At 42.5% G+C, this 62,118-nt stretch overlaps 3 protein-coding genes across 16 annotated transcripts in view; 2 read left to right on the forward strand and 1 right to left on the reverse strand.

Moving 5' to 3' along the window:
- kdm7aa (lysine (K)-specific demethylase 7Aa) overlaps positions 1–20,813 on the forward strand; it is a 24,721-nt gene extending 3,908 nt beyond the window's left edge. The window contains exons 2-18 of one of the 2 annotated variants that reach the window (XM_078281397.1): positions 4,400–4,485; positions 4,792–4,981; positions 5,454–5,614; positions 8,944–9,085; positions 9,777–9,963; positions 10,389–10,551; positions 12,233–12,320; positions 12,428–12,534; positions 12,823–12,914; positions 13,118–13,204; positions 14,129–14,380; positions 14,565–14,686; positions 15,034–15,182; positions 15,281–15,375; positions 16,342–16,526; positions 16,651–17,030; positions 17,832–20,813. In XM_078281397.1, the coding sequence (XP_078137523.1) occupies positions 4,400–4,485; positions 4,792–4,981; positions 5,454–5,614; positions 8,944–9,085; positions 9,777–9,963; positions 10,389–10,551; positions 12,233–12,320; positions 12,428–12,534; positions 12,823–12,914; positions 13,118–13,204; positions 14,129–14,380; positions 14,565–14,686; positions 15,034–15,182; positions 15,281–15,375; positions 16,342–16,526; positions 16,651–17,030; positions 17,832–17,920 (2,575 nt within the window). In that variant the 3' untranslated portion in view covers positions 17,921–20,813. The remainder of the gene's footprint in view (positions 1–4,399; positions 4,486–4,791; positions 4,982–5,453; positions 5,615–8,943; positions 9,086–9,776; positions 9,964–10,388; positions 10,552–12,232; positions 12,321–12,427; positions 12,535–12,822; positions 12,915–13,117; positions 13,205–14,128; positions 14,381–14,564; positions 14,687–15,033; positions 15,183–15,280; positions 15,376–16,341; positions 16,527–16,650; positions 17,031–17,831) is intronic. The other variant, XM_078281399.1, reaches the window with a different exon arrangement.
- Positions 20,814–20,898: 85 nt separating this feature from the next.
- ndufb2 (NADH:ubiquinone oxidoreductase subunit B2) lies at positions 20,899–24,263 on the reverse strand. The gene is made up of 4 exons (XM_078281400.1): positions 24,057–24,263; positions 23,754–23,898; positions 22,622–22,697; positions 20,899–21,001 (listed from the first exon to the last, which is right to left on the reverse strand). The coding sequence occupies exons 1-3, from the start codon at positions 24,140–24,142 to the stop codon at positions 22,623–22,625; spliced, it is 306 nt and encodes a 101-aa protein (XP_078137526.1). The 5' UTR covers positions 24,143–24,263; the 3' UTR covers positions 20,899–21,001; position 22,622.
- A 5,513-nt stretch (positions 24,264–29,776) lies between these two features.
- On the forward strand, positions 29,777–59,939 carry kmt2e (lysine (K)-specific methyltransferase 2E). 13 transcript variants are annotated; one of them, XM_078242764.1, is made up of 25 exons: positions 29,777–30,103; positions 39,355–39,539; positions 43,774–43,888; positions 45,063–45,292; positions 45,448–45,587; positions 46,086–46,267; positions 46,372–46,410; positions 46,517–46,717; positions 46,847–46,977; positions 47,193–47,310; positions 47,435–47,544; positions 47,681–47,933; positions 49,008–49,106; positions 51,367–51,504; positions 52,076–52,261; positions 52,420–52,746; positions 52,984–53,307; positions 53,598–53,748; positions 53,980–54,206; positions 54,300–54,356; positions 55,237–55,779; positions 56,120–56,382; positions 57,548–57,627; positions 57,859–57,938; positions 58,032–59,939. In XM_078242764.1, exons 2-25 carry the CDS (start codon positions 39,469–39,471, stop codon positions 59,073–59,075), a joined length of 5,109 nt encoding a protein of 1,702 aa, XP_078098890.1. In that variant the 5' UTR covers positions 29,777–30,103; positions 39,355–39,468; the 3' UTR covers positions 59,076–59,939. The 13 variants fall into 13 exon arrangements, with proteins under 13 accessions (XP_078098890.1, XP_078098892.1, XP_078098893.1 ...); XM_078242766.1 differs by having other exon boundaries at positions 53,008–53,307; XM_078242767.1 differs by having other exon boundaries at positions 51,367–51,438.
- Positions 59,940–62,118: the final 2,179 nt, after the last annotated feature.

Genomic DNA, 62,118 nt, shown 5'->3' on the forward strand with positions numbered 1-62,118 from the left:
TGATGTTTTTCTGCAGCAGACAGTCACAAGACTGATGACTTTGTAGGTTTTACAGGGGCACCGGGGGCCTGAAGACAACCATGTTGAAGACATGTGTGAAAGTAGAGCCCCAGTGCTTGGAGCCTCAAGGCAGCTCAACCTGCACAAAAACAATTAAGTTGTTAAAACTCCCCAGGGCTCACTGATGCCCCATAAACAACAAAGTGATCCTCTTTTGTTGTTTACCAGCTGACTACAGAGAGTTCTCTTTCAAGCTGTAACCACTGCAGAGACGTTGGGTCTCTTTTATGCACAGATAGCTAAAATGATTTAACCAGTAAGGCCAAAATGACAGATGCCTATCCCTATCTGTCAGGGCCCAGTGGCTCTTACTGCTGTCCAAGTCCAGCACTGTTTATGTAAGCTTCGGTTGAGTGCATTAGGGAAAAGGACCGGAGGAGTCAGGTGCTCCTCTGGGGTAGATAAAGATAGCCAGGTGTGTTTAACTGCCCTCATCTCCTCTCCATCTCTACCACCCATCCATTAGGGATCTGCCGATTCTCTAATGTAGGCGTGTCGCCGCCCCATGTAGAGCGGTTATTTAGAGCTGAAAATAATGGTGATGCCCGCCTCCAGCCTTTGTGTTTCTGCACTGATCATGGAGGACAATGAACCCCTCACAGTGCATGCACTAATGAATAAGCCCTCTCAGTCACACAGGATGAGGCCCTTAATGAGAGGAAGTGAAGGGAGAGGGGCTGTTGATGGCAGGGGTTTAGCCAAGTACACACATCTCCTCTTATTCACAAAGGGATGTTTTGCTTTGTAATCGGCTGCAATGCCGTCACAGAATAACCCTCCAGTCTCCAGTCTGGCGAGGTTTTGTTTTTATCTTTGCAAGACATACTGACTGTACTCTATGTCACCTTCTATCACAATATGCTCTGTTGTTGTCCTACATCATATGATAACACTATCTCGTTAAGTGTTAAGATGACGGCAGTTCAGTTGTCTCCAATCTCATCCTCGCTCTGATTGCTTTCCGAGCAAATGAGGTTCACGTTGGTGCAAGAACTGTTTGCACGCTTTGCAGTTATGCAATACATCATTAAGTCTGAGCAGGGCAGGAAATACTTGGCCCTCATTCCCTCTCAGCTGAGTTTCCTCCCCCCCCTTTTACATTCTCTAACTCAAGTCCACACAGTTTCACCAGCTTCAGTGCCTTATTATGTATTAATCATTTCAGGTGACAGATAAGCTGAGTCAGACTGGCGTATGTGGCACAGTGCCCTGATTTCCCACTGTGGCATTACATAAAGGAAAGTACCAAGTGAGATAAGGACAACAAGGTCACCTCGGTCGAGCTCACGCTGCTCTCGCACATCTCAACCGACCCGGGCCGGCGGCAGAGAGTTGTGACTCATGCTTTCCCCCAGCGAACAGTCACATGTGAACCAAGATTCCTGATACATGAGCTAGGCTAATACTACAGCCAAGCACTGCACATTGTGAAGGGCAGGAGCACTTCTTTAAGCTTTTTTTGTGTGCCATTTCCTATTTTCATAGTTTTTTTTGGATGTTGGAGTAACTTGTAAAAAAAGACAACTCCATAATAAACAGGCCTACTTAATGGCAAATCAAATATTCCATCAGTAAATATATTTTGTAAATCAGTCAGGATGATTGAGGCAACTAAATGCACGTTATGACAAAAATCTTGGCAGTTGTCTGCATTACAAACACTGTTTTCAACAAGTTTGCAGTGCAGCAAATGCTAGCACCAGGTTACATGTGGTAAACTGGGGAGAGGCATCTACTGTTGATATCCTGTTAGTGCACCAGGATGATTGGGGCCAGCATTCACACAAGCTCACCACTTCCTGATGAGTTAATGGCTCTCTGCTTTATTTCCTTTTACAGCTTCCTGCAATTTCTTGTAGATCAAAGCTGATAGCAGGAGTGGTCAGCTCCATCTCTCCTTGCAGGCGTTCACCTTTCCAAAACAGACAATATATCCGCCACAAATCCAATGTTCATACCCTATGCCACTATGCTAGCTGTCAAACCAAAGCTTCGCTGGCTTGTCGATGGTTTGAAGAAGGCAAATTTTAAGTTTCAAGTCAGTGTGCATATGTTTGTCCTAACGCGACACAGAACGTGGAAGGTGTGTTGTTGTTGCCACAGCCAGAAGACACATTTAGTTTCAAATGAAGCTGGAGGCAGCAAAAAAAAAAAAAACAGCTGGTTAAACTGTTTAAAAATAGTGGGTTTGTTCAGGACACCCTTCTGTCGCTTTCACGTCACCTTTTGGTATCGGCTCAGCTCGCTTGGAACCTCGACTGAGGCGATACTAAAAAAAGTACCTGTTAGCAGGTACTTTTTTTCGTAATGGAAAACCAAAAAAGGCGAGCAGGTACCATGTAATGGAAAAGCACCATTAGTCTGAATGGCAACTTGGTTGCTGTTCATGGGGCTCTGGTATGCAACCGAGGAATGCATGTGTGTTGGTGCCTGTGGTTTGGCTGCTGCAGGACAGTCTGGGGTAGCGGTATGAGTGACACTGTTGCAGATCCATCCATGGGGGAACAACAAACCTCACTATCTGTACAAGAAGTTGATGCTCAGCCAAGATTTTTACCTTATTCTGCATTCACTTAATGATGACAGATTGGGAAGAATGTAACTAGCCTATTAGTTACATAATTTTAATAGCCTAAATAAGCTACTTTTGCAGAGTTACGTATGTGAAGCAGTTTATTTAGCTGAATCGATTGTTTTAGTGTTCATATCAGATTTTACTTAGATGTAACTGCCAGCTATGGTGCCTTTGCAGCCATTTCACCACTCTTGTAGCCAGATATCTTCAACTCTGGGTGATATGAACACTTTCTGACTTGATTGCTCGAAAATATGGTCTAAACGATATGAATGTGGCATTAAAAAGGGGCTAGCACCATGCAAGTGCCCTTATGTTATTATTGGGCAAAAGCTTTGAAATGTGCTTCAAGTTTCTTGCTCCTGTCTCCAGTGAGGCAGCAGTTTTAGAACATTTGTTGGAAAAATTGATCAGAGCAAAGGTAGTTTTCCAGACCCAAACTGTACTTTCTCAGTGTTTGTTTATCCCAACCCTGTAACCCCTGGTAACCCACACAGCGATTGACATTATTGACATTTGACATTAGCTTGTATTTCAACTTGTCCAGGTCAGACCAAGAACTCACCGTGCCCACAAATGTAGTCACACTCCAAATCATGTTTTATGGGCAGGATCATGGGCATCAAGATTTGATGATGACGATTTAAAGTAAGCTAAGCTGCGGTTCATAACTACCTACTTTTAAAATGACCCAAACTCTTTTTGTTTATTTAGAACCATATCTTCAAATGACAGCCTAACATTAATTCTGTTAAATTAACTGGCAACTATTTTGATAATTGTTATTTGAAATTGATTATTTGTGCAATTTTTAGGTTAGGTCTCTCTTTTTCTTAAAAGGGACAAAACAAGACATTAAGGCATTACCATTGGCTCTGAGAATTGTGATGGGCCCTTTTTTTTTATAGACCAAATGATCAATCCACCAATCAATGATCAATTAATCGAGAAAATAATCTGTAGATCAATGATTAGAGGTGTGACGAGATCTCGTCCTACGCAAGATTAAAATGCGACGAGACTTCTCGTCGAGGTAAAACCGCTTGGTTACGTTGTAACCTTGGTTCTCTGAGGAAAGACTATTTTTACAGTCATATGTCTTAAAGTGCCCATATTATGAAAAAAACACTTTTTCTGGGATTTGGGGTGTTCTTTTGTGTCTCTGGTGCTTCCACACGCATACAAACTTTGAAAAAAATCCATCCATGCTGTTTTGAGTGAGATACGGTTTCTGTATGTGTCCTGCCTTCAGTCTGTTCAAAATCGGCACGGCTTGTGATGTCACAAGCCGAAACGAGCTGGCTAACCGCAACCGTTGGCTCGTAGCATTAGCGTTAGCATACTAACGCTAGCATGCTACCTCATTCTCAGTAGCAAAGCACTGCTACAACACACTCTCACTCTGTAGCTAAAACAGAGACCAGGTGAAAAGAGGATCTGCAGCAGTGAGAGAGAGCTGTGCAGTACAACAAAAATATGTTTTTTGAAAATTAAACCATGTAAACCTATTCTGGTACAACCTTAAAATACAATTATGAAGCTGAAAATGAGCATAATATGGGCACTTTAATTGAAGTTTTCTTTTAAAATAGTGTTCAAATCTTGTGTCTCGTCTCTTGAGCAGAGTGTCTCGTCACACCCCTATTAATGATGACCAACTGTAAAACAAAAACACTGTCACAAACGTGTCCCATGAGATGTTGTTGAAACATGTTGGACGAAGTGTGAACTTGTTCTAACTGCATCTTCTGACTCCACCTCCAGCTGTGTGCAGGTAGAAGAGCATCATGCTGTGGATATCGATGTTTACCACTGTCCCAACTGTGATGTTGTACACGGACCCTCCCAGAGTGAGTACTGCTTTTTCTCATTTTCTTTGCTTTCTGTTTCTCTCCCTCCCTCCTAACATGTATCTCATTCATCAAAACTGTCCCCTGATTCTCTACACCCCCACCCCCACACATCTCTGTATGTTTGACTAGTCAAAGGGGTAGCCCATAGGGCAGACATTAATAGGCTAATTGAATGGCCCTCCACTTGGATTGGACAAGCCCTCCATTCCCATCTCTTAGCTCAGGGGTTGAGTAGTGAATTAATGTCGTTTTATAAAAAGTGGTGGTGATGTGCATAATTTACCACTTTGTTGGGTGAACAAGCTACAAAGGGCAACGGCACGAGGAAATTGGAACGAAACGACCCTGTGAACCTCAGATGTCTGTTTGTTGTAGTGAAAAAGCGCAACAATGGCCACAGGCACGACTACACAGAGCCAGACGATGGATCGAAGCCGGTGCAGGCTGGCACTCGAGTGTTTGTCAAGGAGCTCCAGAACAGGACCTTCGCCAGGTAGATATCAATTTTGGCACATGTATAGTTATAAATGGCTTCTTCTGACAGCCCAAGGCTCAAGCTCTGTTCATGTCTGTTTAACCAGATAAAGATTTCCTCATAAAGCTGGTTTTACACTTGACGTTAATGGCAGTCCTGCCATAGATATATCACATTTTGTGCAGTCTCCACATGGTATCTCTGTAATCGCTGTAACCCTGACGTGTAGTTACATTATTGAGAAGGCGCTGTAGCCTACAGCCTAAATACGGCAGCTACGTGCGTAGGCTCTGAAGCTACGCCGTAACCCCTTATCGTAAAACTATAAATCCTCCTTAGGTCAGGAGCTGCTATTACTTTGAATACTGTCATAAAAATCATCTTTGTGATGCACCCAAATGTTGCCTTTTGTAAAACATTTAAGGGGTCATGACTGTTAATAAAATGGCAATAGATCAAGTTTACTGAACTTCTTATGGTCTTGTTTCAGTGGTGAGGAGATCATGATACACATGAAGGGCGAGCAGGTGACAACCAGGTACCTGGAGAGACACGGCTTCAACTATCCCATAGCGGTCACAGAGATGGAGGGCCTGGGACTCAAACTACCAGTCTCTACTTTCTCTGTCAAAGATGTGGAGCAGTATGTCGGTAAGGACACCTCATAATGAACAGGCTTTATCCTGCAGCATAAAACAGTTGCCGTCAGCTGTATCAAATTTACAATAACGCACAATTGTTTATCCTTTGGGGGGGATGTGGGTATACACTGTAGCCTCAGTATGCTTAAAGCTAATGAAACCACCCAACACCAGCCAGCTAAGTGGCCATCACTGAGCAGGCGCCATCTGTATGTCAATAAGAACAGGTTTCTAGGTTCATGGGGTTTTAACCCACTTATCAGGCATCAGGCCATGGTTGAAGGAGTTCTAAATGAGTGATGGCTAAGCTTTCACTACCCTCTCTATGACCACTACGCTTCCTTATTGAAACGGCCTGCCACTTCCCAGCTCCTATTACAAGCCCATTACCAAGCCCACTGACGTTTTTATCATTAAGTTCAGATTACACACTCCCCCTCTCACTTTATCTCCCCCTCCCATGCCATATTGAGCATTAAGCCAAGGCACAGGTGTTGTGACCAGGGACTAAGTGTTGGGTTGCATTTCTTACAGTTAGAAGACAATGAGTCAACAGGATTGAACGCTGATGTCTTCTCTGTGTTACTAGGGCCTAAACAGTTGTGTAGCCAACAAAGTGGGTGGCCAATGATTGGGCCCGGTGATAGAGCATCGATGAATGGTCAGTGGAAGTCTTATAATGGACTCAGAATGATTGATCAGTGGTAAAAAGATTTGGGGCATGCTGGTTTAGGCACATAGCATTTAACTGCCACATCACCGCTTTAATTGCGGCCAGGGACCTGTGTTGTCTTACTTCACTCTCTCTCCCCATATTCTCCCTATATTGTCACGACTAAAATGCTTAACAAGATATAAAAAGCTGTATATAGTGCAATACTCTTGACCAGTTTACACACAAAGTGCAGTTCCCTTAGCTGCCTAAGCAAAATGTTTAACTGACCTGTAATGACTTCATAATCCAAGAAGCATGTATAGAAATGTAAATGTATTATAATATAACACAAAACATACAGGTACATGATACAATATAGGATGGGAAAGCAGATATAATGAGTCTGTGCCAGCCTCTGTCACAGTCAGGTAAAGAAGATCAGAGTGACTCTCTCTATAGAAATACTAGATTTAATCATTCGTTTGATCCTGGGCAGACACTTTATCGTGCCAGGCCGACACTACGCATCTGTGGGATCGCAAAACTACCTTTTCAAGAAGCTGCTGGATAACGCTTAAGAAATAACGTTTAGACTTTTCCCATAAGGTTTGCATAGGAAACGCTATTTGGATGAATTACGGAGTAACAGACGCAGTGCTTAGGTCACAGATGGGGCTATTATATATTATATATATATATATATATATATATATATATATATATATATATATATATATATATATATATATACATATACATATACATACATACATACACTCAGCAAAAAAAGAAACGTCCTGTCACTTTCAACTGCTTTTATATTTTAAGCAAACTTAACATATGCAAATATTTGCATGAACATTAAAATATTTAACAATCACAACTAAGACATGAATTGAACAATGTTCACAGACATGTGACTAACAGAAATGGAATAATGTGTCCCTAAATCAAAAGTAGCCCTCAGTATCTGGTGTGGCCACCAGCTGCATTTAAGTACTGCAGTACATCCTCCTCATGTACTGCACCAGACTGGCCAGTTCTTGCGGTTGTTGTTGCCATCCTGTACCTGTCCCGCAGGTGTGATATTCGGATGTACCGATCCTATGCAGGTGTTGTTACACGTGGTCTGCCACTGCGAAGACGATAAGCTGTGCTTCCTGTCTCCCTGTAGCGCTGTCTTACAGTAGGGTCATTGCAATGTATTGCCCTGGCCACATCTGCTGTCCTCATGCCACCTTGCACCATGCCTAAGGCACGTTCACGCACATTAGCAGGGACCCTGGGCGTCTTTCTTTTGGTGTTTTTCAGAGTCAGTAGAAAGGTCTCTTTACTTTCCTAATTTTCTTTTAACTGTGACCTTAATTGCCTACCGCCCTTAAACTGTTTATTGTCTTTTCAACAGGTGCATGTTCATTAATTGTTTATGGTTCAACAAGTATGGAAAACATTGTTTAAACCCTCAACAATGAAGATCTCTAAGGTTATTTTGACTTTTACCAAAGTATCTTTAAAATACAGTGTCCTGAAAAAGGGGTGTGAGTTTATATATTATTGTATATCATACAGAAGATTTTGGAGAAAAAAATGCAATGCACCATCCTAATTTTTAGTAAAAAGAATAACTTGTGGTGGTGCAATGCCATAGTGATAGTAAAGAGCTTTAAACTGCAGAGTAGAGTTCATGATTTTTGAACACATTACGGTATAAATTGATTAATGAGAAAAACATTTCAACTTAAAATTATTTTAAATGAATGCAGTAAGAAAAGCGTTTCTGGTTGAAGAATGTTGACTAAGACAAATTTGCAACACCTTAATGACTTCTTTAACATTACTGGGTGTCGTAATATATTATTGAGCTGGTTCAGTAAGGGTGTTGATTTAGTGTTTTCTCTTGCTGTTGGGTTTGTAAAGCTGGTGTTTGAGCTTTGCGTTGTGTGGTTTCGAGGCAGCTTAGTCTCTCACTGTGTGACTGACTGACCTTACTCCAGCTGTTCTCTGTCATCAGACGCTGGCCAGCTGGGCCTGTGTGTGTGTGTGTGTGTGTGTGTGTGTGTGTGTGTGTGTGTGTGTGTGTGTGTGTGTGTGTGTGTGTGTGTGTACATGCAAAGGGGGTAATAAAAGGTGAGTGGGAGGGGTGTGGGGAAAATACAACAACCAGCTGTCTTGCTACACACGCTGCACCCCGTCCCTGCTTCCGGCCCAATGTGTCACCTGAGTGTGATTTGTAGCGTCCCAACTGTTAGCTGTGTTCTACGAGTTTCCGCTTCTTGTCCCTTTTTTAAGCATCTGTTTTCTGTCTCCTACGCATAAACACACCACATGAAGCCTATGCACACTCTTTCTCACATCTATACGCATATTTCTGTCAACGCTTGAGGCCTCCAAAGCATACATAGACATTGAACGCAGCACCTCCACCCACACCTCCTCAGGGACTGGTGGTCTGGACAGATTGACAGATTGTCTCGCTTGCCTCCCTGTACAACCCCTCCCCACGCTGCCATATTGGTGCCAGTTTTTCTCAGGACTTGATCTCTAAAAGCACATGGAGATGCCAGAGGGCAGCAGACCCTAGTGAACCCCACGCCCACTCAGCAGCCAATTAAAGAAAAGATATTTTTCAGAGTTACTGACTTCAGAACTTCTCCATATATAATGTGGACTTATCTCCCATGTAGGTGGCGACAAAATCATCGATGTGATAGATGTGGCACGGCAGGCGGACAGCAAGATGAAGCTCAGCGAGTTTATCAAGTATTACACCAACCCACATCGACCCAAAGTCCTCAACCTCATCAGCCTGGAGTTCTCTGACACTAAGTAAGCTATGCTCAAGTCTGTTCACTCTGTTGGCTAAAATAACAGCTTTAGTTAGATCAGATCCCTAATAAACACTGGCAGTACATTACAGTCAGTCATGTCACACTTCAGAAAATGCTTGTATAAACCAGCATTAGCTGTGTTGCAAATATGTGTGTATCTATAGCCTCTTTAACACTCACGCTTTCAGTTGTATTAGGTGGAAGTATTTTTTGTTTTGTCAAAGGTGAAAAATGACCTTACATACTATTCACAATTTCCTTTATCAGTTATCAGGAGTTGTATTAATTGTTGACAATTAAATTCCTGTGCACTTGCATTTTAAAATGGAAGTTGCAGTCATTTATAACTTGGTTGCATCTTTATGCAACAATATATTTATATATTATATTTATATTTTCTAGTCAAAACAATTAAAACAATGTCCCAACTCTGCATTTTAGATTAATTGTATTCCCATTATAGCCTGATCGATACTGGATTTCTTTTTGGCTGATATTGGTATTTGGGAATTTAAAAAAAATCCAATAAATAGAGTGATGGTACATTTTACATAAACGCATAACATGCATGTTAACCTTTCTCATGCTTGGATCATCTTTTTTTAAGAATGTTAAGTCTGTATTAATAACTTTATCAAAATCTAACCTTCCTTTTTTCCCTTTTTGCCTCGCTCCAATCACCCACTAAGGATGTCAGAGTTGGTGGAGGTTCCTGACGTGGCTCGTAAGATGTCCTGGGTAGAGAACTACTGGCCGGACGACTCCTTCTTCCCCAAGCCCTTTGTCCAGAAGTACTGCCTTATGGGGGTTAAGGACAGCTACACAGATTTCCACATAGACTTCGGAGGCACCTCTGTCTGGTACCATGTTCTCTGGGTGAGTGTTTGCATGAATAAGAGCTGAATGTATTCGGAAATCGGGCAAGAATTGAGGACACATTCTAGGCCAAATAAACAGTTTTGTTGTTAAATCCAACACCATGCTTCCCTATCATTTGTCAAGCTCAATGGATTGTTAGTGTGTTTGTATATACCGAGATATTTAGGACAGGCAGTCACTGCTGATTTGGCTACCACTTGCTAAAAGGTCACCCCGCTTCTCACAAGCAGCTCCAGGGGCAGCACTGCTGTGCTCATATCGATGATCTCACCCTCCTCCTTTTATAAACTAAAGCGGACATTCATTTCAATGTGTTTGTGGGTTAGCAGCATCACCGCCACAGCTGCCATGTTCAAACACCAAAGTGTCATTACAGTGTGGTGATTTTTTTTTTTATAAACTCCTCTTCATCTGCTTTGCAGGGTGAGAAGATCTTCTACTTGATCAAGCCCACTCCCACCAACCTTGCACTATATGAGGCATGGAGCTCCTCGCCCAATCAGAGTGAATTGTTCTTTGGGGACAAAGTGGAGAAGTGCTACAAGTGTGTTGTGCCCCAAGGAACCACCCTGCTCATCCCTACAGGTCTGTGGTTTTGTTTATGCTTGCCTGGAATTCCTTTTGAATGTTTTAGTCTAGTGCGGACATTTAGGGTGCTTTCACACCTGTAGTTTGGTTCATCTGGTGACTGACAGTAGGTCGACCTTATGTTTATGAATAATGACAAACAGGTAGAGACGGGACGAAAAAGAGGCAACTTGTACAGCAATATCAGGCAAGGCAGTAACTGTTGGCTCGCTATGTTATGCATTTTTTTTAATGGACTTAATGAGCTGCCAAAGTACACAGAGTAGGCTACAAGCACAACACACTGCAGTTTTTACTGCTTTTGACTGTCCGATCGATAAGGAAAAATCATTCAAGTGCTGATGCACGTTACCAAATGATTTGCATAGAAACAAATACATGGTTTATTATAAGATCGCTTCCTGAACAGTTCTCAATCAGCACGTGGATTTAATAGTAGTTTAGCCTTTGTTTGGTCTGTGTCAGGGTTTGATTGAAAGCTTTCAAACCAGAAAAAAAAAAAGTGTGAAAGCACCTCTAGAGTCTTGGATAATCACCTACTTTGTGGTTTCCAAGCACAATAACTTTCAGACACTCGGACAAACGGCTATCTGTGTCACTAATGTTATATCATTGTAGTTGGTGCCTGACTAACTCTTCTGCACCAACCCAGCTGACTGGTTGTTTGGGTTTGATTGTTTGTCTCTTCACATGCTTTCAAAAATTAGAATAATCCCGCTTCCCATGGCTTCTGCCAGGAAAATACAGGCTTCTTGAAGGTCCTCTGTCATTGCCAAAGGAAAATAACCGAGAGGGAATGTCTTCCTGAGCAACAACCCAAACAGTTCTTAATGATCATAGTTGCAATGGAAAAATAAAGAAAAACAGTGCTGTTGTGTAATATGATGAAAGTAGTGATGATGCTGTAGATCACAGCTTTCCTCTTCTTAAATTCCTTTAACTAGCAGTACTGCTGTTGTTAATTAGAAGTTGTGCTAAGAGGCTAAAATATGTTTGTTTCTCATGGCACTAACTGAGTATGACATGCTTTCATTCACCTAAGTGACGCTAATGTCTCCAGTCACACAATCGTCCATCCGTCAGTCTCTCAATGGACTTTTTAAGCCGATAGAGTTCCTTTGCACCCAGACAGACAAAGCTCAGTTCAGCCCGTCAACCGCTGCATGTCCTCACTCAGTCTTCCAGCCATGCTTTCTCAGCAAGCCGAAGCAGCATGGTAAAAGAGAGCTTTGGCAGAGAGGGTGTGGAGAGGTGGGAATTAAGTGTGGGTCAGAGAGCACAGTAGGTCAGTCATTCAGTCAGTCACTCATGCATTATCCGGCCTATCTATCAGCCACCCCCCACCCCTCAGACTCTGCTTTCTGTCACTTTGTTGTATAAAGACCACTGTTTAGCTGAGGGGGAACACATCATTGTATATAGACAAACTTATCTTTTTCAAGTGGGAGGACAAGAACTTTGTTTTTGTATGTACACATGTGGGTCTTTTGTGCATGGTCAGGCATATAAGTGCTGTAAATATCTACATATTTTCATGCAGATCACTCAAACCTACATATATGATCAAGTGCCCAGCGTTAAGGTGTCAATTTACCTGTCCCCTCTTTAAGTGTAATATTGTTGCAAGTCAGCCTGTGGGTAAGTTGTGGAAACATGTGTACTCTGGCTCCCCCTACAGGCTGGATCCATGCTGTTCTCACCTCTCAGGATTGCATGGCATTTGGAGGGAACTTCCTTCACAACCTCAATATTGGCATGCAGCTCAGGTACACAGCTCGGATAATATACAAAAATAATGATGTTTATTTTAATTTGATGTTTGTAGCTGTATCGCTACTTGAAACTAATTTGTGTTTCTTCTGTTGATTTGCAGGTGTTATGAAATGGAGCGCCGCCTGAAAACCCCAGACCTCTTTAAGTTTCCGTACTTCGAAGCCATCTGTTGGTATGTGGCCAAGAACCTCTTGGAAATGCTAAAAGGTGAGCGTGAAACGTTAATATGTCCAACACACAATATTAGATGTAAGATCAAATGTAGGTGTTTTACATATCAGACCTGTCAGGAAAATAATAATAAATTAGAAATAAAACAAATAGTTGATAGGAGAAAAAGAAGGTTAATAATTCCCACCAATATCTAAATATGATGTATCAACTTGGGAAGTTACAGTGCAAAATGATTCATTTTTAATATTTTATTTAGTTTTAGGTTTTCTGTCTGTGATTTTTAGGGGTTTAATGCTTGTATGTGTCCCCCCCCCCCCCCAGAGCTACGAGAGGACAACTGTCCACCACCGACCTACCTAGTGGAGGGAGTCAAGGCTTTAATCAGTGCACTGAGGACCTGGTTGAAAAGAGAGGTGAGCGTCGGCCAGAGTGTTCTCACGGTCCTCTCCGTCTACCTTCACCTGACTCTTCCTTCAATATCTCCAGTCCAGATGGTTATTGTTACACAGTCATCACCACTGTTTGTTCTTATCTACTGGATGTGTGTCAGTGGCCAACAACAGACTTCTTTCTGTTCACGTCCCCTGTCTGAATGTGGTCTGCTGTGGCTTTGCAGGTGACTGAGCCCACCAGTGAAGTACCAGACCATATCAGGCCTAACCATCTCATTAAAGAGCTGACCAAGGAAATCCGCTACCTGGAGGTAAGATGGGACAAGGAGGAAAGGATATGGGAGAGGGTTAGACCTTTTTTACACTTAATGCAGGTGTTCATGTCAGCTCCGAGGAGAGCTAAGTTCATGAACTGATGCATTGGTGCTGGTTTTAAATATAAACTGCGCTGTTTTAAAAATGATTTTGTAGAGCTGATCTTTCTTTTATTTAACAGTGGCAATCACACGCACATCCATACATGTTTTGCAGGTGTTGAGTAACAAAAGGCTGCACAAACAAAACAAAGTACCCACACATTGCTATCTGTAAACTAATTAGACTACTGAAGCTCAAAAGGACAAAGAAAATCAGATACAGATAGAGAAAGAAGGATATAAATTCAAAAGGCAATTGGATTAATCAAATATATGAACTTGTGAACCTGTAAATCACTGACTTTGGTAGTAGTCTCGCTTTGCCAGACCTTCCTCCACAGTGCTGCAGAGGAGGGTCTGACTAGTCCACACAGCATTCCGGGATGGGAGAAAAACCTGCTCTGGTTAATTGGCATTTCTTTAAACCAATCACAATCGTCATGGGCGGCACTAAGCGCAGCACGGAGCCCCGGTGCCACTGTAATATAGCCTTGGAAAGGAACTTGTTTTGGTGGAACGTGTACGTTAAAAAGTTTTTAGTTGTGCAACAGAAAACTCAGATTGGACAGATAGTCTAGCTAGCTGTCTGGATTTACCCTGCAGAGATCTGAGGAGCAGTTAACCATAGTCCTCAGAAATCAACCGGAGTTTAAAATTCCAAAACAAAGAATGCCTAAGGTAACGGACATCCGGGCTGAAAAGAATGACATACGGCGGAATTTCCGGCGGCAACAGAGCAATCCCGGAAGTGGAAGGTCGTGGATATAGGCTACTTTTGGTAGTAACGTGACTCCCATTACGTTTAATTTATATCAATAGGAGGAACCAGTCAGCGGTAGCAAGCCAGTGAAGTCTCAGGGAAGTGGGTGTGGAGTTCCATCTGGATCAAATGCCTGCCCAGCTACTCGTGCTACGCTGGAGAAGCTGTGCCAGGCCCGCCAGGCGAGAAGGGCCGCCAGGCGGCTGAGGGAGCAGCAGCGGCAGACCGCCAAAGTGCCCTCCAACTTGGACATCTTAGAGCAGCACACCCGGGAGGTGCTAAGGAGGCTGGAGGTGGGACCGCTCGAGGAGGTGAGCAGTCATTGTTAACTGGCACTTTGAAAGCATATCACAAAATCTGATTTTAATTATTATTATTTTTTTCTTCCTATAGAACAAAAGACGTAGCTCAGTGTCGATACTTCCTAAGTGTATACATGTGGACTTAAATATGTAATAGTCTGTTTATTGACTGATGGTGGTCTGTTCAACTTAGGACGCAGCGTTCTGTGCCAAGGTTCGTGGGAAGCTCAACAAAGTGTCAACTGCATCCGCAGCTGCAGAGACTTTAGAGGAGAACCACCTACGGCTAATGCTGGTCAACGGCAGAATTATCAGGTGAGAGCTCACTTCTCTTTGGCTAACAAAGCAGCCGTTTATTCCTCTTATTAATTAAGGCTCAATCGTCATTCACACAGAATCAGTCAACCTAAATTTGGGAAAATTCTGTCAGATGTAAAATCCTATTACGTTTTTTAAAAACATCCCAAACAAAATACGTATATCTCAAACTAAAAGATTTGCATCAAATACCATTATATAAATGATAACCGCAACTAGCACTAGTCAGAAAGGAACAACAATAATAACCTTAAATAGCATCAAATTGGCCTTTTTATGCAGGACATGAAACAACAGCAACAAATATCATTTCATCATTCAAACATGGATCTTTGTGTGTGCAGAGATATGAGGCGGCCAGGCAGCAGCCCGGTAAAGACGGAGGGTGAGCGGCCATCTGTTGGCCCACCAAAGAGTTGTGTGGACATGAAGTCGGAGAGGACACGGCACAGTCAAGAGCAGCACAGCACAGTTGAGAAACCCACACTCTTCAGTAAGTCACCAGTGGCTGCTATTGTTAACAATATTATTCTTAGACCCATATTTTAGTGCGTTCATTTTAAGCTCATGGTGTGTTCCTGTGTTTCTCAGGTGGTCTGGAGAGGGTGAAGACTGAACTCAGGGAAGAAGTCTCAGGACACACCAGTGTGTCAGACGTGGATTTAGACAGTGACTTTCCCACCGAGGTAAATACTGAGCAGTCTAACGGGCATCAAATGTCTTAAAACTTTTGATTCCTACACTGAAGCATGTGTAGCTCAGACATATTGAGAAGGACTTGGATGTTAGGAGTCTTATAACTCCATAATCATTGTTTGTAGCTTTTCTTTGGATTATTATTATTATTATTATTATTATTAGTGTCACTTAAATCCTTGTTGTAGGCTAAATGTTTTATCCATGGAAAAGTTATACGTTGATTTGTTTCATTTATGTATTGGTTTATTTGAACAGAGACAGTTGCACATTATTGCTGGGGGAAAAAAAATATAATATAGACTATAGAGAATATAAAAAAAAAAAAAAAGTATACAAATTTTTCAACGTTTGAACTGAAGAAGCCAAGTAGCAAAAAGACCATGAACACACAACTTTGTTTTTCATGTAGTTAGGCAGTGTATTAACATGACAATGCTGGTATCCATAAACAATAGTAAGACTTCACATAACATTCAGTCCCGAAAACAAACAAAATACTGTCTTCTTTGGGAAAACTAACAAACAAAATATATAATACCCCAAAATATGTTTAATTGTTCATCTTTGGCCGAATAAGGTCTTGAATAAAGTGAAATTCATTCAAAGAAAAAACAGCTAGCCGTCAGGCAATGCACACACACTGTAGCAGTTAGTCAGCTGATCAGTCCAATAGTTTTTTCCATCACTGACCACGTTTTATGTTGATCTGTGTCCGTTGGCTTGCTTGTCTTGAGTTGAACCGGCTAAACTACCTTGACATTACTAGTTATAGTGATGTAGTAGTATTAGTGATGCATTAAATGCTTTGTGTAGTCCCATAATTACAAATACAACAGGCAATATTAAAGTGTGCTGTAATGGCACACCAATAACTACGTCTATTGAAATGTACCCAGATGTTTTATGCTGTGATTACTGATGCATCCTTTCTAATTTAAAATGTTTCAATGTAGCATAAAGCATCATTGTCGTCGTCCTCGTCGTCCTCTTCCTCTTCTGACGAGGATTCAGGGAGTTCCCAGGAGGAAGAGGAGGAAGAGGAGAAGAAGGGCTTATATCAGCAGAGGGGCTCAGGGCACACCATAGAGCTGGACCAGTCTGGCCAGAAACTCAGGCACAAACACAAACCACTCAAACGGTAAGCAACGCATGCAAAGATGTTGTAAATTGTCCCGTCGTGGCACCCCTCAAAGCTCAAACGTGTATTATTTTTGTGTGCACTGAGAGGTAGTAAATAATCAAGTCCTGTCTGATTCTTGCAGAGAACATCCTACCTCACCCAGCACAGAAGAGGCCATTCAGGGGATGCTATCGATGGCTGGTCTGCTGTGCTCCTCCAAGCCGGAGAAGGTAGCCTCGTCCCAGGAGCCCTGGTGGTCCAGCTCCAGCCAGTGCTCGCCGCTGGAGCAGAGGGAGGAGGCGCAGCACCAGCACCGACTGCAGGGGGACACGAGCCCGATGGACAGCCAGGGCAACAGCAGCGAGGCCTGGGACAATCAGGGGCTCCCTAGCCCTCTTAGCCGAAGCCACGGCAGCAGCCCAGAGACAGACTACCAGTACTGTGACCCCTCAATGTCTCCACCCCACCCCTCCAAGAGGCACGCCCCCAACCCCCCACCTATCAGCAATCAGGCCACGAAAGGTTTGGAAATCACATTTCTACTTCCTTTGAGCAAAAAGGTGTTGTGACTGTGCAGAATGATGTATGTGCTGAAGGGGGTGACCTCGCCAGTTTAACGTGTATGGATGAGCATGATTTGTGACATCTAGACTACTTTGGAAGCCACTCGTATAATATGGAACAAAGTAAAGTGTGATGTGGAAACTTGAAAGTCTTCAATGACGTATGAGACCTCACGCATGTATTTGCATATTGCTATTCTAGATTTTTCAATTAAAAATGAAGCTAGGGTAAAGTTAAACTTGGGAATTGAAAATGTAAAGAAAAACGTATTAAAAGATAGGATGTGCGAAAAAGGATTGAGAGCAGCGTTAATGCACAATTATTATGATGTAAAAATGCTTGAGATATGCAGAACATGGATAAAATAAATGAATTGATTATACATGCATCCCTGACCTTTTTAAAAATGTGGAAATAAAGTAAGTAACCATGTCAAGTATATGGAAATGTGAAGAAAAAAACAAGTTACAGGAAATAGTTTTACAAATGTGAAATAACAGCAGAATGATGAATTAATTCAATTCATTTTGACAGAAAATGTATATCTGCAATTCATGAATAGAATTCATTGGTTTCACTTTTAGCTTCTAAAATGTGAATATTTGCTGGTTTTCTTTCTTTGTCTTGTAAGATAGTAAATAGTAATTAATATATTATTTACAGCACTAGTAGACATGCATTGTAAACCTTCTCTCCTTGTTATGCTTACTTCTAATGCTGTTCTCCTTTTTGTTTCTTTCCTCTTCTTTTTTGTTCTAGGCAAGCGGCCCAAAAAAGGAATGGCCACAGCCAAGCAGAGACTGGGGAAGATCCTAAAACTCAACAGACATAATCGCGTCTTTGTGTAACACTCCAAATCTTCAAAAGCAAAATGATGCATGGGGACATTTTCTTGAAGACAAAAAAAAGGAAACATTGGCGTATTTGTTACCAGACACTTTTGTGCTGTGGAAATGGGGGGAGAGAGAGAGAGAGAGAAAAAAACACGAACACACTGCCTGGAGACTAACGTAACTGATCGAATCTTCACACGTAAAACACCCTCACTGTGCATGCTTAGGAGACAGGGTATTGGCTATGAAATAAGCAAGTGCACGACTTCACCACACAAGCACACTAACAACAAAAACAGAAAGGAGCTACAGGAAGCAGAGAGGGACAAGCATGTCATAAAATGTTCTGCTGCAGGGAAAGGTGGATTGAAGCTCCTGCGGGCATTCAAATGGACAAAGGAGATGTAGGAGGTATACCAAACAACAAAATGACTCGCTTTGCTGGGAAGCAGCTTCTGATGCCAAGATCATCTGCATCATATCTTGATATTTACTCTCTCTGCTGAACAAACACCCCACCCCACCCCCGCACAACATTCACTTGCTTCATGTCTATCTGAGACAAACTGAACAGGATGGAGGAGCAGATGCAACTGAGCTGTACATCTCGAGCAGGGTCGCGCCCCCCCCCCTCTGGCTCTGAGGATGGAGACGAGGTGCTAAGGAGGACGCGGTGAACTGAAATTTCAAAATGGTGCTTATTGTTTGTACTTTTCTCCACTCATGTTTGTCCCTTCCAGCCCTCATCCCCCCCCTTATCTTAATCACACCAGCAATAATGACTTTGAGGAGAGAAGAAACAGTGAGAGGCAGCACTTTGGTGCATTATTCCCCAATTCTTCTATTTGTAGAAAAAAAACTAAATGGGTGCATTTCAGACTTGCACAATTTAGTGCAAAAAAACTCTCCAATCTGCACTATGTTTGATAATTAGAGGGGAGTCTGTGTTTCTGAGTGATAATGGCTAAAGGCAAGCTGCTCAAAGTGCTGCCTCTCTGAATTTGTTCAAAATAGGAATTACGAGTCTTTACGCTCGGTCTAAAAAAACCGAAGACAACAAATGACTCGTCTGATATCCTGCTTAATTTATTTCTTGTTTTATGTTTTTTTTTTGTGTTATTTGTATGGATTCTGAATGATGTATTTATTAATTGAAAGAGATAATGATTTTATTATATTTTGACCCTAAAGCCTTTTTCCCCCTTTTGATAGGTAAAATAATTGTTCTCTTCTTCTTTTTTTTATCTTTAACACATACTTTTTGTAAATGTGGATGTTTTTAGAGTTCATGTGATCATCATTCGTTGAGAAGCAATTTTCCTCCAACTCTTTTATTACCTTCTATTCTGTCACAACTCTTACACCCCCGCTACCCCAGTGAATAGATGCTGTGTTGATTCTTGTCTTCTCCCTGTAGCCAGAGGGGTGTTGGGGCTATGAGTGAATGGAAACTAGGTTAGGTTGAGAAACGTCCGCTTCCATATCTACACTAGTGCCAGTTATCTCCAATTATTTCAAGTATTCTGAGCCACTGTGGTCGATCCATTCAGAAGAAGTGAACGTTTGTAGAACTTCAATGGGATGAGTGAGCTTTTATTTTATTTTTTTAAGAATACCAGATGTGTGTTTTGCTCGGGGTGCGCAGTTCTTCACTCTCAGGGAATGATGCCATGGACATAACCTTCGATTAACCACCAGCCACAACATGGATGCAGACAGGATGTTCTCAGCACTCACTCAAGACTTTACAGATTTGACCTCCTGCTTTGGAGATGCTGAGGTTTGTTTGTATTTTTTATTGCTCAAAAAATGATTTCATGGTCGTGGTTTTCAAGTTGAAATGATAAGCTGTGCTTTAACCAGTCAGTCATTGTACCTTTAGGCTAACTTTTACAACTTCTGTTAACATGAACTTGGTATTGTCCCCCCCATTGCTTTCTTATTTTCTTAAAGTGCTCATATTATGCTCATTTTCAGGTTCATAATTGTATTTAGGTTATATCAGAATAGGTTTACATGGTTTAATAAAAAAAAACGTACTGCAAAAATGTACTGCACATTGCTGCAGCTCCTCTTTTCACCCTGTGTGTTGAGCTCTCAGTTTTAGCTACAGAGTGAGGCATCGCATTTCTGTTCCATCTTTGTTGGGAGTCGCACATACGCAGTAGCTAGGTCAGCACTGCTAGCCAGTCAGAAGCAGAGTATGAGGGAGTGCTAGGCAAGGCTGGACTACAACAGAGCTGTTGGGAGCAGTTTGTGAACAGTGTTTTCTGTTGGCGATGTAAGTCCCTTTGGGGTGGACTTTGGGCTTTTTCACTTTGTAAACCTATTACATGCACAAAAAAGATGACACGATAAAGGAAAGGGGGAAAAAGCCAAAAAGCATAATATGAGCACTTTAAGTCAACAGTTGACTTAAGACATTACAACCAGGCTAACTGTGGCCAAGTAGCTTTAAGACCACTCTGAACAGCGTGAGACTTTGAAAGCTTTGCTCAGGTTGACTTGTAGTGCCCATGACCTGCGAGTGACTGATCAATCATTTAGCCCTGACGAACTGATAATTAGTGTTCTATTCTCATTGCCAGACTGAGTTCCTCTTTTTCTTACACTACACTTTAACCTTTTGAACTCTTTGCATGTCAAGTCATTGAAAACACGAGCTGGCCCGCAGGCAGGGTTTGTTATAAGCTGTAGTATTCATTGTACAGAATCGGTCCCTTTTTGCTTTTATATGCAGCTCTCTTGGCATTTGTTATGCGTGTTGGTTTTTGCAATGTTTTTTTCCCCTGATTTAAATGGCTTATGATTTAAAATTTACAAACACTGGCTAACTGTGACACTGTTAATGCATTGGATTTTGTTTCTGCATTTAAAAATGTGCGTGTAAATAAAACTGATGAAATAGCATGCTTGTCTTTTTGTCAAGCCCAAACACACGCTGTAAAATTGTGACGTTTAGACCGTAGTTTTACATAAGAATACAACATTAACATATTTAAAGAATTTTATTAGTCTATGTACAACACTGACTTTCAGAATCTCCTTTAGATTTTCCACAAAGACTTGTCCAGCAGCTTGAACCCTCATGGTGATCTACAAAAAAAAGAAACAAGATAATGTTTACAACAGTGGACAAAAACAAATGTACTCAGTTGCCAGGATGTTAGGTACCCCGATGCAGTCTAATACAACAGTCCTGCAACAACTTCTACCGTCAAAGGTAATAATAGGTTTTTGTTGATTTATGATTTTGGATGATGCAGAGTGTTGTGGTAAACTATATTGCATTTTATAGAGTTGATATAAATGGGATGGACAAAATAAGCAGTCTCAACATTATGACCTTTACGAAGGTAGGATTTGTTGCAGGACTGTTGTTTTAGCTAGCTGTACCTAAAACTGGAAACTAAGTGTATATCTCCTGCGATCAGACTGCAATTATCAGATTAAAGGCAAGAGGCCACTCTGACAACATACATGGCATAAACTAGTGTTAGCTGTCAATTTTACTGATTAATAAAGTCTGAGATAATCCTGTAAAGAAAAACTAGCATTCCTACCAAAAAGTATATTTAAAGACTAATATCAGGTGTATGTGCTGTAGCGTTTGACACAATTAAGAGAAGAGATGCATAAAAATGTAAGGTGTAAAGAAAACAGGGATGCACGATATGAGGAAAATATGCGATAACATTGAATATCACGATATTACTTGCCATAAATATTAGTACTAAGTTCTGCACTTCTGCTGCTTTCAGTATTATGCTATAATACAAAATTGTTAAATATAAAACAAATGAAAGGAAATCATTTCCAACATTTGAATATAAAGAATAGCAGTTACATTTTAAAAGTGCAGTTTTCTAATCATATTTTCTTTCAACTAACCAATCTCTGTCTTTTGCAATATGTCGCTGCCTTTCGCGGTATACATTTCCTCTGCATACACATCACTGTAAGGAGACCTCTTGCCAATATTTAAGTGCCAATTCTCAATTTTTGACATGAGTCATTCATGATGCTCATCTAATCAGAGCTAAACCAACACAGGCTTGTATATAAATGTTTTTTTTAGATTAACAATTTTCTGTTTATTTTTAACACAAACGATTTGCAACAATTAGGAAAAGACGACACAGTAACTACAATATTTAAGACCATACAACTAGAGCTGAGCAATATGGGAAAAATCAAATATCACAATATTTTTTACCAAATACATCGATGTCTATATTGTAGGGTTGACAAGTGGTGCGTTCACAAAATATTTTTACTATTAGATTTCAGATAAATAATCATCAGTAATGTGGACATAATGTCTAAGTGGGTAAAGGCAAATAATAGAACAGCTAGTAAATTCAGAAAAGTACATCACTTTACTGTTAACGCAACCTTTAAAACCAGAAAAAGACAACACTTATGTTATATCACGGTATCCAAAATTTAAGACCATATCTAGCCTCATATCGATTATATATATAAACGAAGAGATGTGAACAAACCTTGACAACATCAGAAAATATGAATTACTTAGATTTAGTTGTACGGTTGGTTTAAGACTCAGAGCAGGATTTAATCCTGTGTTTCAACTTTTTGATAGTTAACCAAACTTTTATCTGAACATTTGGATTACATATTATACAAGTGAAAATATTTTTTTCTGACTGGTTAGCATACCAATGTTCATTTAAGCAAAGGAAAGAAAGAAATGACCTTATTCCTCGTCATCTGCTGGGATTCCAAGCTCCTCATCTGTCCATGCAGAAGCATCCGGCCAGGGGAAGTGACCCTACAGAAGAGGGAAGAACCTTGATTAAACATTCCCATTTTTAGTTAATAGATTATGTCCCTGTCAGGTTTGTACAGCATACTGTAGATAAACGCAACTAGTAAAAGTACACACATTACAAATATAGACAGCCTAATTTTTGTTGCTACCCCTTGACTGATTGTCGGTCAGTTGGGTGGGATTACAGAGTATTAGATCAACGTGTCAACAGCCTGAAAACTGACCAATCGGCTCACTCAAATCTGATTCCTACAGGTTCCTGACAAAAGCACTGACTTTACGAAAAGTGGCAGGTAAGTAGAATAATGTTGCTGTTCAAGGCTTTCCATTTCCACTCCATTGCTTCTTACAAATGGGGGATAGCGTGCCACACTAAATACATATTATAGCTGCACTTTAATTGAGCAGAGATTGTCATTCCTGACAGGATTCCTGACTGTGTCAAGGCCTTCACATGATTCTATCACTGCAGCTCAGAATAACATGAAAGTGGCCTCACGTTATTCTGAGCTGCAGTTATATAATAGGATGTGATGATAACTGATAATACAAAAGTATAACCTGTTTTCTCTTCCTTTAGCTCCCATTATTATGAATGCAACATGTCAGACATCAACTACTTGTCTTCTCCTCTCTGCTTCGGTAGCAGAATCAACATTGATCCTTATCACTTTTTGCTGTCGCTATGACCAAGTTTTCCTGCAGGTTTGTCACCTTCATCTAATTTCATATTAAGCAATTCATTAATTAATGGTTCAGAAGACGTCATTTGAAATGAACAACTCCGCTTCTCTCACATGGACGACCTACTCGTCGCCAGATTGGAACAGTTAACAGAGACAGTTTATAACAAGCCTCGTAATACTGGTATTTATTTTATTGTTTTAGGCTAGCAAATTTCTGCATTCAAAATATACTTAAAAGTTAAAGTACTCAGAAAATTAAGTAAATTACCTCAAAATTGTACTTGAGTATATGTGTACATAGTTACTATCCACCTGCAGAGTCTCATTGCAAATGGCGCTGGATAGTTTATACTACAACAGGTTTACTCACCAGGACTGCGTCAGGGTCGTGCCAGCAGTGCCAAAGGATCCAGAACCACATGACACCGCTGATGAGCTCGGATTCGAATTTCTGTTTCTTCGTTATCTGGGGATATTGCCTGTACTGTGGCTCAATGTGCGGCCCTCCGCTGGCCCTGGAACATTGAAAAGCACACACTTATAATCAATATTACATAATGTGGAATACAGACTAACATTTAAGATAGTGTTCTGAGTTACCTTAAATACATTTTCCCGTGTTAACAAGTCGTTAGCTAACGTTAGATGCTAGCTTAACAGTAACGTTACTTACTTTCTGGTCGTTATCCTTTGTGTACCGCGTCTGAGGAGCCGAGTTCCTGTCCGAAAGACTCCCAACGCCCTTCCAAAAGAAGACATATTTGCTCTGTCTTATTTTTGGTTATTTGTTAAGACTTGTACAAGGTATTGCCCTGCTCGTAGAGGAGTCACCTTCTCCCCTTGTCAATAAACGGCCTTCCAACAACTACAGCTGTGATTGGACAGAAGGTGACGACATCCGTTGTTCCTTTGTGATAATTGGCCGATTGGCTAACATGGTTAACCCACAGCGCCCCCTATTGTTCTCCTGGAGACAGGACATTCCCATTGAATTCGACTTCCAATTATTTGATTATCCTTGCTTGCTTACATGTCTACTCCACTACATCTCAGAGGTAAATATACTTTTTACTCCACTGCATTCATCTGACACCTTTAGTTACTTTTCAGATTGCAATTTTCATACCCTTTCTGTCCAGTGAAAACCATGAATTTTCTTTCGTAGGTTGTGAAAATCTTCCTACTTCTTACGCTAAATAAACTATTAAAACCCCGATAGGATCCGCTGGAAATGCATCGTCACAAAGCACAAAACAGGGCTGTTGTTCTGAACTCATGAAAGTGGTGGTTCTCACAGGACAGCGACGCTAACATACAGTATGATGATCTAATAGAATATGATGCATTGCTATATATTCAAATACCCAACAATAGCCTATATAAAGCAGTTGAAATGAGTAGTACAGCCTTAAACTATCTACAGCAGTAAAATGCAAAATACACATTAATGCAGCCATATGAATCCAAAAACATCCTATATAATATTAAAACACTGACAGGGACCATTTGTCTGCATACTGACTAGTTTTATTTTTGATACTTCAAGTAGATTTAGCTAGGCCTACTTTTACTTGAGTAAGGTTTTGCATGCAGGACTTCTAGTGGACTATTTAAAACAGTGTGTATTGTACTTAATACTTCTTCCACCACTGAAACATGACTGATTTGTTATTCCTAGCCTATTTACTAATATACCATTGGGTTATGATGTTTGTTACTCTATTTTCATAACTTACAGTGGTGTGAAAAGTGTTTGCCCCCTTCCTCATTTCCTGTTCCTTTGCATGTTTGTCACACTTAAGTGTTTCGGAACATCAAACCAATTTAAACAAAAGTCAAGGACAACACAAGTAAACACAAAATGCAATTTGTAAATGAAGGTGTTTATTATTAAAGGAGAAAAAAAATCCAAACCATCATGGCCCTGTGTGAAAAAAGTGATTGCCCCCCCTTGTTAAAACATACTATAACTGTGGTTGTCCACACCTGAGTTCAATTTCTCTAGCCACACCCAGGCCTGATTATTGCCACACCTGTTCACAATCAAGGCATCACTTAAATAGGAGCTGCTTGACACAGTAAGGTCCACCAGAAGATCCTTAAAAGCTACACATCATGCCGAGACCCAAAGAAATTCAGGAACAATTGAGAAAGAAAGTAATTGAGATCTATCAGTCTGGAAAGGGTTATAAAGCCATTTCCAAAGCTTTGGGAATCCAGCGAACCACAGTGAGAGCCATTATCCACAAATGGCAAAGACATGGAACAGTGGTGAACCTTCCCAGGAGTGGCCGGCCGCCCAAAATTACCCCAAGAGCGCAGCGCCGACTCATCCAAGAGGTCACAAAAGACCCCACAACAACGTCCAAAGAACTGCAGGCCTCACTTGCCTCAGTTAAGGTCAGCGTTCATGCCTCCACCATCAGGAAAAGACTGGGCAAAAAATGGCCTGCATGGCAGAGTTCCAAGGAGAAAACCACTGCTGAGCAAAAAGAACATCAAAGCTTGTCTCAATTTCTCCAGAACACATCTTGATGATCCCCAAGACTTTTGGGACAACATTCTGTGGACCGATGAGACAAAAGTGGAACTCTTTGGAAGGTGTGTGTCCAAGTATATCTGGCGTAGAAGGAACACTGCATTTCATAAAAGAACATTATACCAACAGTAAAATATGGTGGTGGTAGTGTGATGGTCTGGGGGCTGTTTTGCTGCTTCAGGACCTGGAAGACTTGCCGTGATAAAAGGAACTATGAATTCTGCTGTCTACCAAGAGATCCTGAAGGAGAATGTCCGACCATCTGTTCGTGTACTCAAGCTGAAACGAACTTGGGTTCTGCAGCAGGACAATGATCCTAAACACACCAGCAAGTCCACCACCGAATGGCTGAAGAAAAAACTAAATGAAGACTTTGGAGTGGCCTAGCCAAAGTCCTGACCTGAATCCTATTGAGATGTTGTGGTATGACCTTAAAAAGGCCGTTCATGCTCGAAAACCCTCTAATGTAACTGAATTAGGACAATTCTGCAAAGATGAGTGGGCCAAAAATTCCTCCAGGACGCTGTAAAAGCCTCATTGCACGTTATCGCAAACGCTTGGTTGCAGTTGTTGCTGCTAAGGGTGGCCCAACCAGTTATTAGGTTTAGGGGGGCAATCACTTTTTTCACACAGGGCCATGATGGTTTGGATTTTTTTTCACCTTTTAATAATTAACACCTTCATTTACAAATTGCATTTTGTGTTTACTTGTGTTGTCCTTGACTATTGTTTAAATTGGTTTGATGTTCGAAACACTTAAGTGTGACAAACATGCAAAGGAACAGGAAATGAGGAAGGGGGGCAAACACTTTTTTCACACCACTGTAGGTCATAGTTGTCAGAACAAAGGGAGTTTTCTCGCTTAGTATTTAACTTTATACATTCAGTTATGAAGTGCGGAGACACAAACAAATCTAGGCTAAATAAAAATGAAAACAAATTATAGATAGAAATAAAGTAGGCTAAATAAAAATCTTCATATAAAAAAACTCAATGTTGTAATTTCCACTTTACAAACAGAAAAACTAAATGGAAGTGGGGGGAAATATTAGACTATAAATTCGTCCGAGCGACCTGCATGGCCCACTAGATGGGGTCAAAAGCTAAAACAAAGAAGGTAAAGGGGAACTCATCCGGATGATGTAACGTTACTGTAAATGTGTTGTACATGACAGTTTATCCCCTTTACGAATGAGGCCGTTTATTGACAGTGTAAAAAGTGACAGGAGGGAAATGAAGTGCTTATGTAACTGGGATATACACAGACCAATCAAATTGTAGAAATAGTTCAGGGTTTTTCTTTCGTCACATTTCCATGGCAAAATGTGGTTTTGACGGACAGTACAGCCGTGACTACCACAAACAAATGTAAAATCATATGTAAACGGGTAATCTCTCGGTCTGCTGTTGTGGTTATGAATCAAATGAGAACGTCAACTTCTCAGGATATGGAAACAGGAAATAACATTGTGGCGACTGGCGAGAACGCGCACGCCGCCGCCGCCCAACTAGAACTCGTGCACCAGAAGAAAGAAATCATCGACGCCATCTTGTTCCTAGTCGATAACGAATTTTGTTTAACGACAGGAAGTCACTTTTTGTCGCCCGACGCAAATACTCAGTTTTTCACTTCTTGAACAAAATATACACCGTCATGTCGACCCATCTGCATTTCCCTACCGGAAAGCCTTTTAACAAAATAAATACACACACGGTACATTGTTACCTAATGGCGCCTGGTCGTAGTTGCTCTCCGGTTGCGCCCCTCTCCCCTCACAGCTCAGAGCCCGCCCACAAATACTAGCTGCATGATGTAATCAGAAACCAACCGTTTCTTAAAAATTACCAGTTTTCATAAATTTCTTTTTGAACAATGATTAACCTCCCACCAACTATGCGTCATAATCTTAACATAAGAGGTCAGAACATCTGCAGACCGAAAACGCGATGGGCACAACGTTCATGGATAAATGTTATCCTCTCCGAAAAATCGAAAGTAACCGTTTCATCCTGCACAGCCGTTTACGAACATCTCCGTTTAGAAGCGGGTGACGGTGGTTCGATCGGCCCAACTTTTACCTTCGTCCTCCCTCAAGTTTATTTCAAACAACTGCCCGTGCACGGTGCACCAGCAGTTGCAGCGGTCCTGCATGAATGCGCATGCGCGGGGGGATGCGGTTTCGGATGGGGGAGGGTCAATAAATGGAAAGGATGAGAACATCTTCTCTCAACATATGATGTCAAAGGGATTTCTACAGACATATTTCTGGAGAGTTGACAGTAACCAATTTACCACAACAATAAAGCTGTCAGAAAGATTGCTATAATTATTTTTTCAGTGTCAAACATGTCTCAGCTTATGTCCAGTGATATGGTTAAATAAAAGAAAAGGGTTGTAAATTCCAACTACTACTATTTAGGCATAAAACTGACACAATAAAGCTTTTTTTATTTATTTTTTTACATAGGCTTTAATTTTGGATTTTATGTGTGATTATACCAAGTAAAAGCAGGCCTAAATGTATGTACGCCTAAACATGTGAATGAAGTGAGTTTGTTTATCCCCCACCTTTATCATAATATATTTGCACTTGAGATTTTGAATATGTAGGCTTTAGTGTGTGTGGTTTATGTCCTCGATTGAATCGTATTGGTCAGTGTTTTGTGGTACCCCTTCCTAACATCAGTTCAATATACAAAACACTGCTCTTGTGTAAGGGGTTACATAACAGCTTAGTTGCCTCCTCCTGCGTTGGGTAGTGGATTTAGGTGCTCCTTTTCAGCAGTGCCAGTAGTAAAATCAAGGATTTTGGTCCAACCACATTTCGGTTTTGTAAACTTAGATAAGTGTCACAAGCATTTGTATGGCATATTTAATCAACAATCTGGTCTGGCCTACTCAGCCAACCTTTTTGGATGTCCAATTGTCACTTTAGCCTGTTTCTTTATGGAACTAAAACTGTAGATATTAAATGTAATATAAAACTGGCTGTGTAGGTTTGTGTTGAGGCAAAATACGCCTTTTCACCTCAAGAGGAAGAAGAGGAAACAGGAGGGGAAACGAGTTAGTTTAAACAAAATCTCCTGATAAAAACATTCCCATCGTGTTCATTTTCATGTGATCATGAAGATTGCACGGACCAGCGCACCACATTGTGTAGGCTGAGAATTGCAATGTGCTGCATTACATGCTGCAATATTTATTTGATGGGCTATTTTACAACCCTAACAAAAACAACGATTAAACCACCTGTATCATGACATCTATCACTTTTAAAATTATTTAACATGCCAAGGTCCAATTTGTCTAGTTATTGACCATCTGACAAGCATTGTCTTAAGCAGTGGTTCCCAAAGTGGGGTCCAGGGACCCCCAGGGGCCCTTGAGGGGGTTCCTCAGCCAGAAGGGAAATCATTTATTTTCACTATAATTATATCTATAACTAACACAATAACAGAATGTATGACTATTTTGGTCATGGGTTCCATACTCTTTCGGTTGCTGAAATAAAACATCTAAAGGGAAAAAAATCCCATCAGATGGGGGACCATGGGACAAAATCTTATCAAATGGGTGTCCATGATCTTATTTGTGTCAGTTTAGGGGTGACATGGGGGAAAAAACAAAAAAACACTGGTCTTAAGAGTGCAGAACAAAGTAAATCCAGAGTATTTTCGACAGAAACAGCAGTCTTAAGGAATGACAGTCGTGGACGCGCATGGAGAACGGTCACGGTGCCCCTGTGAAATCGGGAGTGTAGCCCCGCAGTATGTGGAGGCGGAGCTCGGGTTTAGCGATGGGGAGGGAGGGGGGGCTCGTGGGGGAGGCGGAGTCTCGGCAGTCCTGGCAGGGCCGCCATTTTTGCAAAGGGAAAAGAGACTGGTTTGAGGGGATCTAATTTCTAAAAGTCGCCGATGACTAGGGCACAGTTTTAACGGTTTCGAATTGATTTATAGTGAAATTTGGGTCACCTCGTAGAACAAGAAGCAAAGATTTTTTTCCACAGGAAAGGACTCGTTAGAGGACACATTTAAATACCAACATTGTAAAGCTTTGCTAGGGATCCGCAGTGTGTGGACAGAAGTATTGTTTTGGTTGTGGAAGCTGTGTGGAAAGCGACGGGGGTCTGACCCAGGTCCCCTTATTCGCTATTCAGATCATCCAGAGTGGACATAAAACGGTAAGTAAACGACATTAAGTGGTAGTTGTAGGGTGAGCACAAATCCTACCTGGAAGGCTATTGTTGGCTTTAGTTAACTAGGCATGCTGATGCTAACGTAGTGTAGTATCAGCTGAGTTTAGCTTGCTAGCTAGCAGAACAACGCCGTTAGGTCAAGGGTCTGTAGGTGTTCATCGCTTTCCTTTATATTCGCCTTGATCGAAATTTTAAAACCCGCTAACCAGATGACGCAAGTTTCCAATGTAGCTAGCTAAGTGTCAAGTTGGCAAGCTAAGAGACCACTTGCTAACTAGCGCATGCTACTAGCTCAAATTAGCTTGACACAGACCGAACAGGGAGCCCTGGCTCATCTTTGATAGTGTGGCGAGACACGAAACGTCATACAAAGTTATCGGGTTAATTGTATTTGCAGGTCGTAGTGATCAATATAATTATTTTCTACATAGATAAAGCAACCTTAACACTACACATTAACATTATGGGTAACGTAAGACGAAAACGCTGCACTTAGATTAATGGCTGTCCCATAGCCTAACGTGTAACGTCGTCGCTAGCTACATCATACAGACTCGGTCAACAACAGTTAACATTGCCAGCAGTTAAATTGTCCTTAAAAATCCGACATATTAATAGTGTTCACACTTTGACTAAAACTAGAAGGGGACTCACTTGATGTTTGGTTTGACACAGAGACACTGCGGGCCATAATGCGCACGGTTTCATCCGTTTCAATGTAAATAGTTATATTAATAATTCGTTATTTATTCCAGCACCATTTGCACTTTTGCATTGTCCTATTGTCTTACTGTTTACAATCCTCACAGAGCTGTTAGTCTACGCTTGTATGTACGTATGTATATTTATATACACTTTTATATACAAACTTATCTGTACATAGTAGTCAAATGTTTACATTGATCAGCTTTGTTGTCCTTGTTTTTAGCCGTATGTCTATTTGCGTATGTACTTTGAGAGCAACAAAAAGCCAGAGTCAAATTTCTTGTATGTGTTCACATTTACTTGGCCATTAAAGCTGATTCTGAAATAATGTGATCTACTAATATAACGTTAGCCGCTTTATATCCAACTAGTTAATTTACTTTACATTAGCTAAGGTCCTTGCAGCTGTCAGCAAACGCGCCAGTTCCATTTTGTTACTTAATTACAGTTTTTGCAACACTGTCAAACAGCCATGAAAACAGTACATTTTAACATGAGTTACAAACTTGAATTTCTCATGGTGGCTCCCACCCTTCTTACCAAAGCACGGGACATTATTTCCGTTGTGCTAAATTTCATACAATGCCACTGTTCAAAGCCAGAGAACAATGAGCTTTTGCATGCATGTACACAGATATATGAAAATGTTTAGTCTGTTATGTCTTGGTCGACTCAAAGCAAGACCAGCTGTTAAAATAACCTAAATGCCTAGCTAGCTACATTGCGCAGTAATCTCATGAGCTACTGAGCTTTTATGGAATCGTAGTTATGACAATATGTAATCGAGAATAGAACCAGTGTCAAAAGAGTAACTATTTTGTCATATTCGGACTTAAAAGTACATTTCGCGACCACTTAATTTAGACTCAGGGTGTATTGGGTTCAAATGTTGCAAGCGTGGGGGAGGGGGTGTTCAATTTGGACATTAGCTTTCAGTCATACCATTTTTAACTCCATGTCGATTGGCAACCCGTAGCCATGCTGAACTACACTGTCGTATTTTGTTGCTTTAGCTGACCTGAAACAAATTAACGTATGAGTGTGCAATCGGCTTTGGCTTGTCCCAGTTATCTTTCAACGCTGATATTTTCGCTCTTTCCTGTGTGAGACGAGCCAAGTATTAATCCACTTCTTTCGTGTCGGTACTAGCTCACTTTGCTAACTTTAACCCTCTACGCATTATGCCATTAGCTCCCGTTGGTTACCGCTAGCTTTGTGCGTTACTTTCCACGGTCATCTTACGCCTTTTATTTACGGTCCAAAGAGCGACAATAATATTGTGTTAAACGTTGCTTCTTTCGCTTTTTGCATAACAGTTAAAACGTTAAATTGAATGCGGTTCGTGCTTCGATTGTTTCGCTACCCAGAATGCCATTACCCTGCTACATTTCCAGAGGCCATTGCTGGCCGTAATTGCTAGCCTATTAGCTTACTGGCTTTGCTGTCGACGAATTCACAAAAAAACGTAATGGTAACAACACAGAGACTGTACCGACAGAGTGATACTTAAGGTAGAGTGTATGAAAGAGGCGATTGAATGCATTCTTGGGGATTTTCCTCCCATGGCGAGGCTCCCCTGGCCACACGGTTGTCTCGCCGTCCTGAGAAAAGCTCTATGAAAATGGCGACAGCACTAGGGTGTTGTGGTAACATAATAGCAACGTTGTACCCTCCACACCCCTATCGGCAGGACTGACTGCAGCGCCGACATACTCACTGGGAAGCAACTACACAACACATGGTTTTTATTTTGTTGAGTTTAGACATGACAGTAACGTCAAACAACCTAAAGCATACCTCGGTAATACTGCTCTTTTTGCTTATTATAGTTACAATCACTGACGCTGTTGTGCCTCCCCAAAACGAATAATATAGTATCCCTGTAACATGCGTCACGGTTTATGCTATTGCTCGTGTTTCGTGTTGGATGATGGGACATGAGGTTTATATCATTAAAAAAAATATTTACAAGTACCGCAAAATACAGTGAAGAACACATGATATAGATTTTGATAGCATTGAGCTTAATAAAGGTAAACAAGCACAACTCTTGTCAAAATAAATATATTCCAGACCTGCTCCCTGAAGGCATCTTTACTAAGTTAACATTATCTAGTTTGTCCCCTACATCCATGGTTTGTATTTCCTGTTTACTGTTTCACATGTATCTCCTTTAGTGTGATAGGAAATGCACTCAATATTTAATTGAAACACATTGGGAATGTGAGCTGGTTAGTAATGATGACAAATAATTATCATTTTGAATTTTAATGTTGATTAGGGAGGATAGTTTGATGCTTGTAGTGAGTGTGAAGAACAAGTTCAAAGACAAAGAAATTAGTTGAATATTTAATTTGCTTCAGCTCAAGACTCTGCCTAAACAAACATGGCAAATGTATTAGACACCATAACATGTTAGGGATGTCAGCCTTTTGATCTGATATTTATATTTGGCAAGGTAATATTATAGCCTACAATTACACAGGACATACTTCAAGTACACAATACTAAAAAAAAAAAAAAAAAGTTTAAAATTGAATATTTATTAATGCTGCCGGCCACGAATGTGCCCCAAAATTGCATTTTAACCATAGTACCATCTAATGTCAACATTTAAAAAAATTAAATATATAGGGAACCAAATGAAAGCTCCAGGTTAGTGTTATCAAGCCTGTGTGCTCTCACAAAGCCCTGCCATGATGTGGCACAGCTGTCCTTTCCTCTACATTACCCCGTGGGACAAACTTTGGCACTTTGTTCAGCTGAAATGTCTGTTCGTGACTATTGCCGAGGAGCGCTTTTTCCACCTGATAATTTTAATGCTAGTTGATTTTAAAAAAAAAAAAGGGGGAACATTTCTAAGTTGCAGTAGCACATTGAATCTCCAGTGTGATTATAGTTCAAACAATCAACAACATAAATGTGATTTTTTTTTTTTTCATGACTGTAAACAGCTGTGTAGCCGGCGGGTGAGGATGTTGTTGTCGTCGTCGTCTTTAGTGCGCCCCACCAGTGTTGGACCAATAGATGTTTCATACAAAGGTGCTTGTTTGACTAAAGCACCTCTCAATAGCAGGAGTAATGCACAACACAGGCCCCTAAACCCCTTCGAACCATACCTTTTTTAAATAGGCAGACGAAAGATGGTCAGTTTCAAGTCACTATCATTATTCTTTATATCATAAACATCACTAAGCACTTGAATGGTCTGTATAGCTTCTGTCCATTAAGGGTCAGTGTCCTTACAATGAAGTTCTAGTGGATATGGTTCACATCATAGTAAATGGCAAAGGGTCTTCTCTTCTGTGGAGGGTTTATTACTACAAGATGAGTGAGAGAGTGCTGCTGTGCAGTCTCTGCTACATAATACACAAAATCCCCAGCCATCTTGTTCTTACTTTTAAAGGAGCAGAGGCCCTATTTGACCTAATACTCATCCTTTTCCCCCTCTGTCTACATGATATTGAAGCTGAAAGTGTAAAATACCTGACTGGCTGCATGTTTGCCTGGTTGCCTTGTGCAGCAAAGTGTGTGTTTGCTTGCTTTGTTGACCGAGATGGTGACGGAAGGTGAGCTGCCACTCCCCTTCTGCCATAGGGACAGGGCACTCTGGCAGGCGGCAAGGAGTCAAAGCAGTCTCAGGTGACACACCTTTCCTCTCACCCTAGCCCCTAGACAGACTCTCGGAGGCACAATCGATCAAATAGCCAGCACGGAACTATTTCAGTTTTCATTGTGTGCAGCAGAGAGAGAGAGAGACAATAAAGAAGTCAAGCAGGTGCACAGGATGTCTATTGGTGTATTGACATATTGATAGGGCAGATAAAGGCCACAGACTCTTCTGCTTTCTCTTTGACACTCTTCCTGTACTTGGAGGAGCTCCCCTTGTTATTGTGCTCTGCCCAGTCTCCAGATAATAAACTCTCATCCCTGAAACAGTAGCATGCCTGTGAAGGCGAAATGTATGTCTCTGTAGATACACACCTCACCATGTGGAGCTAAGCTGTGCGGCTTTGGCCTGGTCTCCAGTGACCTCACTTGTGTGGTACCCAGACCCTGAGAGACCCAGAGACAAAGTTGCCTGACTCTGGAGCCCAACACAGTCACATGGTATCCCAGCTGGGAGGAGAAGCCAGGGCTCAGGTGACCTGTTTTTGTGCTGCTAGATGGGCTGTAACAGATCCCTCTTTAAACTAGCAAGCTGCCCACTGACAGGTGGCTTTAGGGCTGGGGCTGCTGAGACTGCATCCCTCCTACACCTCCCTAACCTTTTTCCTGTTGCTGTGCCTGTGTTACAATAGCATTGATGGGTAGTAGTAGCACAGGGCAGGATAGGCCGAATAAAGAGGGGATGTGCCCTCAATGTTGGTGATGTAACGGCAGTGCGGTCCAGGTGCGAAATTGATCCTCTAACATTGATGTAATGGACCTGAGTGGATCTTACTGTTGTTTTGCTCTGTAGATGCTGAGATGCCTCTCCACATTTTCTCTGGACACACATGTACATCTCACACTTTTAGTTAGCTGCACGTTGCATTCTCCAAATGCTGTAATTGGCTTCCAGCTGCTCTGACAACCAGGATAGGTCTCCAGGACCAATAGACAACATCATATTGGCCTTCACAACCTCAGTCACACAGAAAAAGATGCACCTTTATGTGAATTGGTTCATTTAATGTAATTTGTACCTGTCTAGTTTGCAAATGTTTAAAGGAACTCACCCTTGACCACACAGAGCCTGGCTGTGATACTCTGTAAGCAGGAGTGAGAGGGAGATGGAGGGATCGTGCCCCGGGGGTTCTCTTGAACAGACATTACTCAAGACTACAGGAGGGCTGCCCCAGCTTTGCTGCCAGATCCTGTTCCTACTGATCTACTCACTCGCTTGCTGTTTGAACTGAGCACAGAGGATATTGTTTTGCTTTTTGTCCTTGGGAGGCTGTATTAGGATTATATGTCTCACGTCTTATCTATTACAGCCATGTAAAAAGTCCCCATGCAGATAAAACGTGGCAGTTACCAAGCCTGATGTGATGCCCTTTGAAGTTGCAGCTTCATGCCCACTGTGACTAGACATGTAACGTAGCCCTGAAAACCTCCTACATTTTCACTTTGTTTCTTCATCAGCCTGCTGCACTGCTGGCCCTACTCCTTTATTGTTTACTAATTGCTAGTTATGAGACATGAACACTGCAACACCGCTGTCTCCTCGTCACCTGACTGCTAAATGGGCTGATCTTTACAATCTGCCGAGGTACTGGCTTGCACTCACAACAGCACAGACCTATTGTTTGGACGCTCACATCCATATCCCCGGCTGTATTGATGTATGACTTCACCTTCAGTGCTCAAGTGCAGAGGGAGCGCTGGCAGCCTGGGCACACAGATTTATGAAGGACAGGGCAGATGCAATGTGTCCCACTATGGGTACTATGAAAAAGGGGGCCAGGCCTGCATTCCATCTGGGTCGTGCTTCCTGTGTACATGGCTGTATTTTTATGAGTTTGTTTTATCTGTTTGTTTATGAGCTGAGTCATTGCAGCCAGCTATGATGATGGTGTGAAGTCACATCAGGTTGGCAGGGGGGCTGTGGGACTCAGTTGGAATCCCTCATTTTCTGTTGCTCCTCCCACTTATCGAAAAAACATAGTCTGCTGCGAAAATAAGAATGAAAACACTCGCACACAAAGCAGTGGTAATAAACTGGAGAGAGAGGAAAGCTGTTGTCTGTAGTGGCATGGTTTTGAGTGGTGGTATGGGTTTTCCCCTCACTGTCTTCAGTGCGGTTCTGTCTTAAGAGGATAGTTATTCCCCACACAATGACGTGACTGTGTCCCCTTGCTGAGGGAGGGAGGGAAGGAGGAGAAAGGAGAGACTGGGTTGAGCTATGTGCTCCATTCTGCCACCCAGAGTCCACCCAGGTCTAGGCTGTGTAGCGTCACTGTCAGACAGACCCCATGTACACCTCCCCCACCCCGCTGCCCTCTGAAATGGAAGGGCTGTGGATGATTTCTAAAGCTCCCTACAGCGCGAGAAAATCTGTTCAAAGAGCGCATGAAAGGTGAACGGTTTTAGAGAAAGGCGAAACCACTAAACCAAACAAACCTAAACCACTTCCATCTTGTGCCTTCTTTTACTATTGTCCACTTTCACTACATGTCTCTCTATGTCCCTGTTCTATTCACCCTCCCCTGTGCATGTTCCCCATTTACCCCACCCCTCGCTTTGCTCATGTGTTTCCATAACAGCAGTGGATTTGGCCAAAGGTGGCTTTAAATGGTCTCTCCTGGGCTCTTTGTAATTAGGAACTGCGTCTGCGACACTCCCCTTCGCTCTGCGTTACTGTCTTCAGGTTTATTTAGGAAATGCACAGAGGAGGGAGAGAAATCCGGCTGGGTGGGGTGACTGGGCACAGGAAAGGGGGGAGGGAGGGGGATTTTTTTTTCTGTTTTCTTTTCCTTTCTTTGACTGCGTTTCTCCGGGGTTATGGACAGCTCTAGAGGAAGTAGGAGGAGCGGGCAGAGGCAGTCACAGTGCAGCTCAGATTTAGTCAGGAATGCTGCTGTACTGTACTTGTTTTCTTTTTTCCAGCCGCCTTTTGTCAGTCTCTTGACTGTATCTGGCTGCAGCGCAGTGCACATATGTTTGCACACAGCTCTTCCCTATAGTGAAGAATGTTTAAAAGGACAGGGCGAGGGGTTATCTGTCTAGGTGTGTGTGTGTCTGTGTGTGCATGTTCCTTAGTTGTGACAGCAGGATTCCCTAGATGAAGTGGAGACAAACCTAGTGGATGGGGGAACAAACAGGCTGCTTTGGAGGATAAGCATTTTACCAGTGCTCAAACATACTGGGCCTCTCCAATAATGCAAAGGAGGGGGAGTCTGTCATTTCAGTTTTTTTGGCAAACTGGCTAACCTTGTTGAAAGAGAGTTCTGGGTACAGCTTCCCTCATGAAATGCCTCTGCCAGTGATAAAGCCCTGCTATTTAACCCAGTCACTGCACACAGAGTCAGAAGAGAATATGGAGGGTGATCCCATCAGTAGTCCTGGCTGGCGCACAGGCACACGGGTCTTCTTCCTGCTATTAATTAGGCCTGGAGCTGACAGCTGTCATGCCTGAGCCTCTCACCAGTCCTGCTGGCTCAAATAGTGCATTTGGGTGAATTAGTACCTGAAATTGCTCTCAGGGCTGTCCTTTCCTATTTACAGAATCTTTGTGTGTGTGTGTGTGTGTGTGCGCCCCCTGTGAACGGTGAGTTTCCTTGACAGAGGCCTTGTAGTTAATAGCCAACCTGGTAAGGAAATACAGGTTTCCTGGAGAGAGACGTGTGTCGACATGCATTTGTGTGAGTGCTTCAGAGGACAAGGTTAGGCCAGAGTGGGCAGATACCTCATAGACATGCATAGACAGGTTTTGGTGTGATGGTGCGTTATTGCTTGCTAAGTGTTTGAATTATGTCCCTACTCAATATATGACATATCCCTGCTTTGTAACCCCTCTACCATCTACACCCGTAGCATGATCTGAGCCTCTGTTTGGCCTGAGTGTGCATGAGCAGGCCAGGCGGAGGTGTGACCTCCAGCCTATTTTGTCTCGGCATCTGTCCCTCCCATTAATCCCGCTTATCAACAGAGCTCTCTGTATCAGGGGCAGCCACACATATGCTCCTGTCTCGATTCACATCGGACTCAAATGCATGGCTTAATATTCCCATCAATACTGTTGCTAGTGTATAATTTATTAGTTCAACCAACCTCCTACTTAGTGACCAAAGGGACACTACATCCATTGCCTGACACCTAATGCAGTCAAGTATTGATGACTTGATCCAACAGCAGCTTTTTCCATGTGAATAGCTTGCAATCCTAACGGTAGCAACAATCACAACAGAAGCTTTGCTATCAACAAAATGTCTAATGTAAAGATTTTGTGTCCGTGTCTTTTATTGAGATGAGTGTGTGTGAGGGCTTAGAATAGAGCAGTCCTCTTTAGTCGAAGGGGGAAAAATGGCCTCTGTGTGTTGCATTATTCCTCCCTCCTTTCATGGCGGCTGGCTGCTCTGTGTTCTCTTGCTCCCCTTTGTGGGAGCTTTCTTACAGTGCATCCTTCTGCATTCCTGGCAGATCTTGTGTAGAGGTCGCTTTAGCGCAGTTCACAACAGCAGCTCAGGCTTAACCTTACAAAATCATATCCTTTCGCTTTTCATCAGTCAATACCTCAGCTTGGTAGCGTTGTCAGAGGGGAAATTCCTATCATACACTTCCATGTCAAACACTTTTCTTGGTCTGAATGTATGAGTCATGCATTAACATGTGCTGGAAATACCCTGTTTTCAATATGATTTGTAATTTCAGGTTTGCTAGGTACTGCAGCTTTGCAAGTGCTTTTGTTCTTGGTATGAAAGAAATCACACATTGTTGAACTGATTATCAATGTATGCTTGTAAAGATGCTTCTACCCAATACTAACTGATTTTCTTTGTTCCCTTTCTCTTTTGTCTGTCTTTTTCCCTCTCCTACTACATGTTCAGGCCTTGTGGATGCACTTAGATGTCTGCAATGACTGCTGTGGCTGGCATGCCTCAGTGTTTTGGACTCCCATTCTCTGGACTCAGTAGGACAAGAACTGATCAGCAGAGAACGTCATGAGCATAGTCATCCCAGTAGGGGTGGACACAGCAGACACCTCATATCTGGACATGGCTGCGGGCTCAGAGTGAGTAACACTGACAAACCCACCAAAACTTCACTGTTCACACCTTCTATCCCGCCTCACTTTCTCATTTTCTCCACTCATTCATTCTTGCATACCATCTTCATCTTTGACAAAAGTTCATTCTCAGTTTCGCTACCACTGTTCTCGGATTAAAGCAGCTCTATTGTCTTTTTCTTAACTCTATGCCTTGATTCAAGTCTCTCTTTCCACATCTCCACGTTTACAAAGTTACTGTTAATGGGATTGATTATACTTGCACTCCACCATCACATAGATGTACTCATCATTCAGCCATTAACTACATCTGCCCATGTGAAATTGGCAGTGAGCCTAGAATGTAGATGTGTGTGCCGACTGTGTTTATAACACTGTGTGAATCGTACAAAACATACTTTTCCTTGATTTTTTTTCTATTGATGTTTGCATGTGTGTACTCTGCATTGAGTCAGTAATACAGAAATGGGGCATGGAGCCATGGCAACAAGCCTCCTATTGCCCCTCCTCTCTGTTTCCCAGTCTTGTCAAGGACATTGCCGTGGCTTTTTCTGGTCAAATAAATGAAGCAAGAGGTTCTCGTATGACTAAAGAATAACACACGTCATCAACTTGTGGAGGGGGCTCCTGTCTCTTTAAAAGAGTGCGAGCCCTCCCCTCTGCCTTCATCAGAGCTGTTGCAGTGACAGCTTGTGTTGCCATGGTATCTGTCCCTCACTCCCCTCAGCACTGCGCAGGGCCTGTTGCCATGGTCACTGGCCTGAGTGACAGGTGGCCCTCACATAGACATGGCGTCTTAAACAGTCCCACTGCGTACCCTTGCCCCCCTCCTCCACTCCACGGAGCTGTTGCCATCGGGGGTAGGAGTTAGCCCCTTGCCTCGACTCTCTCACTCACTCACTCACTCACTCACTCTTTGTTCATCCAAGCTCTGCGTCCGATCGCCTGCTGCAGCTTTATTCAAAAGCAGATAACAAGCTTGAAAGGGGCTTCCACCTGCTGCTGCGCAGGTCCCGTCCTGACCAGAGGGACGGAACGTAGCTGAACACACACTTACACACACACACAGCTCATTGGTGTATTGTGAGTGGCCAGCCGAGTCTGGGATAGTGGGGCTGGTTACTCACCAGTGAAACAGCGTCACGTCCCTTCCACATCCCCCTGAAGACTGCAGCAGCGTGACCAGCTGTTGGCTAATGCAGTGTGTGTGTCCACAGTGACACACAGAGCCTGGCGTGCGCGCACACGCCGCCAACAGAATACGTAGTGTTGCCATGGCAGCAAGTGGGAGCTCTTTAGGAGTAAAGGCGTTGCCCCTGGCTGTTCAATGCTGCTCTTTTTCTCTCCTGATGTTAATCCCTCCATTCTCCACGCTCGTCCGCTCTGATTCTTCACCCTCTCATAGCATGCGTTTGCATTCTTAATAACATCTGTTCCTTTTTAAATACTCTTTGACATGTATGAGCTATAAATAGTGCATACCTTAATTTGAACTTAAATTGCCAAAAAAAGTCTTTTCATTTCTTTCTCTCACTCTTTTCATGTGCATGACGCAAGGCTGTACCTGTTCATGTTTGAGTCTGATCATGACCTGTTTGTCTGCAACCCTTCCGACTTGTACTGTATGTACTCTAACTCTCTTGGCCCTCCTTCCTATTCCCTGGAAAGGAGCCATGATACAAACCCTCTAGCTATGCACACATACATTCAAACACGCTTACTTCCTTCCCACTGAACAAGCTGGCTCACTTGTTTGCCTTCTTTCTGTCTCTCTCACTCATTCACTTGTAGTTCAAACTGAAAGAGTGCAAAAGCCCAATTCTCTTTATATATAATTTCCTTCCTTAACCACTTAATGATACATGCCTCGGCCAAATCTTAAATCCATGTATTGTAAAATGTAGACTTTGATCTGGTTAATCATTAATGGGGGAAAAGTTAGTGAGCCTACTGCACTCTCAAGTATGATTTTAAATTCTCCCTCTAACTTTTTAAGCCAGGCTCTTTCCACACACTCAAACAGTTTAGATTGTTCTGTTTGGCAGTTATTCTGTTGTGCATACACTCACAAAAACATGCACACACACACACACACACACACACACACACACACACACACACACACACACACACACACACACCTTTCCCTGGGTCCGCCTCCAGACCTCATGCATGCACTTACGTTTTCACTTTAACAGTGAATACTTGAGCGGCAACTCGCACAGGAAGTGTTGCACATTGCTCTTACGGCATGCAACAAGTGTGATAGGGCTGAGAAGGGCTCACGCAGGTATCGTATCACCACTTAACCTTGGGACTCTTATTAAAATTTCATTTGTGTCGTTATCTATATCTCCAAATGTGGCTGGTTCTTTTCACTGTACTTGTTTTCCGAATAAGAGAAATATGGCGGGTATGGAGTCACAGTGTAAGCGAAGCTGAACAGTTTTTTACATGCTGTTTTAAATGCTACATGGCCTGTTCAGAGTCCCCATAGTCTTTTGTACCTATCTTACTCTGTATTCCTGAGAGGCTGTCCAGTATGCTTAGTGAGCTTCTCTGTTTTTTTTGCCTTGTTTACGGAAACTTGTTGTGAGTGACACTCATGGAGTCAGATGGTGTATGGTGTACTTTTAGTGTTGATAGAGACAGAGCATAGTAGGAACCAAGCTCAGCAGCTGTGACATATACCTATACACTAGGTTTTGTATGTCTCCAACCTTGAAGCAGTTTTCTAGCTCTGTGAAAGCAGGAGAATCCAGTAATGTTTGAACGCATGATTGAACCATTAACGCATGTGGGTTATCGCACCTTGCTTTCAACTCGCCTTGTATCACAAATGCATCGTGCTTGTCCTGTTTTCCTCTCTTCCTTTTTTCTTCCCTCTTCATACCCGACTGTCTTGTCTCAGGCCATCCGTTTTGCCAGTTCCACTTCCCTCTTCCTCTAGAGCCACCCCCTCAGCAACTGAACAGTAGATTAAGCATTTCATAATAAGGGAGGGTTGGTCTCAAACGGCCAAACAGGCTCTCCCCTTAACTGCATTGTGATCCTGGCGAAAGTGGTTGTACTTGTTTGGTATGAATACAAGGTTGTGTGCGTGTTGTTTTGTGTGAGTGAGAGACACAATGTTTGTAACAATTGCCTTGTAGATCTGGGTTCAGAGGTACAATTGTCATTTATTTTAACATGTATTATTTGTCTCACTCTCTGGCCTGAGTTTTCCATCCAAGGTGGCATGACGGTCAGTGGTGGAAGAAGTATTCAGATCCTTTTACCTAAGTAAAATAAGGCTGCAACTAATGATTATTTTCATTATTAAATTATCTGCTGATTATTTTATAGATTAATCAATTAATAGTTTGGTCTATAACATGTCCATCCCTGTTTCTCAAACAGACATTTTAATGTCTTAAAATGTCTTGTTTTATCAGTCTAAATCATAAAGATATTTAGTTTAATATGATATTTAACAGAGAAACAAAGGAAATCTCCATATTTGAGAGGCTAAAAACAGCATTTTCTGCCATCTACAAAGTAAAATAATTATCAATAAAAAGTACTTTAAGTATCTAAAGCAAAATGGCCCATTTAACAGATATATAGTAATATGACATATGTTTGTATTTGAAAGAAAAACAACTTCACAAATTTGTATGCATGTATTCCCTAATCTTTACTTTTTATTGTGAAATAACAGATATTTGGGTTATTTAACCATGTGACAAGAACTACACAGTGCTTTTTTATCAGTTACAAGCCAAAAAGGCTGGAAACCACTGGTTTGATTTGTAATGCGTGGCATTTTGTAAGCTTATTACATTTTTTTTAATTTTTTTATTTGTGTAAAACCTTAAAGTCTAATTCAAGTCTAGTCTAGTAATCAAGTAATTATTACTGATACCTGATAAATGTAATGATGTTAAAAGTCAAATATTTAACCCTGAAATGGAGTACAGTAGAGGCGTAAAGTAGCATAAAATGGCTATACATAGTCACGTTCCACCACTGGGTGTGCATTGGCCTTCAACTGCCCCAGGCCCCACACAGTGTTACTGTCTATATTCTTGCCACTATACCTCCGTGTCACCACCAGTAGCTACCCTGCTTCCCTGCTAAGCCTACTGACGCACACACACTTCCTCACACTGTTGGAGGGAAACAATTTGTCTGTGTAACCTTGTTATCTGAGTTTTAGAGTGTACAGTAATGTGTGTCCTTTGTTTGTGTTGCTGCTCAGCAGACCAGAATCGGTGGAGGCCAGCCCTGTGGTGGTGGAAAAGTCCAGCTACCCACACCAGATCTACAGCAGCAGTTCTCACCATTCCCACAGTTACATTGGCCTGCCTTACGCTGTGAGTACACACACTGTTCTTCCCTTCTCACCCTATTACAAATACCTACACACCTTTAACCTACACACCTTTAGCCCTCCCTGTCTGTTAATCATTGAGGGCAACATGAATACCCCCCATTACGGCTGATGTAGAACATTGACTTGTAATAAACTGGTTCACTTAATTAGAGATGTTCCGATACCGATACCAGTATCGTTATCGGCTCCGATACTGCCTAAAATGCTGGTATCGGGAAGTACTGGAGTTTATGCACCGATCCGATACCACGTAATAAAGCCCTAAAGAAAATCCACGTTAAAGTAGTTTATTTATGTTATTTTTCCGTTATAACTGACTGTCAAACTGGATAAATAAAGTTCTGTGGCATTCATTGTTTGTGTTTGTTCATGTTTCACAAAGAGTTTAACCTGAGCCAGACCGACAACAAAGATATAAATCATATCACATCCATACAAGGATAGTAGTATACAGTTGTTAAAACATAATAAAATATATGACACACTGGTATCGGATCGGTACTCTGTATCGGCCAATACGCAAGTTCAGGTATCGGAATCAGTATCGGGAAGCAAAAAATGGTATCAGGCCATCTCTACACTTAATCTTGGTCATATAGGAAATTAAAGCTACAATGGGGTTGGTTGATCAGGTGATCGGCAAAAAATTAATCAGCAACTATTTCGATAATCTATTAATTGTTTAATCAAACACGGCAAAGATTTGATAGTCCCAGCTTCTCAAGTGTGAGAATTTGTTGCTTTTCCTTGTTTTACGTTATAGTATATGTACTATTTTTATAGTATATGTACTATTTTTATAGTATATTATGTTTTTGTTTTGGGCAAAACAAGACACTTGATGACATCGGCTTAAGGAAATTGTGACGGGTATTTACTGTTTTCTGATGTTTGATTAATGATTATTTAAAAGAATATTGGCAGATTGATCGATAATGAAAATAATCAGTAGTTGCAGCCGTATAGGAAACATTAACTATATTATTCACTGTATTTCTGTAATACAACACCTTCAGGATTTAAGTTTTATTCTGCTGCTCCTTATCCTCACAAATGCTGCACATTTTGGTGATTTTTGCTTTGTGAATTATCACTACACTAAACTGTTATTTACCTACACCACATAACCCCCCTATCTGCCATCCTTTCATCAGGATCATAACTATGGGGCGCGGCCCCCACCCACTCCACCGGCCTCCCCGCCCCCCTCCATGTTGATCCGACAAGGAGAGGGGGGGTTGTTTGTTCCAGGGGGCCAGGACGAAGCATCCAGGGGTACCACGCTCAGCACCTCGGAGGATGGCAGCTACGGGGCTGACATCACCCGCTGCATCTGTGGCTTCACCCACGATGACGGCTACATGATCTGCTGTGACAAGTGCAGGTAAGAGCCCAGTTGACACGTCATTATTCACCAGATCTTTTTCATGATCTTTAAGTAGCTGATGACTCAAACGTTTGTGGCCCAAAGTTGTTGTTAACATTGACTTTGAACTGTGATTTAAAAGCTTGTTAAAATCCTTTGATATTATTTTCTAGTGCCTGGCAGCATATAGACTGCATGGGCATCGACAGGCAGAACATTCCTGAGACCTACCTGTGTGAACGCTGCCAACCACGACACCTAGATAGAGAGAGGGCCATCCTGCTGCAGACCAGGAAACGAGAATGTTTGTCTGGTAAGCAAGACTACACAGATGGATATATAGGCTATTGTCTTTCTAAATATTGCTTTAGACCTTAATCCTTTTAGTTTACCTTTTGTTACTTGACACAAAGTTGGATAAAACACAGAGTAGGTGGTTGTTTTGAGAGCTGCATCACCCACTGCATGTAGTAAAGCGTTTTCTATGAAGGCTTAACATAGATCTTTTAGTTCTGCTTTTACTGGCCTCCTTGCTGCAGTAAATGGCCATACAGTTAGTAAATCCAGCAGGTTGTAGTCAGGGTGCATTCCCCCCACTCCCCCCTCCCTGCAGGTCAGGCCTGAGCCTGGGACACACTGACACCTGCTGGACAAGAAGCAAACTCCTTTTCTAATCTGTGCTGTAACATACCTCATCTTCTATTATTGTAACATGGCTAGCTCTTTTTTTTTCTTTTTTGCCTGCTGCAGCTCTTTATAGCTTTGTTCCGTACTCCCTCCTATTAACTCATGTTTTTGTTTGCGTATTCAGATGGGGACACCAGTGCTACGGAGAGTGGAGATGAGGTACCGCTAGAGCTCTACTCCACCTTCCAACACACACCTACCACCATCACCCTCACTACTGGGCGCCTTGGCAATAAGCAGACTGATAAAAAACGCAAAAAGAGTGGTGATAAAGAGCCTCCAGCATCTTCTGCCCGAGCTAAGAAGGTCAGGTTTGACTAATTAATTTATAATGAACCGAGTCAAAGCACATTATGTATTATATGCTTGAACTTCAATTAACATTAAAGTTTCAATTTCTTTTTTGCCAGGCCTTCCGAGAGGGATCCAGAAAATCCTCCAGAGTGAAGGTAAACTCACAGAACCATTGTGTTCAGAGTCCTGTAGTCTTCTTCTGTCAAAACTTCAGCCACATTTACCAACAACTATCCTGTTTTTATGTTGTTTTTTTCTCAGGGTGCAGCTCCAGAGCAGGAGCCGACAGATCACCTGTCTCTGTGGGAGAACAAGATCAAGACGTGGATGGAGCGCTATGAGGAGGCCAGCAGCAATCAGTACAGTGAGGACGTCCAGGTCCTGTTGCGTGTTAAAGAGCAGGGCGACGGCAAGAGCCTGGCATACAACACGCATCCCGCTTCTTTCAAACCGCCTGTGGAGGTATAAACAGTCTGTACAGTAAAGTCAGATGTCCAAACTCACCCACGCTTAAAATCCTTTAGTGTAGTAATTGACTGTGTAGCCTGCCCCAGATCTGTACTCACGTCTGACTGTCTCTCTCTCTTTCAGAGTCAAGTTCAGAAGAACAAGAAGATCCTCAAGGCGGTGCGAGACTTGGCCCCAGACTCCCTCATCATTGAGTACAGGGGAAAGTTCATGCTTCGACAGCAGTTTGAAGCCAATGGGTACTTCTTCAAGAGGTCAGGATGCTAGTCACTTACCAAAAGGATATCTCCTTAGAGTTCTTTTTTTTTATGAATGTAAATGGAATATTACTGCATTTTCTTTTATGCAGGTCAAACAAATTAGCGTGGGGACTTGGGATGGATAGCTATGCATTGTAGTTCATTACAGTGTGGTGTTTTTAATGTGAATTATTAACACAGGTATTGACCTTACTTGTTTCCCTCTATAGGCCATACCCATTTGTGTTATTTTATTCTAAATTCGACGGACTGGAGATGTGTGTGGACGCTCGCAGCTTTGGCAACGAGGCCCGCTTCATCCGCCGCTCCTGCACCCCTAATTCTGAAGTAGGTAAACCTCCCAAAAAACAGGATGACTAGATTAATCTTGCCTATTTTAATTAAGCCAGCCCTTACTTTCTGCACCCATCAATGATTTGTCTTCGCTAATGTTTTGCTTAACCTCCCCCAGGTGCGGCACGTCATTGAGGATGGCATGCTGCATTTATACATCTACTCATTGAGGCCGATCACCAAAGGCACAGAGATCACCATTGGTTTTGATTATGACTATGGCAGCTGGTGAGTTATAAGGAGTGACTTTAGCAAGTAGCATTCAGAACCACATTAGCAAGGCAAGATCATTTCGCCTTCTAACTTCATATTTTGCTCTCTCTCTTCTTTTTGTGTGTCTTTCTCTTCTCTTTAATATTTGCAGTAAATACAAGGTGGACTGTGCCTGTGTGAAGGGGAACCAGGAGTGCCCGGTGCTCAAGCACAACCTAGAACCCACAGAGAACCTGGGCTCTGGGGGCCGGCGACGAGGGAGCCGCAAGGACAAGGAGACGGTCCGGGAGGACCAGGGCCAGAACCAGAACATGGGTTTGGACGGCGAGGGGAAGAGTAAGAGCGTAGGCGACGGCAAACAGAGGAAACTCTCTCCTCTCCGCCTCTCCATCTCAAACAACCAGGCAAGATTACACTTTTATGAACATCACACTTAATGCACCCAATCTCATCCTTCTTTAATCACATGTTACATGTTTAGACTTTGTCTACTATAGCATATTTTGTGTTAACCTACATTACCCTTGTGGTCAATGCATGCAATTTTGTTTGATCTTTGTTAAATGTTTTGTGCATGTGTTTTCCATTGTTAGTCACTCTACTTTTCCCATCATCCATTTATGCATTCACCTTTGCCCCCCAACTAATAATTTTGAGAGCATAACTCAAATTTACTGTCCCTGCACAACACTTTTGCAATACACTTTTGTGCAACTTGTCTGGCAGAAATGTGTTGCAGTGTATTACCCTTTTGTGCAACACACTCAGAGAATGGCGTTTCTCTCGAATGTGTTAACAGAATGTCGTCCGTTCCAGAAAAGCAATTTTCACTAGCCATGACCGAGCCAAATTGTTATAAATTTGGTTCATTCAGCAGTTTGAAATCAAAGAAGTGTTGTTAGTGTCAAAGTGTATTTAATAAAATGTGGTGCTTGATCATTCAGCACTCAGTCCAGTGTGTCACATAGCTTTAGACTGTGGTTTACCCCCAAATGTTTTGCCGAGTTGTGTCACAGCTCAAAGGAAGAAAGACAAGACGTCCCGACAGGAGATGGAATGGTCTAAAAGTCATCGCTATTACAACCCTATGTTCACACTGAAGGCAGGGCAGAGTATGTCAGTTGCTAAATGGTTCATTCTGTCAGAGGGTGCTGGGACAGCATGGAGTGTGCTCACAGTGGAACACATACTATGAGGTGCATATGCAGATTCATTAACCATCATTTATGAACAACAGGGTGCTGGTGAGACCAAAGACAAATTCTGAGCATGTGTGTTTTGTGCACAGACTGACCTCTTAAAAAAAAAAAAAAAAGTTACTTCCCTGTATATTTCAGGTTACTTCCCCTGCCCCTCTCCCCCCTCCCTCACCCCACCTCTCCTCCCCTCCCGTCTTACCTGTCTCCCTCTAGTCTGTAGCCAGACTAACTGATCAGCCGTGATAAAGCGCCATACCCCCCTCTCCCCTCCTCTTACAGGATCCTGAGTTATATGAGGATCTAGAAGACAAAACCTCCATTAGCAATGAAGTAGAGATGGAGTCAGAGGAGCAGATTGCAGAGAGGAGGAGGAAGATGGTAAGTGTGCCAAGCTAGGGGCTACAGCGTTTTTTTTGCCATGCAGCCACCCAGCAGAAAGAGTGAAAATAAAAATAAGCCTGTCCCCTGTTGCTCCCAGTGTGGTGGACCTAACTATTTGTCTGCTATTGGGGCTGTGGCTTGGATAGGAGCAGCTGTCCTCTACCTCCCTTCCATTAAACTACACTCCTCTTCATCACTTATCTACTGCTCGTGCTCCCACCTCTGTCAATGCCCTTGTTTGTGTTTTGCTCAGTCCTATTTGTTTTTTCTCCCTCCTGCAGCTTTGGCCTCCCTCTACTTCACAGCACTTAGGCTATGTGCTTGTCAGTCATTACACAGTGACATTTATTTTCCTCATTTGTTGCCATTTTTTCTCCAGCATATTAGAAAATGAATAGGCCTCCAGTGCCACATGCCTGTTTACAACACCTTCTCCTGTCAGTGGGATGTGGCATGTTGTGTCATCATGCCAGCTGAAACTGTCTCCCAGTGTGCATTATAGTTTGAGTATAGCTCTCCTCTCACCTTCATTGCGCCTAGAAGTTTTAAATGGCCAATTACTGGTTCAACCACTCTTTTTTTCCCCCCTGCCAAATAGCCTTATGTCCCTGAGAGATGGGATCAAGCACACATGCACACAGGCAGGCATGGTACACTACACAAACACTCTGGAAATTACCCTGCAGTCAGCTTCATTTCACACAGTGGACTCAAGGTGTAAAGTGCTGACTCATCTTTGGCCAAAATACAGTAATGCTAATCTGCCAGAGAGGGATAGATAGTTGAAGAGAGGGAGGGGGTAGAGCCTTGTTGCCAGGGCCATATTGACTTTGGAAGATCCAATAGGCTGGTTTCTATGAAATGTGGCCCAGGAGAGAGCTCTGCTGCTGGGTCAAAGAAGTGTGCATTCACAAACTGACGATCACAAGCGTAGTAGGTGCATGTGGGTGTGTGTAAATATATGCTGCGACAAGGTGCGGGGGAGATAACATTGTTGTGTGGTGGCATGATATTTTCCCTACGTAAACAATAGTCCCTGTTGTTTTAAAAGGCACCCTGGATCATCCTGGTTTGCCTGTGTCGACAAAATCTTGGTTTACTAGTGGCATTTTGTGCCTGGTAGTGCCTCAAGTCTGCGTTCTACCTGGCTGCGAAACAAATTAGGGATAATAAAGTTGTTTTTAGGTCCATCTTTTAGCTATACCTGCTTATCCTTGAGGGTCGTAGGGGACCTGTAGCCAATCACAGCTGACATTGGGTGAGACCCCTTGATCGGGTCACCAGTCAATCACAGTGCTGACAGATAGAGATTAACCAATTAACCTAATTTTCCTCCCCTTGGACTGTGGGAGGAAACCAGAGCACCTGGAGGAAACCCACGCAGGCACGGGGAGAACACAAGAACGCACAGAAAAGGCCCAGGTTCGCAGGTTCGAACCAAGTGTGAGGCTGCTGTGAGACGACAGTGCTAACCACTGCACCACCGCAGGTTGTTTTTAGGTGATTGGTGCACATGTTTTTGCAGCAAAACCATAAACAACCTTTGGCCATATATATATATATATTTTTTTTTTTTTTGCCAGAGTCCCATGTGCACGTGTGTGTTTTGTTTCATAAACTGTATTAAAAAAATTGTGCGCCAACTAGTGTAATCTTCTGATTGGTTGGTGGGTCGAAGCAGCAGTAACATTGTGAGAATTTTGGTGCTAAATTTCAGATACTTTGAGAATTTTGCCATGGGTGTGTTTGGTCTCCAAAGCTCCAAATAGGACATGTTTCAGAGAGTGCAATCTAGGACCACCGTTTTGGATTGAAGACTAAAGATTTTACAATTTTTCCCTCGTCACAGACATCCTAAATTTTCAGTTTAAAGAGGACTTAACGAGCTTGTATTGTTATATAATAGAGAGGTTGTTATAAGGATGAAAACCCTTGAAGTGGTGTGGCAGGTGTGAACCTCAACAATGCAAAACATCAGCTATTTGATAAAATAGTCCTAACCTAGATGTCGTTAGGAATGAGTTAATTTATTTGGCAGTTTTGTGGTGTCATTGGAGCATTCCTGAAGTAGCCCCATAGTTACCAGTATCCTCAATAGTAGGTAATTACAAAGTCCAACACCTACGGTACCTGACACAGGCCTATTTTGTACCACCAGAAGATCAGCGAGTGTCTAGCCCTGTCCAGTGTTTGTGAAGCCTTGTTTAAGGGGGACATGTCTCTTCTAAACTGGGCTGTCTCTTTATTGAACATTCAGGCCAACCCAGCGGAGCAGTCCCATCTCCCTGTCGGGGCGGCTTCCAGCTGGAAGGGACTGATACACAAGGAGGTAAACTTTCATAGCCAACCCTACTCCACCCATCTACCAGCCTCCCCATCCCCAAATCTCCCAGAGGTGACTGACTTACAAGCGTACTAACTGTCCCATCTTTACAGACACCTGTCTTTAGCCTGATCTCTCAGCAATATGTCTGTTGTTTCAGTATGTTATGTGGTATGAATATCTTTTCATAGGGGTGTTCTGACTGAAGGTAGCTCTTTGTTTGGTTTTTTTTTTGGTGGAGGTAGAGCTGGGGTTATTTGTGGCACAAACATGCATATAGGAACACATTAGACATGCAACCTCCTGGTTTGTCAGGGTTTAATTGTAAAGCTCTTTGTCCGTTAAGGTAGAAAAGCGCTATATAAATGTAGACCATTTACATCCTCACATTTTTCTGTTGCTCCTGCCTGACCATCTCTCTGGTTCGTTTCTCTTATTGTGAAAGCGAGGGGTCACTTTTACACCTTTCTTTCACTCTGCACTTTGCAAAGCTAGATCGGCTTTTGCTGTGTAGTACACATTAACCCGTTGTCTCGCTACCTCTGGGGCTATGTGGGATAGTACTACTCCATGGACTAATGTCTCTGCTCCCTCTTCCCGTCCCATCACCCTTTCTCCGAACCCCACGCCTATCTCTCTGCAGACAAGAGAAGAGAGGAAGATGGAGGCCATCCTGCAAGCCTTTGCCCGAATGGAGAAGAGGGAGAAACGTAGAGAGCAGGCCCTGGAAAGAATCGGTAGCGTCAAGACAGAGGTTGGGGGCCGCAGTGACATCAAGGACGAGCATCCAGCCACACCAGAGATGTTAGATTCTCCAGTTGTCATGCAGGTGAGAGCATGGAGACAAAAAACCCTCATGTTTTGTGTTCTTTTGAAAGCTTTAGCAATAGACTGCAGAAGTCTGGCCACTTTAAAAAAAAAAAAAGCTATCTTGTGTTCTACCAGCCTTCATAATTTTAATAGATACAAACACTATCTTTCTCATAGCCACTTCTGGAGGTGAAAGAGGAGCCAGGATTAAAGTCAGCCAAGGTCAAAAGCTCGAGGAACAGGAAAAGTTTCTCAAGGAACCGCACGCACATCGGCCAACAGCGCCGGCGAGCTCGCACCATCAGCACCTGTTCTGACTTGGCCCCTGGCTCTCCGACTGAGTCTCTGGAGCCTCTGACCAATGAAGCCCCTGAAGGAGAGACGCCCGCTGCACCAGAGCCGGAGTCCATCCCTGCCGAAGCACCAGAAAGCAGCCCTCCGCACAGCAGCTCACCTGCACCTGACAGAAACCGCAATGGGAGCAAGAACTTCAAAACTAAAAAGGTACGTCCATAGCAATATTTCTGCATGGGCAACATCAATGTCACTGTTACTGAGCAGTTGTGTGGTTGTTCGACACCTATACTTTCTTTTGTCTTATATCAGGGTCTTGCAACTTTGATTTTAAAATTGAGCTACTTGTAAACAAAGAAACTTTTTTTTATAGCTAATGTTTTTTTGCAAATGTACACATATGTAAACATCATATTAAACCAATTTATTGTACGGGAAACCCTACAGATCTTCTTAAACTCTTTTCAACAGCACTTTGTGAGTGAGTGGGTGGGAGAGAAGCAGCAGGACAGTGGTGCAGTGCGAACCCCAGAGCCGGCCCCAGAGCGACCGCTGAGAATAAGCAGTGACCCTGAAGTACTCGCAACGCAGCTAAACGCCCTACCAGGCATGGCCTGCTCTCCACAGGTCTACAGCACGCCCAAACACTACGTCCGCTTCTCGTCGCCATTCCTGGCAAACCGCAGCCCCTCCACTCCTGGAGTCCCCACTGGGAGAAGGCGTTCCAGAGAACTGCCAGAAACACCACCAACCACTGGCTCCTGCAAGAAGGTACAGAGTCCTGCTTTAGAAATATGCCCATTTGGCTTTGATGCCAATGGAAAAAATGTACATCCAGCCAGTTTTGGAACCTGATATGGATCTGTCCTTAGATTGAAAATTATTAAGTTCTCCCAAGTTGACACTGCCTTTCCATCCATCTTTAGCTGAAGTGTAACTGGTCGCTTGTAAAGTGTCCTGCAATGAGGAAGGAAATTTCACTATTATCAGGAGAGACAAAGTCTATCAGTACTTGGCTGCTTCCATTGTTAAGTTACTGAACCTTTTAATCTTTCTTACAGCGATGGTTGAAGCAGGCTCTAGAGGAGGAGGGCTCCACCAGCCCAGCCAGACGACCAAGCCTCCTCATGCCCAGCGAGGGTCCTCTCAGCCCCCTCGTTAACGGAGACTCTGACAGCCCTCTACCCTACAATGGTACCTGCTCACTACCAGGTAGGTAGCCAGCACTCAGTCTGGTGCAACATTAACGTGTCTGACCACACAAAATGAGACAAATTCCAGGTTGAAAACAAACATTTAAGACTCTAATACTTATACTAGAAGTAGAAAGTTTTTCACACCACATTGTACCAATAACTACATCAACATAAGAAGTGCAAAAACTATATTGGAAAATATTGGATGAATGTTCAGCTAAAGCACACACCATATTTCTTCCTACAGAGTTGCCCACACCTTTGAAAAAGCGGCGCTTGAGTCCGTTGGATGCCTGTATGTCCGAGAGCTCAACACCCTACGGCTCCCCTTGTGCCACGCCCACCAGGTCAGACCCATTGGAGACACCCACAACACCCATCTTACTGGCTACTCCTCCACGTCCCCGAACCGAGGAGCCAAGTACAGAGCCCCTTTCCAGCACCCCAACACAGACACTTAATGCCCTTCAGGAGGTAAGGCTGTCCATATGGAAATTCTATGGAGATTGCAAATTTGTTTACATGAGAAAAAGAACTGGAGTGACTGAGTTTGTTCTTGTTACACAGAGTGAATCCTCAGTGGAAAGCTCCCCAGAGCTCAGCCGGAAACCCAGTGTGCAAGAGGTGAGTGAAGGACAAAGCAAAGATTAATTTTATTTATTTATTTATTTTTTTCACAAAGGTTAGGGTTCAATGATTATCAGATTTAATTGTTGATCAGGTCAACAACTTTAATTAGTAGTTCCAATTTTTTATTCATCAATAGAGATCATTCATTATATTTTTAAATTTAAAAAAATGACCTATCTAGCAAATGTATTTATTTTGAGTAATTTTAATAACAGTAGTAACTTTTAAATAACGGTTGAAATTTCCTAAGGTTGTCATGATACCAACATTTTAAACTTTGATACAATACTAGTATTAAAAAAACGATACTCGATACCTCTGGCAATACTACAGCAAAAAGGAAAAAAAGTCCTGTGCACACAAAATGTATTACAAACTTCACACAGTGCTGGTACAAAAAAGTCCCTTCTAGATGGCAGAAGGGTACTTAACATAAAAGGTTTGAGTTTGTCAGAGATATCGAGTTACACCTGAATGCACCAAAAAGTCCCGTCCAAGCCTCACACGCTTTACCGCCCATTTGATTACATAACTCATGTGGAAGGCAAAATGTTGTCACATCGTGACTTTAGGGAAGCTGGAGCATTTTCCAGTTCTGTTGTTTTTCCCAGTCATCTCCGACTCCGGCTGTGGCCATGGTTTCTCGAAAATTGCAACTGCAGGCCACCGGTAAGCTAACGCTGTGTCATTACGTCAACAAGACGGAATATTGCCGTTCTCATATTTATATTTATCTTTATCATATTAAAGATTATACCAGTATTATTGTGAACAATATGATATGGCACACCCCTAGTGGAGATAGTGTAAGGTTTTAAATGCAAATCCTTTATTATGACAGTCCCCTGATGTTGATTCCTCCCTCTTTTCCTAGGCCGATCGCCCCCCTTCGTTGGTCTCCTCTCCCAGTACAAGGGCTCCCATTATAGATGGACTCCCGACAGAAGCCAAGGTGTCAGTTCCTGAGAGTCCACAGCCTCCAGCTGCTGAGTTTGTGGACTGTGGAGAGGACAGGGCAGATGGTGTGGTTGTAGAGGGCAGTGAGGCTTCCTCATCTGCAGAAACATGTGCTTCCTCTTTTCCTGGCTGGATAAAAAGCCCAGACAGAGGCCCGACTGGACCAGCTGGCCTGAACTTCTCTCCAGTCAATTCAAACTTAAGGGACCTCACCCCCTCACACACCCTGGAGCCTCTGGTAGCTCCCTTCAGGCCTGAGGCTGCAGCTGGGGCTGCAGCAGGGTCCACCGCAGGAACAGTGTCATTGGTTGCCACCCAGGCCCCCTTCAGTGAAGGCCAGGGGCAGCTCTTTTACTCCTGCTCTGAGGAGGGAAGTACACTTGCCTTCTCACGCTCACTAAATGGGGATGGCTCTGGCGAAGGAGGAGGGTCAGCGCAGAACCCCCCACAAAAGAAAAAGGTGAGTGAGCAGTGCTAAACAGAATGTATGTTAGGAGAGGATGCAATATATTGTGAGATAATTAAGAAAATCAAGAATAACTAATAGAATTGCTGTACATAAGGTGATGTTAATGAGTACAGTTACACTGACTGTACAGGTGTATGGGGCATCATTGTCTAGGCCTGTTTTGTGTCACATCCTTTCTTGGCCATTTGGATTTAGTGATCTCAGGAGATGCATTGACTCACTGCTCTTTGTGTGAGTTACTGTCCAAATGCTGCCCTCTACTGGTTTAACACAAGACATTGTCTTTGTTCATAAATGACATTGAGGTTCTGCTTCTGCATCGTCTTCCCAGGTTTCCCTGCTAGAATACAGGAAACGTCAACGCGAAGCTCGTCGCAGCGGCTCCAAGACCGAGTGCAGCTCTCCTGTTTCCACCTTGCCACCTTTGACTGTGGACGCCTTCCCTGTTGCGCTAGAGACCACCAGTGAACCTCCTCTACCCCCTGCTCCCACTCCTCTCTGCAACACCATCACCACCACTGTGAAAGAGCCCCAGACAAGTGAGGAGGCAGAGGTGCCTGGAGAGAAAGGGGAGAAAGAAGGAGAGGGACAGTGGTATGTGCTTTTAAATGTACTTCTACTTAAAAACAATCAGGAACCTTTGTTATTAGTCAGTTGTCATTCATGTTAGCTTAACTAGTATGTACTGTACCACGTAATGTGTTACAGGGCTCCAGACTGCGACCAAATGGTTTCATTTTGCGACCAAAATTTGAGTGTGCGACTGAGAGCGCATTAGCTCAAGCTTATCTGTCCTCTCTGAAAATTGACAGAGAGCGGAGCTCTGACACAAACACACACACTCGCACACACACACACGCATAGCTGCGGATGTTGCAAACTACGTCGGCTCTGCAGTTTTGTTGAAGTCACAGTGAGTCATGGAAATGCCGATAAAGTGGTTTCAAGTGTGGTTACAGTTTTTCAAACTTCACGCAGACAGCGTTTGCTGCGATATGATATTAATGGAGAGCCGAAAGCGGTCGCAGTGCTGTTGACGTTACACTTCCTACCTTCAACAAGGAAATTCCAAGTGCTTCACATGAAACATTAAAGAGCAATTAAAAACGGTCATGAAAATAAAACCGGCTAAAAAAGAATATACAAATACAAGAATAAAAGTTGCAGTGAGTAAGAAATTAATTATTCAATTTAATAGGTTGTAGGAATGGGTTTGGGAGGAGAGAGGGAGGAGTTTTATTTTTGTTTAATTTCTTTCTAACAAAATAACAATGTTCTAAGTACATAGGATAAATAGGTTTGACAATAATTTTTACAACTGAAAGAATTGTTTTGTAAACGGGTACTGTTGGGTAACGAAACCGAATTTCAGGTATCGGTACCAATATTGGTTCAGTAGTAGCCTAAACAACGCATGTTTAATTTTAAGTTGAATTCATTATAATTGTAGACTAGAGCATATCTATCTATCTATCTATCTATAAAAACTATGTGTTGCATCTTCAAAAGTGACACTGAATTTGAAACAGATTGTAATTTCTGCATCTATCGAAGTATTTATTAGTAATACAGTGGAAATTAGTAGAAATGTGAATATTTGGTTAGCATGTTGATTTACGGTGTGTGCCCCTAAATTTTCTGGTTGCACCCCTAAAATTTTCAGTTGGGGGGCCACTGTGCTCCTAGTTAGTCTGGAGCCCTGTGTTACTACTAGGAATTAGATTGTGATGATCCCAATGTTTTTATCAATGTTTTTTAGGACATCGTCCACTTCTGTAGAGCAGGCCCGAGAACGCAGCTACCACAGAGCTCTGCTGCTCAGCAAAGACAAAGACACAGGTGAGAATAATGACTCTCAATCATCTGCATTAAAAGAATAGTTTGACATTTTGGGAAAAATGCTTATTTGCTTTCTTGCTGAGAGTTAGATGAGAATAAATGCCACTCTCATATCTGTCTGTTTAATGTAAAGCTGTAGCCAGGAAATAGTTATCTTAGCATAAAGACTGAAAGCAGTGAGAAGCAACCAGGATGTTTTTTTAACATTAACCTTTTTTACCCTCTTTTTAGATGGTGAGACAGAAGGTGGAGATACACCTGCACTGAGAGATTGCCCATCTCCAAGTCTTCAAAAGACCCCAACCCACACAGTAAGTCAACATTACCCACATGAATACCAACATTACTCTCATCTCAGCAAGTTATCAGCAAGTGTCTGACTCTTTCTCTCTGTTCCCTCACAGCCCTGCTCTCCTGGTCCTCTTGCCCAGCCTCCCAGTAGGCCAGCGAAGGAGGAAGACGCTGACAGTCAGCCTCGGACGCCAAATCCGACCAGCCAGCCACCGAGCAAGCCTGCAGCACCCAAGCCGGCTCCTTTGACCCCCACGAAGCTGCATCCCACCCCATTACCCTCCTCTCCTGTCCACTACCCTGGACCCTCCCACCTCCACTCTCCCAAACCTCAGCCCCAGGGCTCTCCCTACCGCAGCCAGAGGGCGCTGTTCTCTGCTCAGCCTCAAAACCAACCCCAGCAGCCCCAGGCTCAGACTGGCCCAGCTCCTTTCCCCCAGTATAACACACAGAGTGCTCCACCACCACCTCCCCCTCCTCCACCAGCACCACCGGCCTCCACAGCATATTTTCCCAGCCAGAGCCCCTCACCTGCTGGACCTTTTCCTGGGTTTAAACCTGCTGTCACAACCCCTTATCCTCCTGGTTCTCAGCCCTTGATGCAGACTATTCCCCACAGCATGCACTATCAGAGCTCAGCTGCTCCACCGCCGCCTCCTCCTCCGCCCCCACACCCGATGCCTGGCCCCACCCTGCTGCACGTCAACCTGCAGCCTCCTCCCATTCAGCAGCACCAGCTCATGCTGACCACCGCACCTCCTCCACCTCCTCCCCCACAGGGCCAGACCTCCCAGCAGCAGCAGTCCCCTGCTGGCAGCACCCTGCTGTCGCTCACCCCTCCTCCGCCTCCTCCTCCGCCTCCCCCCGCTCCCTCGACCAACGCCCCGATGCAGCCCCACCATTTTCAGAACTTAGGGGCTTTTCAGCCGGCGTTGTTGCACCCAGGTGCTGCCACTAACCCTTCAGTGCCCCCATCGACGTACCCTCCACCCCTTCAGCAGACTGGACTGCCTCCACCTCCCCCTCCTCCTCCCCAACAGACTCAACAAGGCCAGGCCCAGGCCGCTGCCTCCCAGATGCCTTCTGGGACTCGTGGAGCTCCTGCGTCCTCGACCCCCTTCCACAGCTCGGGGTACCTGAGCACAGGGTGGCACTGACCGCCCTCTCTGCTGTCAGCCCCCGGCAGCCCCTGAGAACTCGGCTTGAGAGGGGCGTGTATTATAAGCTGTAGATACGTTTTCTATATACCTGAACACATGGCCAGTGGAAAAACAGCTGATTGTGGGATAAATGGATGCTTTTTAAAAAAACAAAAAAATAACATGGACAGAAAAATCTAGAAAAAAGGACAGTGAAATGATCTTCAAGACAAACTGTATGAATCTGAAGATGGACAATCTCCCCGGTGCTCATAGCCCTCTCTCTCTGGCCTCCATTAGTTTTTATATATCCTTCATGTGATGGAGCGGAAAGATCTTGTTCTGTGTCTTGTTTGGACTCCCGTTGTAAGGCCCCGCACTTTTGTTTATCAATGGACATTCCAGCCTATATGCCCCCCCCTCCTCCTCCTCCCTCCTCCTCTTCCTTCTTTGTCACTTATTCCTTTTACTTCCAATTCTCTCGTCTGTTGTCGGCTCTTTACACCATTTATTTGTTTTAATCTAGTGGCTCATTATAGCAAAGATAAAGCTTTTTGTATAGAGAAAAAAAAAAACACTTATTTTTTTTATTCCTCTGTCTAACAACAAATATCTGTTCACTGCTGCAGATTCAGAAAAGACCATTTCTGGGAGCCTGCCTCACCACCTTGGGAGGTTGCACTTGCACACTGTGTGTGTGTGTGTGTGTGTGTGTCTGTCTGTGTGTCTGTCTGTGTGTCTGTCTTTAAAGGAGGAAAGTGTGTGTGCGATTTCTTGTAATGAGTGCTTGTAGATCTCTGAGGTAGGCAACAGGTCTCAGCCACAGGTAGAACGTTAGCGGTTTATTTTTGAATATCAATGGTTATTTGTAGAAAATGTAATTTAATGTATAGGTGGTTACTCCAGCTTTCACCAGGAACAGGTTGTAAATATTTGCTTCTTTTCTTTTCTATGCTTGTACAATTTGCTCCCATCCCATTTTTGAAATATTGTTGTAAATATGAACGCTCTTCTTTGCAAAGCTGAATGTTTATGTGACTGTAGCATTACTTTTATTTTATTCCCCCGGACTTTTCAACTTTGTCTTTTTATTATTATTTGTGTGTGTGTATGTTTGTGTGGAGGGAGAGACTCACAGACACTGCACTGGTTGGCTATTTTCATGGTTCATTATAATAAATCACTGTAATGACAGTTTTATACAACTTGTCGTGTCATGTGTCTCTGGGAGAATTTGGGCTGCTGACGGCTTCTTTGATGAATATCCGCTCAGCTTTCTGCCTTCAGGAAAGAAGACGGGGAAACATTCAAGGACGGCAAAAAGCTTCTGCTGTTTGATAACAGCATATAACAGCATATTGTAGTTGATATCCATACTACTCTTGGTTAATTTGTTGGGCAATTGCAATTACTAGGCACTCCCCAGGAAGCACATGTACTTCCAAAAAACAAAATGCACAAAAATCACACGAATAACAGCTATCTCAATGAACATGAGTAAGAAAAAACATTTCTTGTCCGAGTGAATTTAAAGAATTGGGAACAAGATAGCAGGGTGCAGGTATTTTTTTTCAACTATTCTATTCTATCTGCCTGAAAGTTGGTTCATTGCATAATATACGGCAAGGATACATCAAAGTAAAGAATATAAACAAGAACAGAAAAAGGGCAGGAGAAAGCATTTTAAAAAGAGCTGATACTGAATGTTATATAGAATAAGTTTAAAAAAAAAACTGAATTACAAATATGTGAAGTACACTGACACTTCACAGAACATGGTCAAGGTTGGAGCTTCAAATTACCACACTGGAGCTGAAACAATTCTGTTTTGATCATCGATTAATCATTTTTACAATGTCCAAGGGGTCTTAAAGAGCGACAATAAAGACATTTTAAAAGAATTAAAACTATTTTCTAAGGTGATACATTTTGTAACTTATTTTTCAATATGTATATTTGTCCAAAAAGGGTGTTTGCTGAAGTTTGTGTAAATATAATCATTGTGTAGGCGCATGGTGTGATTCTGAGTAGTTTATTTATGGAATCCTGCTAGATCCTGCTGTTTTACATATCTTAATCATTTTTTATTTGTTTATGGCATACTATACTATTAACTTTTTTATGGCATATTATACTATGATTTTTTTGACCTACTACTTTACTACTCATTCTATAGGATGATATTTTTAAGGCATACCATACAATGACTTTTTATGATACTATGTATTTTTATGGTATGCTATTATGACTCTTTTGACATGCTATACTATTGCTGTGTCTGAAATCTTGTACAAGTATACTTGCTATTTTGAGTTCATATTACGTATGTGAATGAAGTATGGCCAAATGCAGTGCACTACAAGTACCAGAATGCTGCACTCAAAACGTCAAGTGTGGAACGCTGGACACTACTCGACCTCAACAGTCGCCATATGGAGCGGAAGCTACGGGGCCACCAACGTCATTTTAAACTTGAATATGTGAAATGTGTGTGTGAATATGTCGGGCGAGAAAGCTGCAGCGGTTGCAATTGCAACGGCGAACACAAAACTATAAAACATTTGTACACTAAGTGAGAAAACAAGCAGGTATATATTTTGGCGGGCGAATACAGGTAATGCTCCGCCCGACTGCAATTTACCATTAAAAAGAAGAGTAGTTACCTGTCAGTGCATAACGGCCATGCATGATTTTAGAGTAGACAACATTACCCTGTCAAAATGTATGCAATAAACAAATGAGTACATAGTGTACACAGTGTACAACATGTAAGTGTACTCATTGAAGTATCCCATGAATTGAGACACACCTTATGACCTTTTCACCTTACTACAACTTTTTCAATATATTATACTATGACGTTTTGACGTACTATACTATGACTTTTTCTACATACAGTATACTATACGTTTTTTTTACATACTATACTAAACTTTTTTTGACATACTATACTACGACTTTTTTAACACTTTTTGAAATGCTATACTATGACTTTTTGACATACTATACTATAACATTTTATTATTATTTCAACATATACTATGAATTTTTTATTATTTTT

This window comes from Sander vitreus, chromosome 23 (assembly GCF_031162955.1).
Source record: "Sander vitreus isolate 19-12246 chromosome 23, sanVit1, whole genome shotgun sequence".
NCBI lineage: Eukaryota > Metazoa > Chordata > Actinopteri > Perciformes > Percidae > Sander > Sander vitreus.

Bases quoted from the DNA above. Each gene is read 5' to 3' on its own strand.
- ndufb2 (XM_078281400.1), bottom strand. From the start codon at position 24,142: ATGTCTTCTTTTGGAAGGGCGTTGGGAGTCTTTCGGACAGGAACTCGG. The intron at 23,899-24,056 runs GTAAGTAACGTT...TCAATGTTCCAG, and splicing joins CAAAGGATAACGACCAGAAA to GGCCAGCGGAGGGCCGCACA. The intron at 22,698-23,753 runs GTGAGTAAACCT...CCTCTTCTGTAG, and splicing joins ACGACCCTGACGCAGTCCTG to GGTCACTTCCCCTGGCCGGA.
- kmt2e (XM_078242764.1), top strand. From the start codon at position 39,469: ATGAGCATAGTCATCCCAGTAGGGGTGGACACAGCAGACACCTCATAT. The intron at 39,540-43,773 runs GTGAGTAACACT...GTTGCTGCTCAG, and splicing joins GACATGGCTGCGGGCTCAGA to CAGACCAGAATCGGTGGAGG. The intron at 47,934-49,007 runs GCAAGATTACAC...CTCCTCTTACAG, and splicing joins TCTCCATCTCAAACAACCAG to GATCCTGAGTTATATGAGGA.